The 72,089-nt window shown below is 32.5% G+C and overlaps 2 protein-coding genes and 1 long non-coding RNA gene across 3 annotated transcripts; 1 reads left to right on the forward strand and 2 right to left on the reverse strand.

Annotated features, from left to right (window-relative positions):
* Window positions 1-26,215: 26,215 nt before the first annotated feature.
* LOC150032859 (uncharacterized) lies at window positions 26,216-32,923 on the reverse strand. The gene is made up of 4 exons (XR_016524472.1): window positions 32,790-32,923; window positions 28,953-29,522; window positions 27,770-27,970; window positions 26,216-26,796 (listed from the first exon to the last, which is right to left on the reverse strand). It is a non-coding gene; the product is annotated as an uncharacterized LOC150032859 (long non-coding RNA).
* On the forward strand, window positions 30,351-33,695 carry LOC120089739 (alpha carbonic anhydrase 1). Its single transcript, XM_039047116.2, has 6 exons — window positions 30,351-30,685; window positions 30,839-31,056; window positions 31,921-32,030; window positions 32,814-32,916; window positions 33,047-33,229; window positions 33,347-33,695. Exons 1-6 carry the CDS (start codon window positions 30,613-30,615, stop codon window positions 33,479-33,481), a joined length of 822 nt encoding a protein of 273 aa, XP_038903044.1. The 5' UTR covers window positions 30,351-30,612; the 3' UTR covers window positions 33,482-33,695.
* Window positions 33,696-37,798: 4,103 nt separating this feature from the next.
* On the reverse strand, window positions 37,799-42,022 carry LOC120089708 (uncharacterized). Its single transcript, XM_090307460.1, has 2 exons — window positions 40,734-42,022; window positions 37,799-38,344 (listed from the first exon to the last, which is right to left on the reverse strand). The coding sequence occupies exon 1, from the start codon at window positions 41,773-41,775 to the stop codon at window positions 40,912-40,914; it is 864 nt and encodes a 287-aa protein (XP_090163586.1). The 5' UTR covers window positions 41,776-42,022; the 3' UTR covers window positions 37,799-38,344; window positions 40,734-40,911.
* Between the last annotated feature and the right edge of the window lie 30,067 nt (window positions 42,023-72,089).

Consider the following 72,089-nt stretch of genomic DNA (forward strand, 5'->3'; position numbering starts at 1 on the left):
AAGTCCCTAAACTTTTGATTTTGTTTCTGATAAGACCTTGAACTTTTAGTTTTATGTCTAATAGATTCGTTAATTCACAAAGTATGTTAGACACAAAATCAATAGTTCAAGGACCTATTTGATAAGAACCTTTTAGACACAAAATTAAAAGTTTATGGACTTATTAGACACAAAATTGAAAAATCTAATGGTTTATCATAAATATGTTAAAATCTAGAGATTTATTTGACAAGCACGTTAAAGTTCAAAATTTAGAACTAAACATATAATTAAACCAAACTTTTCTTCTATCATTCTTGCTTTGTAACTTTTGGAGAGTTTTAATTTCACAAGCTAGCTTTGAACACTACATAATAAAGTAGTCATCCAAGATAAAAGAAAAAAAGAAAACTATATGGATGGATATTAGGTCAAGCAAGCAACCCAATATGAGATTGCCAAATAGTGTTTTGGAGAGGACCAATTTCCATTCTCTTTTGGAGGTGCCTTCTGATGATGCACTTTGGGTGGCTTTAGTTACATATCTTTTGGTTTGGCTGTGGCTGTTGTGGATGGGGGTGCCCATGAAAGGGAGGTCTGACAAATCTTCCAAAGGGGAAATGGTTTGATCAACTTTAAAGGCTTTATGGCCATTACTCTCTAACCAATAAAGCTTAGACAGAGAGAAGAAATTGTATGTGGTTTCCTTTCTGTTTTTTTTTTTTTTCTTTAAAAAAAAATCACAATTTAGTCCTTGAATTTCAATTGTCCAACTTTAATAAGTATTGAGTTAATCTTTTTATTTTTCCCACTAATTTAGGAGTCCAGTAAATTATAAAAACTAATTTGTTACCTAATTAAAAGTGCCGATTTAGTTTGATTAAATTATTTTACGATAAGGATTAAGTTGTTACAAATTAAAAGTATGGGGATTATATTGTTACATGGTGAAACTAAATTATTACATATTTGAAAGTAAGAATCAAATAATTGCCCATTAAAATTTAGAGATCAAAAGTGGTTTTTATTTTATTTTCTTTTATTTATGGGATGCTTTTTATCCATGGGGAGTTGCTTTATTGTTCCCTCTTCTTAGGGATTTTTCGCTCTATGTTTGAGAAGAATATCTTTAAATCATTCTTCCGATGGAGTTGGAAGTTTTTTTTTTCCCCCTTTTGCTTTCAATTCTTTGTTTATGTTTAAAGTATGAAAAAGAAAAGAACAAAACAAAAGACCATTTGATAATTTTTTCTGGCTTCTTGTTCTTTCAAATTTAAATTAAAAATGTCAAATTTTTATATGAAAATTAGTTTTCAAGGTTAAATATCTAAAATTTTTAAGTTGAATTTATTTTAGATGTTGTTATGCATTTTATAAGTTGAATGATTAATCATGCTTTCATTTATGTTTTGGGGGAAAAAATGGAACAAAAAAGCATGAGTATTTGGCCATAGTTTTTTAAATTTTGTTTAAATTTATATTTTGTATATTAGGTTTAAGAATTCAAACACTACTTTCACCTATAAATTTTGATGTTTTTGTTATCCACTTTATGTCAATATTTTTATAATCCAATTTCTAAAAATTAAAAATAGTAGCTTTAAACAACTCATTTTTGTTTTTAAAATTTGATTAAGAATTCAAATGTTTGTTTAAGAAATGTGAAAATCATACTACGTAAGTTGGAGGAAACAAATATAAATTTAAAAAGAAAAAACTAAAAACGAAATCATTATTATATGAGACTTAGGTTTCATTTGATAACCATATTGTTTTTTAAAATTAAATCAATAGACACTACTTTCATTTTCAAGATTCTTTCCTTGTCATCTACTTTCTACCAATGGTTTAAAAAATCACACCAAATTTTGAAATCTAAAGAAGTAACTTTTAAAAACTTGTTTTTATTTTTGAAATTTAGTTAAGGATTCAATCATTGTACTTAAGAAAGATGCAAAATAGACTTAATTTTCAAATGTTAAAAAAAGAAAAAAAACGAAATGGTTACTAAACGGGTCTAAACTTTTTATTTTTTATTTCCATTTTTCAGATTTTTGAAAAATATCTAAAAACATTATTTTATCATTACCTCTTATAATATAATAAATATATTTTGAAAAGTATAATATATTAGTTGTAAGAACAATTTTTATATTTTAATTTGAAATTTTAGGAAAATAGCAAGAAATGATTTTCTGTTCAACTAAAAAGAATAAGAAACAATAAATAGTTAACACATGTAGTTATGCTTCCTTCCCCTTTAAGAAAGAGGAAACAAAAACAAAGACATTGCTAAACGTATCCTAAATTATGTCGACTATAAATTTGTATACAATTTTGAAATCTCACTTAATGGGTTATTTTCAAAGGTAAAAAAATGAACTAAAATATTTATAAATAGAACAAAATCTCATTGTCTATCTATAATAGATCGTGATAGACTATTATTTGTGTCTATCTGTGTTATGATAGACACAGATAGTAATCTATCGCGATCTATTGTAAATAGACTGTGATATTTTACTATTATTTGTAAATATTTTCAAAAGTTTTATCATTTAAAATATTTTTTCCTAATTTTAAACTCTTCTAACATCTCTTACTAAAATTTCTTTCTTTGTCCAACCTATATTCTTAACATGTTTCTTGCACTTTACTTTCATTGACTAATATTTCCTACTTTTATTTTAGAAAAAAATCAATTTATACTATGAACTTTGAGGATTGTATCAATCAATTTAAATCCTTAACTTTTATTGTCAAGAAAGATGAAGGAGAAAGGGCAAGTTGCAACCTAGCCATTCAAATTGCTTTCAACAGCTACATTGTGTTATCTTTCTAAATAAATGGCAAAACAGGGATAATAAAAAGTAGACCAAAGATGTGCATATTGTAGGTATCACTACTCTTTGAATATGAAAGGACTAAGAAAGCTAAATAGCGTGGGGGGTCTGTTCAAGGAATCTAAGCAGTGAATTATGTGAGGATCCACCAAAATAGTATTTTTTTCTTCCATAAATTAACAAATATGGTTAATAGAATTTAATTTTAAAAAGAAGAATCTAATATGGTTATCTTCCGAACAAAATTTCCCTAAAGTACTTTTTTTTTTTTTTATGAAACAATTGGGTGAAAATTTAACTTTCAAAACAAGAGGGAACCAACCTTTTGATTGAAGAATCTCATATTGAAAAAATTGGTATTGGAAGTCTTGATTCATGTTTTGGAGGGAGTGAGGAGATAGACTAATGTGGGTTCGGTGGACGTCCCACACACGTACCAGTCGGGTGGCTGGGTGTGTGATTATTAATTTTTAATAAAAATATTATTATTTGTATTTATTTTTTATTTTATTTTTTTCTTTTAATCGAAGAAAAAAAAAAAGGAAAAGATCCTCCCCTACGCGCGCTTCGTCCACTTCGTTTCGTCCGTGCACATTTTGAGGCTCACCGTTTTTTCCGCTCGAAGGCCTATAAAAGGCGTGGCCTTCAGTAGTTCGAGAAACACAACTCATTTTCACTTCATTTCATTTTTCCTCTTTTAACTCTTTCATTTTAATTTTTCGAGCAGTGGATTTAGAAAGGACATGTGTTCTGATCAGTAATGGTGCGTTTTCGATCGGGTTTCTTTTGGCTGTTTTATCTTGGGACGTCGTGGCAATTTTCAGACCTGTGCATTTTCAGACCTGTTTGCACACTTGGGCAGAGTCGCGAAACATCTTAAAGAGAGTGAGTTCCACGACTCAGTCTATAACGAGTTTCTTTTTTTTTTTTTTTTTGCATGTTTTGCTCTTTGCTTGACCGCCGTGTTTTGACTGTTTATTGTTCGTCCTTTTGAGGGTCCTGCCGTTTTCAATAATAAATTTCGTTTTTCTAAGAGAATTATGTTTTTACAAAGGAGATTATAATGAAGTATTGTTTTAGAAGGATGAGAGCAAATATATAAGTTGTGGGAAAAAAAAAAGAAACATTCTAATCGTCGCTTTAGCAAATCAAAATTACGAACCTTTTCAATCGAATGGTCAATCACCCAAGAAAGCAAAATAACTTTCTTTTTTATTAAAAAAATGAATTGACCCAAAAAAATTGATGTAAAGCTATCTTTCTTAGCTATCTTTCTTTCTCTTACCTTTATTCAAAAAAGAAAATATAATTGTAGGTAATACCCACACTACAAGAGCCTCCACAAACTAGTCCCATTAGTGCGATGTAACATCACACATGTCCACTATTCTTTGATGTGGTGGGAGAGGGACAAGAGAGAGAGAAAAAAATGGCTTTGATTGAATCTTATCTTCACTCCTCTTTAAAAAATAATAATAATAATAAATGCATTTGACTTTCCAAATGATATATATATATATATATAAATGTCTACGAGGGAAAAGTTCGTAAGATTTGAAGTGATTTCTTATTAATGGATTAATTTCATTATTTCAGTTGAGGATTACATTAAAAAAAATTGAAGGAATCTTACACGCTTTATAAGTGAGATGGATTACTCCTCTTATTATCAATTGATATTGAAATAGAATTTCATGTAATCTAATAATTTTGACAAATAATCTTACTAAAAAGATGACATGTTTTATATCAAAACTATAGATTATGTGTAATTTACGAGGAAAATGTCATTTTTCATGGTATTAATCTAAGGTCAATTTTATTTTTAAAAAATGAAATTAAGTTGGTTTGAGAGGTGTTCGGTGCTAAAAGTAGTGTAGTTAGTTTTATCTAACCCAAACAAATGAAATTTATAAGGCTCAAACTACGAGTAAAACTATTGCGTACCAATAGTGGAGTAAGAGGTCGATCACAAGGAAACCTCTAGAGGGGGAGGGGGAGGGGGGGAGAGTCGATAGGAAAATTTTTAGTAATGAGAGAAATGAGAGATTATGTAACAAATTTCAATGAGAAAATGAATCTTGGGGATTTTATGTAGATTTAGCAATTTCTATTATGGACCTTAATAAAATTTATGCAATTAAGTTGTTCCATGGTTCATTAAGAAAGCACCTTAATGCCCTAATTATCCAATTAAACAATTAACTCTAATTTCGTTCTTAATTGCTTCCTAAAGACATTCCACAATCATTCCCTAAATTGCATTAAACTCACGAGTTTTCTTAACTATGACAATTCTTGAAATCAAAAGACTGAAAATTCAAGATTGATTGTATGAGTGTTCTAAATTAGTATGTTCTTTCAAGAAAATAGGAAAAGAAGTCTAAGTTTTCTATCAAGATTATGAAGGAACTCATTTAAGAAAACCTATGAGCGGAAACAATATCTTTCCATCCCATTGTGAAAGAATTAAAGGCATTCACAAACATACAGAACAGTTATGCATCTTCAAACAAATTACAGCATGCTTTAGTAATTAAAAACAAAAGGAACGAGAGACATACCTTTGAAGAACTCTTCTTCTACAAATCTCTCGCTCTCGTGAAGCTTTGGACATCAACCTCTCGTTTAGATCGCCTACCCAATCGTCTAGTGATCACAAACAGTCTTCTCCACGAACAAGTACTCTTAGACACCACCACTCGACAACCTTGGTATTATCGGAGTGAGAATCCAGGAGATGTGAGCTCTGTTGGATTTGGTAGAGGGATGGAGGAAGGCAATGATCGAACTATACGATCAAACAAGTGGGAGAATGTACTGTCTATCGCATAGACTGTGATGCTTGATTGTTTAGTAAAACTCGATTAGTACACGATTGTTTAGTAAAACACTCTTGATCGTTTACACGTTCATTTAGTAAATCTCATTTGGCACGCGATCGCTTAGTAAATCACGCTAGATCGTCTACTTGATCGTTTAGTAAAAGGTGCTTTACACAATTGCATAGTGTCTCACTTATAAGACTATCGTGTAGTCTCTAGTGAGCTAAACGATTAGTTAAAGCACCAATGAAGCGGTTTCTTTCAAAATGAAGACATTTTTCATTTTATCCTTTAGTTATGAAAACTGAACATAACCTCCCACTTCACGGTTAATGGAGAAAAATAACCAACCACAATTATCTCATAATTATTAATAAATATAATAACTAACTTATGATATTATATTTATAACCTATAGTTTTAATATCACATCATATATAATATTTAAACCATATTTCTTTTCTCCTTTATTCAATATAAATCATATTCATATCTAATTCCTCCAATTAATGTATCTCATATATAAATTATATCACATATAATTGAACCAGTTTAATTATATTATATATAATCAAACTTTAATTTGAATACTTCAAGCTAACCCAAAAACTGATGCTCAACTTGAATCCATTGAGCTACCAAGAGGACCTTATGGACTTGTAGCTTAAAGCTCCAACGGTACATGAATAGCTGACTAAACTCTTTAATCACAAGATCCACCATTCGTTAACTATCGAACACTCCATTAAAGATCGATAGCTGCACTCTTCTCACTACAGATATATTTCTGTGTCCATTGGATATAACCAGTCAATAGTACGATAACCCTTCACAGATCGCTCGTAAGTACAGTTGGGCCAATTTACCATTTTGCTCCTATAGTTACATCTAACTTCTTAAGTACCACTGATCCCCCTAATGAACAATACATCATAGTCCTACTATGAGTGAACATATCTCGGGCCATGAGAAAGTGTGTGGCGCCACATGGTTCAAACCACGGAATCAGCCCTCAAGGAAGCAATCTATCTACTTACCCCTGCTTCGGGAAAGGAGTGACCATCTTGTGTAGCTAAGTTTCTAGCTCTCCAATCAGACGAATCCCCAAAGTGGTAGGTTTGAGTCGGCAATCTGACCACCCGCACCCATGAAAATCAAATAAGCTCCTAACTCACTCAGGATTAAGGTCATGTTACCTATGGTCATCCTAGTGAAATGAAAGTCTTTGTCATGAACGGTGTTATATAACGAGACTAAACACTTCGTGGTCCGATCTTATACAAACTCCTTTGTATAGGACACCCCCGCTTGTATGTCTCCACGTGAATGATCAGGATCAGACCATCTGTAACATTTTACAACACTTATAACATCTACAAAGTGGACCGTATCCGTAGTGTCACAAGGATAAGGTTTCCCTCCTTTATCTATATACTACAGACTATTTAGGTTATCACTTAAGACATGATCCACTTGTATGTCTCCACATATATGCTTAAGTTACAATGACAACCAGGGATCTTAGTTTATTGGTTTATGGTAAATGCAACTAAAATGTCTCATATTTCATAGATAACAATAAAGAAAATATCTCATATTATTACATCACAAGCGTTTGTTCATACAGGTGTTTACAAACTACAAGACCCTACAAGATTTAAGGCATCAACCCCAACAGATTACTAATTCTTACAACCTAACTATAATTTTGTTATAGAACCATGTAATTTTGCATACAAAAATTGATTATATTTGATTTGTCAATTCATTTTTAATCAATTTTATTCAAAATCTCAGTAAGAACATCAAGAATAAGTAATTACATGAAGAAATTCAAAGAATAATTTCAAGAAAAATACTAATCTACATAATTCCCCAAGATAAAGACTTATCTACTCATGGAGATGTAAATTCTTGAAGAATTCCATTGAGAATTGCATGATTGGTACAATGAATGAAGTAATTTTGACAGAATCTCTCTAAGATTTACAAAGAATAGCTCTTAGGATTCGTGGAAATCAAAATCTCTCTTAAAAAATGAAGTTCTTCTTTGAGTTGAAGTCTAAAACTGAAGAATTTGTACTGAAGAGGGTCGCAGCATTGCGATTTACGATTTTGGAGGTCGACGCTGGCTTGTGCAGGCGAGCGCGCATGCATTTTTTTTTATTTTTCGTCATTCTCCGAAGCATTGCAACACTGCGTAGAGCATTACGACGCTATCCTGTTTTGTAGCAAAATGGTGCTTTATATCTTGTAGCAACGAGGCAACATTGGGTTGTGTTATTTTGGGAGCGTTGCGACACTCCGAGCATTGTTGATGTGTGTTGATTTGCTTTAGTTGAGGGGTAGATTGGTAATTTGACTTTGATCTTCTTCTTAAGTGATTCTTTTGGTCTATTTTGGCTTAATTTAGCTCCAAATTCTTTGTGATGACTCAATTGATTTCGAGATCGGACTTTACCTATAAAATAGAATTGAGGGAATTAATATATAAATCATGGATTCACTTATTGTGACCTTTCAAATTTTCATTTACTCATTGAATTGATTCACACACTCATTTGACTCTCATCTCTTTTCTCAACAGTCAAGAAAGTAAAGATACAAAGATCCAATTAGAAGTTTAAAATTTTGCTAACAATGAGTTGAAACTTATTTTTGAAAAGAAAAAGTCTTTTTCTTGATAAGTCATAATAGAAAAGATTACTAAGTTTTAGTTTATTTAAAGGCCAAAACTAGTGGAAAGGTTGAAGGATTTCATATCTAAGAGTTCCATGAGCGTGTTCGGATCGCTCCGATCTCACAGTGACCGAAATACAAATATATACGTTCAACATATAGTTATGCAAACAAATCTTAATTAACGGCATGCTATGAACAATAAATTAACAAAGAGACAGAGTCCCATACCAGTTGAAGACAATCTTCAATCTACAGAACTCCAATGCAGTGGAACCCTCCAAGTGATCTACCAACGCCCGGCGGAAACGTCGACTGTAGCAGCAAGAACAATGCAAACTCACGACCGTAACAGGGAAGACACCACCACTAAAGAGCCCCGGGTATTCTCAGAGTGAAAACCCAAAGGGTGGACTTTGGTGAATTTGGTAAAGGACGGAGGAAACACGAATCGTGTAGGCGATAAGCAAGTGGGAGGGAAAACGACACTATCGCATAGTAGAAGTGTTTATCGTTTAGTAGGAGCTACACGATCATGTAGGATTTACTGAACGATCGTTTAGGAAAAGGTATATGATCATTTAGTTAAATCGGCACACTATACGATTGTTTAGAGAAGCTATCCGATCGTGTAGGTGAGAGTGAGCGATTGTTTAGCGCGAGGTGGACGATCATTTAGGTAAAGAAGAGCTATCGTATAGTCTCTTAATTTTATTAAGTGATCGCTTAGAATTCTCCAATGCGCGTTTCACGAAATCTTTTTGGGCGGATGACGGGTGACGCAAAAATGAAAACAATTTTCATTTTAACTCATCGGTTACAATAACCGACGCTGTCCACTAACCCACATCTGAACGTGAAATTTGGCATAATTATCATATAATTAACCAACTAATTAATTAATAAATATAATCATATTATATTTTTATCCTATAGTTTGATATCACATATCTACTATAGTATTTTCTCCTCTATTTGATATAAATCATATTTATATCTAATTTTCTCCAAAATAATGTATCTCATACATTTGCCAATTATATCATATATAATTAACCAGTCCAATTATATCATACATAATCGAACTTCCTCTTGTCAATTTGAATATTTCAAATTAACCCAAATCTCGACTTTATCCAAGCTACCAGGGGACCTAATGGACCTGTGGCTCGAAGCTCCAACGGTACGTGAATAGCTGACTAAACTTTTTAGCCATGAGATCCACCATCCGTTAACTGTCAGGCATTCCACTAAAGACCAACAACTGAACTCTTCTTACCACAGATATATTTCTGTGTCCATCTGATATAATTAATCATGAGTACGATGACCCTTCACAGATGCTTGTAAGTACAGTTAGGCTAAATTACCGTTATGCCCCTGTAGTTACATCTCACTCCTTAAGTACCATTGATTTTTCTAATAAACAATACAACATAGTCCTATTATGTGTGAACACCTCTCGGGCCAAGAGAAAGTGTGTGGCGCCACATCGTTCAAGTCCCGGAATCAACCCCTAAGGAAGCTTTCTATCTACTTACCCCTGCCTCGAAGAAGGAGTGAATTCCATCTTGTGTAGTTGAGTTCCCAACTCCCAAATCAGACGAATCCCCAAAATGGTAGGTTTGAATTGGCAACCTAGCCACTCGCACCCATACAAATTAAAGGACCGCTCTCAATGACAGGAGTTCCCAACTCACTCAGGATTGAGGTCATGTTACCTATGGTCATCCTAGTGAAGTGAAGTCTCTTTCATGAACGGTGTTATATAACGAGACGTTAACACTTCGTGGTCAGGTCTTATACAAACTCTTTGTATAGGACGCCTCCTCTCGCATGTCCCCAACACGAATGATCAGGATCAGACCATATGTGACAAGTCATAACACTTGTGACCGTTCCACAAAGCGGACCGCGTCCATAGCGTTACCAGGATAAGGTTTCCCTCCTTTATCCATATACTATAGTCCATTTTGGTTATCACTCAAGACATGATCCACTTGTATGTCACCACATACATGCTTGAGTCACATCCAGATAATTAGAGATTTTATGTTTATTCGTTTGTGGTAAAGCAAATAAAACAAGGAAATGAGCAAAATACAAGATGTGAAGTAAATATCATATATTAACAACACAAGCGTTTGTACATACTATTTACAAACTACAGGACACGAGACTTTAGGGCATCAACCCCAACAAAGGTGACATCTATCTTTCAATTTCTCTTCGCCCTACATGACTTCGTTATCAGTCTAAGATATATCTGAATTGCATTAGAGAGTGGCAATTTTAAGACAACGGTGCCTTTTTAAACTCACGCACACAAAACTTAATTGGCATTTCTTTTACCTAGAGAGATAGCTTTCACACTCACATCATCGGGAATCTATCACCCTTTTCTTGAGGGCCCTAATAGAAACATGATGAAGGTAGCTCTTTTCACCTCTATCCATACATACTCACACTTTAGTGAAAGTCATGTTATTTTTATTTTGTTTTGCAAGCTTGCTTTATTATTATTTTTTTTTTAATACTAGCAACTTTTTTTTTTTTTTTTGTTTTTTTTTTAGAGAAGGCCCTATTTTATCCTCCTTGTCTAGACTTGCTACTCTAACAAGATGGTTATTCTTAGACCAAAAGTTGTCTATCAGGGTAACAAAGAAAATCGAGTAGATGTGACATTTCTAAAAGTTTTAAGATTATAAATAAATCTAAAAGCTAAGTAGTCGGTTTTTTTTATAAAATTTAAAAGGGAAAACATTTTTTTTCTTTTGAAAAAATGGTTTCATAATTTTGTTTGAAGATTTTAAGAAGTCTAAAATTTGTTTGTATTTTTACTTGAAAGAGTACATCATCAAAATTCCATTGATAAGAATGAAATGGTTGAGTAAATCAAATGATGAATAAAACAAAATGAATGAGATTCTTTTATTGTATGCTTTCATGCATTCAATCATTCATGCATTTATTTCATTCAAAGCAAAATGGTCTTTTGGAGCATTAAAAATTCAATGATCATGTTTTCAAAGAGTCGAAATTAGGCTATCAAAATGAATCAGAGCCTCAAATATATCAAGATATATCAGATCAGAGTCACAACATCTATGTAATCAGTCTAACTAATTAACTAATCTATTAACCTGTTGGGTTTTATGTCCTAAAAATTCGCAGTTTGTAAAATGATAAACATTTTCTATAATCAATATACTTGTTATTGATCTCATAAATTGTATGAAAGTCTAAATCCAATAAACTAAGACCCATGACTATTGTATGAGTACTTGAACTTTATGTGGAGATATAAGAGTGGATCAGGTTCGAGTAAATAGTCAAAATGATCTATGGTACATGAATGAGGTTGGGTACCTTATTCTGGTAACACCATTGGATGCGGCCTACTCTGTAGTTGTTACAAAGAGTTGTAAAGTGCTACATACGATGTGATCCTAATTCGTACATGTTATGACATGAGGAGTGGGGGCGTCCTATGCAATGAGTTTGCATAAGATCAGGACCAAGAAATAAGTCACTCTTACTTTATAACGTGTTTACTGTTTAAGACTGACTATTTCACCTAAATGACCTAGGTAACTCGATCTTAATCCTGAGCTAACTATGAACTCCTGTTTATTCGGGATTGCCCTTAGATTTGCATAGTTGAGGGTTGGCTCAACAGCGGCTCAATAAGACTCCCATTTCAGGGGTAAGACCGGATAGATAGCTGGGGACATAGGGTGCAAGACGGAGTTCACGCCTACCCGATTTAGGGATAGGAGAAAGGTTGTTCTCTCAAGTACTGAATCCAGGTCTTGAACAAGGGCCCACTCTCTCACTGGGCTGAGAGAGTTTGGTTTGGTGATTGGATCACAAACCAGTTGTTCATTAGAGAATCAGTAGGGACTTGAGGAATAAGACGTAATCTCGGGGGTAAAACAGATATTTGACCCAGCCGTTATTACGAACAACCTGTGAAGGGTCGACTTGCTGATTATGGTTAAATCATGTGGACATAATATATCTACAGTGAGGGGAGTGCAACTATGGGCTTTAGTGGAATGACCCATTAGTTAACAATGGAGATTAATTTGGTCTAATGAGTTTAGCCAATTAATCTCGGATCGTTGGAGCCCATGATCTGTAGGTCCGCGAGGTCCCCCTACTAGCTCGTAACGGACTAGCTCTAGAATAGCGTGATAAGTTAATTTGAAACGTTCAAATTAGAATTAAGGGAATTAGTAATTATATGAGATATAATTATGTTTAATTTTAGAATTTAACGGAATAGGAGAATTTATATATTTAAATATGATTTAAATATATAAAGATGGATATTAAATTAATTAAGTTTTATTTAATAATTAATTTATGAAATTAATTAATTTTTCATTTTTAAAATAAAAATAAATTTTATAAAATCAGAATTTGATTTTTAGTTAAAATTGGAAAATTGGAAAATAAAACACACTTAAATGGAAAATGAAGTATTTCCATTATCCATCGCCTAACTAGCTCACACATATTGCAATATTTGGCCTTGTCTTCTCCAAGCATGAGCTGCAACTCATGCAGCCTTTCTCTTTGCATGTTGATCTGCAATATAATGAAGAGATTGGAGTGAAAATCGGACATGCAATCCATAGAGTTTTTTAGAGAAAAACTGGTTTGAAGAAAGGTTCTTCAACAAGGTTGCAGCAGTGAACTTTTCTCCTTCATCACTTGATTCAAGCTTGTTTTGAGTCCTACAACTCAATTTAGAGCACTAAGAGAATAGTGGGGAAGATCTTAAGGTGGTCTACAATAAGATATGGAGAAGATAGCAGCTGGAGATGGAGCTTTGAAGAAGTTCTACAAGAGGTATGTCTTGAAACTCACTTTTTCTGCAAAAGCATGCTTTATATTTTGCCAAAATTAATGAATTTGAATGCTTAGATGATTCTTGTGCTTCCGCTGCTGATGATACAATCCTACAATTGGTATCAGAGCATCAAATAAACATTCAAATCGGTTTAATTTTGGTTTGGTGGGTGTTTTATATGAGAAATATGAAACTGATGCACTGATATGGTTTTCTAAGTTTTAGCTGTTTAATTCTCTTTAATTTCTCATTTAAATTTGTAATTGGCTCTTGCTTGATGAGCTTTAATGTGTTTCCAAGAGTCTGTAGTTTATTGGAGTCATTAGAGTTGAAATTAAGCTGTAAATCGAAGAAACAATCGAAGAGGCTGAGTTGCAGTTCCAGAAAATTAGCTTCTATTCTTATCATCGTTGAGGTTCTAGTTGCTAAACGATCGTCTAACTCCAGATGCTACACGATGTGAAGAAAAGCTAGACGATCGTATAGCAATGGGCACTGGTCGTTGTGATGTTGAACGCTAGACGATCGTGTACCTGCGAGAGCTAAACGATGCATTCAATTTGCTATATGATAGCATTAAGCGATCATTTAGTTTTGGTGTGGGAACTAAACAATACATTGAATTTACTATACGATGGTACTATGCGATCGTTTAGCAACGATGCGCGCTAAGCGATACGATGAAGTGCTACGCGATAGCACTGATCGATCGTTTAGATGGAGAGCTAAGCGATCGTATAGACGAAATGCTAAGCGATGCGTTGAAGTTTCTATGTGATGAAACTAAACAAATCTCTTATCTACGATGCTGAATGACGCGATGATGTTCTATACGATGGAGCTAAGCAACCGTTTAGCTACGACGGATACTAAAATGATGACATGCAGTGCTAGACGATGGTGTTAAGTGATCGTTTGGTTCTATACGATAGAACTAAGCAATTCAATGAAGAGCTATACAATAGTCTTGAGCGATCGCTTACTATGATCGTTTATCGTTGATCGGGAGCTAAACGATGCGTTGAGTTGCTGTGCGATAGCACTACGCGATCGCATACCTTCATGTGGCAGCTGGGCTATGCATTGAATGCTATGCGATGGCATTAAACGATCGTTTACCTTTTTGCGCGCTAAACGATCAAGCATTTACTAAACGATTTGGCAAAATGCTAGACAATGGTCGTCATTGCTAAATGATGAGACTTAGCGAGATGTTGAACATGTGCAAGGGCTGCCGGTTCGACCGGTTCGATTCAGCTTCGAATGGTTCTTGGCTGGTCCGGTTCAGACTTGGCTTGTCCAGTTCAGACAGTTCGGGTCCGGTTCAAGCTACTTGAGTTCGTTTTGGAGTGGTTCGAGCGGATCAGGAGTGGTTCGAAAGCTATTTTTTGTAATAATTAGGTTTTATTTGCTTGTTTTTTTGCCAAAACTAAAACCATATCAGTCCGTGATTAATTATTTATGAATTTGATGTATGTTATAATTAAATAAATCTTGTATGTACATATAGTATGCCATTTAGATTTAAAATCCCACTGTAGGAAGCATGTTACATGCATTGAAAGTATGTTATAATTGTTATAATATATAGTATGCATGTTGAGGTTTCTTGTATTTAATATAAATGTTATATTAAATTTTAATGCCTCAAGAATGTTATGGATGAATAAAATGTCTAAAGTTTTATAAGTTGTTATAAAATTGGGTTAGACATTTAAAATCCATAAACAACAGTTGCATGCTCACGTAGGTTGACCACCTGTTTTAATTGTTGAAACTTATAAAATCAAGGTTACAAACTCAACCGGTATATAATCCTGTCTAAGGTTGGGGGTACTTAAGTTGACGGTTTATGGAACACCTCCTACCTGGGGATTATGGCCGAATTATTGAGCGTTGATAACCGATTTTATGAGCATACGTGAATGATGTGAGATAATAAAAAGGTTTATCACCTAGACATCGTAGGTTAAAATCCAATTATAAGAGTTATACTTGGATAAACCACATAGACTTAGGGTTATTTTATTAGCCAAAATGAACCTAAGTATAAATCTACACAAAATAGAACACTTCAGTGGTAGTTTAATAACTTTTATATGATAGAGTTATTAGAAAACTTCAGTGGAAAATTAATAACATATACGATATGTTATTTTTAGCTCCCACGTCTCTAAAAGTTCACAATCTAGATTTAAGCGGTACTTCGTGTCACCCTGGGAGTGACCTCCCTATGGAGAGTATTTTTTAGCTTAAATCTAGATTTCGATGAATAAGAGAAAGTTGTTCAAACATAAGTCTATTATACGATAAATAGATTTCAACTGCCATGTCTCCACATAGTTTACACCGTGAGATTCATATGACGCTTCATGTCACCCTAGAAGTGGCCTCCCTATGGAGAGTGTTTTGTATGAGTCAATATCAAGGTAAACGGAGGAAGTAGTTCATAGTAAGGGGGTGAAGGATATGTTTCAATATATCCTACAGTCTCCTCCATTAGTTTGAACCGTGAGATTCCTATGTTGCGCCTGCTGGTTAGCTTTAAGCAGCCTTTTGCTAGTCGTTTAACGATAGCTATCCCCACGAAAGGTTGTAACATAGGATTCGAAACAACCCAGGCTTTAATAAAATGAATAGGGTCTTATAGTTCCGTCTTGGATGTTGTCTTCTATTTCGAAGGGAAATTCATACCGTCCTATAGGATTTGAAAATGGCGGGTCACACTTACAAGAATTACTAAGTTGTTAGTAAAGATCTTGACCGAAAGCGATAACTAAACGACTATAGAAATAAGAGTTATTCCAGGGATAGTGTTTAGTCAAAATTGTTTGTTTTAGTGAAGGAGTATCTGACTACCCCACGGTAGCGCATATTCTGACTCACTAAAATATTGTTGCAAATAAATAATGGTTGTGGGTACATTATTACTTTTTGCTAAAACTTGATTTTGGATTTAGTTACAATTTTCTAGTTAGAATTTATTTGAATTTTATCAGCATGTTGAATTCTAGTATACTCACTTCCGATGTACGTAAAATCAAATCGATAAACAAATTACTAGCAATTGATTATACCAACAAAGTTTTAATAGAGGACTGTCCTCTATCTCCCAATTCATCTCAAATTATGAATTATATAGATGAGAATGTTGAATTCGAACAACAAGGTAAATATGATTTACTTGTTATCAAAGCATGTTTAGTGGAAAATGATAAAATCTGGATAATTGATTCAGGTGTCGCTAATCATGTATGTACTATCTCACAGGAAACAAGTTCCTGGAGACAGTTGACAGAAGGTAAAACAATCTTTAAGGTAGGGATCGGGGAGATTGTTTTAGCCAAAGCAGTGGGAGATATGAAGTTATTTATAGGAGATAACTACATTTATTTGGAAAATGTAAATTATATTCCTTCTATGAAAAGGAATCTAATATCTGTCTCTTGTTTGCTAGAACAAAATTATAAAGTTTATTTCAAAAATGGTGAAGTGTTCATCAAAATGGGAAATAAATAGATTTTATCTGCAAAATTAGAAAAAAAACTTGTACATGTTAAAACCAACTGAGGTCAAAGCTGTTTTGAACATAGAGATGTCTAAAACTGTTGGGACTCATAAGAAGAGGAAGATTTCTCCAAATGCCTATCTTTGGCACTTGAGACTGGGTCACATAAATCTCAATAGGATTGAGAGATTGATTAAGAACGGTAATCTAAATAAGTTGGAAGACAGTTCATTACCACCATGTGAGTCTTGTCTTGAGGGTAAAATGACAAAAAGATCTTTTTCTAGAAAAGGTCTTAGAGCCAAAAAAAAACCCCTAGAGCTGATTCACTGACCTTTGTGGGCCTCTAAATATTAGAGCAAGAGGAGAGTATGAATATTTCATCAGTTTTATAGATGATTATTCCAGGTATGGGCATGTTTACTTAATGCGCCAAAAGTTTGGAACTTTTGAAAAGTTCAAAGAGTATAAGGCTGAGGTTGAAAACCAATTAGGTAAAAAGATTAAAACCTTCGATCGGATCGAGGTGGTGAGTATTTGGACATAGAATTCCATAACTATTTGATAGAACATGGAATTCAATCTCAACTTACAGCCCCTAGCACACCTTAGCAGAACGATGTGGCAGAGAGGAGAAACAGAACCTTGTTGGACATGGTTCATTCCATGATGAGTTACGCTCAATTACCAAATTCTTTTTGGAGACACGCAGTCGAGACTGCGGTGTATATTTTGAACATAGTTCCCTTGAAAAACGTTTCTGAAATGCCTTATGAGCTCTGGATGGGACGTAAGGAAATTTACGTCACTTCAGGATTTGGGGTTGTCCAGCACATGTGTTGGTGCAGAATCCTAAAAAGTTGGAACACCGTTCAAAAGTATGCCTATTTGTAGGCTACCCAAAAGAAAGTAAAGGTGGTTTCTTTTATAATCCTCAGGAAGATAAAGTATTTGTATCGACAAATGCAACCTTCCTAGAGGAAGATTATATAAAGAATCATCAACCTCGCAGTAAGCTAGTAATAGAAGAAATGTTCAGAGAAACGACAAATGTATCAATAAGAGTTGTTGATGAAACTGATACTTCACATCCTTCTCAAAAGTTGAGAATGCCTCATTATAGTGGGAGGGTTGTGCAACAGCCTGATCGGTACATAGATTTAAATGAAACTCAAGTCATCATACCAGATGATGGTTTAGAGGATCCATTGTCTTTTAATCAAGCAATGAACGATGTGGACAAAGACCAGTGGATTAAAGCCATGGACCTTGAAATGGAATCTATGCATCTCAATTCTATTTGGGATCTTGTAGATCAACCGGAAGGGGTAAAACCCATTGGTTGCAAATGGATCTACAAGAGAAAATGAGACCAAGCTGGTAAGGTACAGACCTACAAAGCTAGACTAGTGGAAAAAGGGTTTACCTAAAGAGAGAGGTTAGATTTTGAAGAAACCTTCTCTCTAGTTGCCATGATAAAGTCTATTAGAATACTCTTGTCCATAGCCACATTTTATGATTATGAAATATGGAAAATGGATGTCAAGATATCTTTTTTGAATGGCTATCTTGAAGAGAGTATTTATATGTCTCAACCAGAAGGGTTTATATAGTAGGGTCAAGAGCAAAAAGTTTGCAAGCTTAATCGATTCATTTATGGATTAAAACAAGCTTCTAGATCTCGAATATGAGATTTGATGCTACGATCAAATCTTATGGCTTTGAACAAAATGTTGACGAACCCTGTGTATACAAGAAAATTGTCAACAAAACTGTCGCTTTTTTGGTGTTGTATGTTGATGATATTCTACTCATTGAGAATGAGGCAGAATATCTAACTGATGTTAAGAGATGATTGGCTTCACAATTCCAAATGAAATATTTGGGAGAAGCACATTATGTTCTTGGAATCCAAATAGTTCGGAATCGCAAGAACATAACATTGGCATTATCTCAAGCATCTTATATAGACAAGATGTTGTCTAGGTATAAAATGCAAAATTCCAAGAAAGGATCTTTACCTTTCAGGCATGGAATTCACTTGTCTAAGGAGCAGAGTCCTAAGACATCTCAAGAGGTTGAGGAGATGAATCGAATTCCATATGCATCTGCAGTTGGGAGTTTGATGTATGCAGTATTGTGTACTCGTCCCGACATATGCTATGCCGTAGAAACTGTCAGCAGATTTCAGTCCAATTCTGGTCATGACCATTGGACTGCTATTAAAAACATTCTCAAGTATCTTCGGAGAACGAGAGCTTATATGCTCGTGTATGGTCCTAAGGATCTGATCCTTACTGGATACACTGATTCTGACTTTCAGATCGATATTGATTCAAGAAAATCAACTTCGGGGTCAATATTCACTCTTAATGGAGGAGCAGTTGAGTAGAGAAGCATCAAACAGAGTTGTATTGCGAACTTCATAATGGAAGCTGAGTATGTAGCTGTAAGCGAAGCAGCTAAAGAAACAGTATAGCTCAGATAGTTCCTGACAGATCTGGAAGTAGTTCCTAACATGCATTTTCCTGTCACTCTCTACTGTGACAACAGTGGAGCAGTTGCAAATTCAAAGGAACCACGAAGCCATTAAAGAGGAAAGCATATCAAACGGAAGTACCATCTCATCAGGGAGATTGTAGATAGAGAAGACGTCATTGTCACTCAGATTTCTTCCCAAGTCCATTTACGAAGGCCCTCTCGGATAAAGTGTTCGAGGGTCACCTAGTAGGACTAGGTCTACGAGTTTTGTATCACTAGGACAAGTGGGAGAATTTATGGGTATTGTAATGCCCTAGTTTATTATATTTGTATATTTTATTCTCTCCATGTAAAATCAACATTGTATATATTTATATATATTGATCCACTGGAGTTTTAGTCCAAGTGAGAGTATTGTTGGGTTTTATGTCCTAAAAACTCGAAGTTTGTAAAATGATTAACATTTTCTCTAATCAATATATTTGTTATTGATCTTATAAATTGTATGAAAATCTAAATCCAATAAACTAAGACCCATGACTATTGTATAAGTACTTGAACTTTATGTGGAGATATAAGAGTGGATCAGGTTTGAGTTAATAGTCAAAATGATCTATGATACATGAATGAGGTTGGGTACCTTATTCTCGTAATACCATTGGATGCGGCCTACTCTGTAGTTGTTACAAAGAGTTGTAAAGTGCTACATACGATGTGATCCTAATTCGTACATGTTATGACATGAGGAGTAGGGGCATCCTATGCAATGAGTTTGCATAAGATCAGGACCAAGAAATAAATCACTCTTACTTTATAACGTTGTTTACTGTTTAAGACTGACTATTTCACCTAAATGACCTAAATAACTCGATCTTAAACCTAAGCTAACTATGAACTCCTGTTTATTCGGGATTGCCCTTATATTTGCATAGTTGAGAGTTGGCTCAACAGTGCCGGCTCAATAAGTCTCCCATTTTAGGGGCAAGACCAGATAGATAGCTGGGGACATAGGGTGCAAGACGGAGTTCATGCCTACCTGATTTAGGGATAGGAGAAAGGTTGTTCTCTCAAGTATTGAATCCAGGTCTTGAACAAGGAGCCCCACCTTCTCACTGGGCTGAGGGAGTTTGGTTTGGTGATTGGATTACAAACCAGTGGTTCATTAGAGGATCAGTAGGGACTTGAGGAATAAGACGTAAACTCTAGGATCAAACAGATATTTGACCCAACCGTTATTACGAACAACCTGTGAAGGGTCGACTTGCTGATTATGGTTAAATCATGTGGACATAATATATCTATAGTGAGGGGAGTGCAACTATGGGCTTTAGTGGAATGACCCATTAGTTAACGAATAGAGATTAATTTGGTCTAATGAGTTTAGCCAATTAATCCCGGATCGTTGAAGCCCATGATCTGTAGATTCGCGAGGTCCACCTACTAGCTCGTAACGGACTAGCTCTAGAATAGCGTGTTAAGTTAATTTGAAACGTTCAAATTAGAATTAAGGAAATTAGTAATTATATGAGATATAATTATGTTTAATTTTAGAATTAAACGGAATAGGAGAATTTATATACTTAAATATGATTTAAATATATAAAGATGGATATGTGTTAAAATTAATTTAATATTTGATATTAAATTAATTAAGTTTTATTTAATAATTAATTTATGAAATTAATTAATTTTTCATTTTTAAAATCAAAATAGATTTTATAAAATCAAAATTTGATTTTTAGATAAAATTGAAAAATTGGAAAACGAAACACACTTAAATGGAAAATGAAGTTTTTCCATTATCCATCACCTAACTAGCTCACACATATTGCAATATTTTGTCTTGTCTTCTCCAAGCATGAGCTACAACTCATGCAGCTCTTCTCTTTGCATGTTGATCTGCAATATAATGAAGAGATTGGAGTGAAAATCGAGCATGCAATCCATAGAGTTTTTGAAAAAAAAAACTGGTTTGAAGAAAGGTTCTTCAACAAGGTTGCAGCAGTGAACTTTTCTCCTTCATCACTTGATTCAAGCTTGTTTTGAGTCCCACAACTCAATCTATTGCACCTAGAGAATAGTGGGAAAGATATTTAGGTGTTCTACAACAAGATATGGAGAAGATAGCAGCTGGAGATGGAGCTTTGAAGAAGTTCTACAAGAGGTATGTCTTGAAACTCACTTTTTCTGCAAAAGTATGCTTTATATTTTGCCAAAATTAGTGAATTTGAATGCTTAGATGATCCTTCTGCTTTCGCCGCTGATGATACAATCCTACAATTGGTATCAGAGCATCAAATAAGCATTCAATTCGATTTGGTTTGGTGGGTGTTTTATATGAGAAATATGAAACTGATGCATTGATATGGTTTTCTGAGTTTTGGCTGTTTAATTCTCTTTAATTTCTCATTTAAATTTGTAATTAGCTCTTGCTTGATGAGCTTTAATGTGTTTCCAAGAGTCTGTAATTTATTTGGAGTCATTAGAGTTGAAATTAAGCTGTAAATCGAGGAAACAAGCGAAGAGGTCGAGTTGCAGTTCCAGAAAATCAGCCTTTGTTCTTATCGTCGCTGTGGTTCCAGTTGCTAAACGATCGTCTAGATCTAGATGCTATACGATGTGAAGAAAATCTAGAAGATCGTATAGCAATGGGTGCTGATCGTTGTGATGTTGAACGCTAAACGATCGTGTACCTGCGGAGCTAAACGATGCGTTCAATTTCTATACGATAGCATTAAGCGATCATTTAGCTTTGGCGTGGGAACTAAACGATACGTTGAATTTACTATATGATGGTACTATGCGATCGTTTAGCAACGATGTGCGCTAAGTGATGCGATGAAGTGCTACACGATAGCGCTGAGCGATCATTTAGATGCGGAGCTAAGCGATCATATAGACAAAGTGCTAAGCGATGCGTTAAAGTTTATATGCGATGGAACTAAACAAATTGCTTATCTACGATGTTGAACGACGTGACGATGTTCTATACGATGGAGCTAAGCGATCGTTGAGCTACGGCGGATACTAAAACGATGACATGCAGTGCTAGACGATGGTGTTAAGGATCGTTTGGTTCTATACGATAGAACTAAGCGATTCGATGAAGAGTTATACGATATCCCTGAGTGGTCGCTTACTATGATCGTTTATCTTTGATCGGGAGCTAAACGATGCATTGAGTTGCTATGCGATAGCATTACGCGATCGTTTACCTCTATGCGACAGCTAAGCAATGCGTTGAGTTGTTATGCGATAGCACTACGCGATCGCATACCTTCGCATATCATCTGATCCGCGAGATAGTGTATCGAGGGGAAGTGATCGTCATGAAGATCACATCGGAGCACAATGTTGCTGACCTGTTTACGAAGGCTCTCACGGCTACAGTGTTTGAGGGTCACTTTCAAAGCATGGGTCTATGAGACCACCTGCAGCTGGACTAGGGCAAGTGGGAGATTTTATTGTACTGGGCCTTAGTGCCCTAGTTTATTACTTTGTGCTTGTTTTTGTACACCCCGCTTCGCTTAGGACAAGTGGGAGATTGTTGGGGTTGATGCCTTAAAGTCTCGTATCCTGTAGTTTGTAAACAGTTTGTACGAACATTTGTGATGTATAATATATGATATTTACTTCACTTCTTGTTTTTGCTCATTTGGATGTTTTATTTACTCTACCACAAACCAATAAACTAAAATCCCTGGTTGTCTTTATGTAACTTAAGCATGTATATGGTGACATACAAATGGATCGTATCTTAAGTGATAACCAAAACGGTCTGTTGTATATGGATATAAGAGGGAAACCTTATCCTGGTAATGCTACGGATGCGGCCCACTTTGTGGAATAGTCACAAGTATTGTGACTTGTCACAGATGGTCTGATCCTGATCATTTGTGTAGGGGACATGCGAGCAAGGGTGTCCTATATAAAGAGTTTTTATAAGACCTGACCACGAAGTGTTAACGTCTCGTTATATAACACCGTTTATGACAAAGACTTCATTTCACTAGGATGATCATAGGTAACATGACCTCAATTCTGAGTGAGTTGAGAACTTCTACTATTGAGGGCGGTTCTTTGATTTGCATGGGTGTGAGTGGCCAGGTCACCGACTCAAACCTACCACTTTGGGGATTTGTCTGCTTCTTCCCCGAAGTAGGGGTAAGTAGATAGATAGCTCCCTTAAGGGCTGATCCTAGGGCTTGAACGATGTGATGCCACACACCTTCTCATTGCCCGAGAGGTGTTCACACATAGTTAGACTATGTTGTATTGTTCATTAGAGGGATTAGTGGTACTTAAGAAATGAGATGTAACTACAAGGGCAAAAACGATAAATTAGCTCAGTTGTACTTACGAGCATCTATGAAGGGTTATCGTACTCATGATTGGTTATATCCAATGGACACAGAAATATATCTGTGGTAAGAAGAGTTTAGTTGTCAGTCTTTAGTGGAATGTCTGGCAGTTAACGAATGGTGGATCTCGTAGCTAAAGAGTTTAGTAATCTATTCACGTACCTTTGGAGCTTTGAGCCATAGGTCCATAAGATCCCCTTGGTAGCTTGGATACAAGTTGAGAATCAGTTTTGGGTCAGTTTGAAATGTTCAAATTGACAAGAGAGAGTTCGATTATATATGATATAATTAAACTTGTTAATTATATATGATATGATTGACTAAATGTATGAGATACATTTTTTTTGGAGGAAATTGGATATAAATATGATTTATATCAAGTAGAAGAGAAAACACTATAGTTGATATATGATATAAAATTATAGGTTATGAATATCATATGATTATATTTATTATTTTATTAATTAGACGGTTATGAGAAAATTGGCTGGCATTTTCTCCGAATTTGTACGTTAGTGGGAAGTTCAATTCAGTTCTAGTAACTGAAGAATAAAATGAAAATGGTTTTCATTTTTTCAGAGACATGCACAATCACTCACGGTTTGTTAGCATTCTATCACTTAGTGATTGCAGTGCTTATACGATAGCGCCAGCTTAACTAAACGATCGCACACCTACGTCTGCGTTTTCTTAAACGATCACTTTCTGTTTACTAAATGATCGCTTAGCGCCTGAGCTGATCTAAACGACGTACAGACGATCACTTAGCTTTTACTACACGATCGTGTACCGCGAACTAAACGATCAAGCACCCGACTATACGATAGTCTTTCATTCTCCCAGTTGCTTGATCTTAGTACATGATAGTCTTTCCTCCTCACCTCTACCAATTTCATCAAAGCCCACCCTTTGGATTCTCACTACTGAGGCCTCCGAGTGGTGGTGTCATCCCTGTTGCCTGTTGTTCGTGTAAAGCTATTCGTATAAACGACCGAGGCATTTCTAGACTAGCAAGAGCGAGAGGAGTTCGTTCACGGAGAGAGTGAGATTTCAAGTGAAGAAAAGTCTTCAACTGATATGTTTTCTCAGTTTTTGTTTTTTATCCTTTAAGCATGCCAGTAATTTAGTGTTATCAATGCATATTTATATGTTTGTATGTATATGTGGAAATTCTGTCACAATGAATTGGAAAGATCCGCTTCCGCTCATAGGTACTCTTGTATAAGAGTTCCTTTAATTGGTATCAGAGCCAGGTTTCTGATATTCTAAATTCATTGCTGCAAAGAATTATATTTACATTCTCGGTCGGTGCAGCATGTCTACTCTCTGTTTTAATTGTTAAATCGTTTGTGGATGTGTGGATTAATGGAGTTTTCTGGGATGAAACCTCGATTTGGTAAATTCTTTTATATTTCCAGTTAATTGTAAAGGCCCCTGCATTTTTTGGCATAATTGATTGCTATCAAGTCTACAATTTCGAAGTTAATTTGAGTTTTGAGTCATTCGTGAAGAATTTCGGAGCAAGTGTTGTTGTTTTTCAAGAAAGAAGACGACCAAGCGTTGGTCGAGTCGTGTAGACGATGGAGTAGACAATCACTAAGTATCGGATGCTCGGGTGTCGTTTAACATGCGCACGCACTAGACGATCGTATATCTCAACAAGTCTCATCGCTTAGTTACTAACTATACAATCGCGAAGTAAATGCGTGGTAAATCATTTACCTTTCACGTGTTAAGCGATCGTCTAGACGATCAGACTTCGCAGCCTCATTCTCGTCTAAGAAATCGTTTAGCTTTCGCGCTATCGTCTAGTGTGCGCTACACGATCGTTTACCTGGAAGCGTTTACTAAACGATGGAGCTTTGCCCGGTGGTTCAAGACTTGATTCATCTGTGAACTGGTTTACTCGGTGGAAAAATGTAATAGATAGAATTTTTCATTCAGGTTTTGTGTTGGTTCATCCCGGTTCATTAATCTATGGTTTTATACAAGAGATGTATGTTTAATTATATGTCATATAGTATGCACATATAGAAAAATCCCACCTTCGGTTATGCATTGGTCATACATCATCTCTTTATTATAAGTGTTATGATTTAGAGAAGCGTGATTTAAATTACATAAGAGCATGCCCATGCATCATATAATATAAGTGTTATATTTATGCATGCATAAAAAGCATTGACATGCATCATCTTTATATTATAATTGTTATAGTATAAGGGTGAATGATAGCATGTTTGTTTGATTATAGTATAAAAGATTGGAGTTGAAGTCAAATTCTCTTTAAGCTTGTTAAAACCATCCTTGCATTCATCATTGAAATCAAATGTAACATCTTTTTTAAGTAGGCTAGACAAAGGAAGTGCAATTTTTTAAAAGTCTTTAATGAACCTCCGGTAGAATTCTGCACTACCGAGAAAAGAGCACACTTCCCTAATGTTTTTAGGATAAGGAAAGATAGCAATGACACTTATTTTTGCTTTATCTATTTATATGCTTTTAGAAGATACAAATTGTCCTAAAAAAACTCCGTAAGAAGCCATGAAGTGACATTTTTCATAATTCATGACTAAATTTATTTATATACATCTTTTTAAAACCAAACTCAAATTGTGTAAACAATCTTTAAAAGAATTACTATACATAGTGAAGTCATCCATGAAAATTTCTATGCACTTTTCTACGTAGTCGGGGAAAATACTCATCATACATCGTTGAAACATACCTGGGGTGTTACATAGCCCAAATGGTATTCTCCTAAATGCATATGTACCATAAGTGCACGTAAAAGTAGCCTTCTGAAGTCTATACATATTCTCCAGTCGTTTTGTACTCTCATTAGAATCATCTCACCATTTTCATTTTTTACAATGGTCATTCTGGTTTTCTTTGGTACCACATGTATCTAACTTACCCATTAGCTATTTGGGACTGAGTATATTATTCCGGCTTCAAGGAGCTTGAGGATTTCCTTGTGAACAATTTCCTTCATGGTTGGATTTAGTCTTCTTTGAGGTTGAACGGTTGTCTTGGTTCTGTCCTCTAGAACAATTCTGTGCATGCAAAGGGAAGGGTTTATCCCTTTGATATCATCTAAAGTCCAACCAATTGCTTTCTTGTAGTTCTTCAATGTTTCCACTAGTGTGCATTCTTTAGAAGACGTGAGTTCTTTAGATATGATTACTAGAAAGGCTTTCTCTTCTCCTATGAAAACATACTTGAGGTGTGAAGGGAGAGCCTTAAGCTCGATCCCTTGTACCTGAGATTCAACAACATCATTATTAGAAGAATTATCATTCAAATCAAAACCATTAGAAGTAAACAAAGAGTCAATCGAAGAGTCATCATCATCAAGATCAATGGTGGGGTAACCAAACAATCCAAATTTCCATCAATAGAAAATAATAATTCATCAAACATATCACATGTATCTATGGAGCAACGAGACAAATATTCCTCTAAAAATTTCATGGCATCATAAATATTGAAAAACTTTATCTCTCCATCAAATTCTACTGATAAAAACCCCTTATCTACATTGATCCTATTTTTTGCTGTTCTCATGAAGGTCTACCAAGTAAAATATTAGAAGTAGAGTAAAATATAAAAATCAACTGGAAAGATTAATTCACCAACTCTTAAAAAAACATCCTCTATCATGCCTAGGGGTTAAATATAAGATATATCGGGTAGTTGTATGCAAACATTCGTTTTTTTGTAAGTCATTCAACTTAAGGTCTTCATAAACATGAAAAGGCATGACATAAATATCATTTTTAAATGAGGGAGGGAGTTACAACTCCCTTCCCCTCTTTTCTCTCTATCCACATAAGTGGATATATGAATCTTTTAATTATAGATAGGAGAGAGTCTCCTTCAACCACTTAGTTGATCTTCATCGTCTTTTTAGTGTGAGAAAGACAGAAAGAGTTCTGCAAGTTTTTGGTTGTTGGTGAACAATCTACAAACTTCCTCCTCTCCACTCATCTAATTTCTCTCATTCCAAAATATCCAAATCCCTACTCCATGGTTCTCTGCCTGAGAATACCGAGGAAACCATTGTGGTTGTGTTCGTATTTTGTTCGAGGGATTCTTGAAGATAGTCATCAAAGGTATGGGTTTCTGAAACTCTTAGTTTTTTCTTTTGTTAAAGCATGCTATAATTTATGTAAATGCATATCTTGTTCTTTATTAAAAAAAAAAAAAAAAAAAAAAAAAAAAAAAAAAAAAACATTTATGAAAATTTGGAATTAGGACAATCTTGCTTCCGCTCATGGTTCCCTTCAATTTGGGATCCTTCACTCGCAAGGTTTGTTCCCTTGCTTTGCCCATGTTGTTTGGTTGAGGTTGTTCTTCTTGATATTAGTTCAACTCTTCAAGTTCTTGTTCTTTTTCTCTTTCCCTTTGTAATCTCCTCTCCTCAAGGTTTATATCTACAACAAAATCACAAAGAAGATTCTGAGAAGAACCGGTCATGCATAAAAGAAAATAAAATCACACAATCTATTTTTGAGGATATATATATATATATATATTTCTTTTATTTTTTTTTTCTTCTCGAAAGGAATTAAAAATTCTAAAAGGCCAATCACACCGTTCCCCGATATCGTCTCCAATTTGTTCGGTGCTAAAAATAGGTGTAGTTAGTTCTATCTAACTCAAATTACAGCTAAAACTATTACATAGCAATAGTGGAGTAAAAGATCGATCCCAGGGGAACCTCTTTAAATTGGCCAAAAATGAACTTTTGAATTCAAAAAGATAACAATGTGGGTTTGTTTGTAAAGAAACTAACAAGAATCAAGCTAAAGTACAAGAATCGATAAAAAAAAGAAAATAGTAATGAAAGAAATGAGAGAGATTATGTAATAAATTTCAATGGGAAAATGAATCTTGGGGGTTTTAAGTAGATTTAGCAATTTCTATCATGGACCTTAATAAAATTTATGCAATTAAGTTGTTCCATAGTCCATTAAGGATATACCCTAATGCCCTAATTACCCAATTAAACAATTAACTCTAACTTAGTTCTTAATTGCATTTCACAGTTAGTCCCTAAATTGCATTAAACTCATGAGATTTCTTAACTATGACAATTCTTGAAATCAAAAGATTGAAAATTCAAAATTGATTGTATGAATGTTCTAAATTAGTAGGTTCTTTCAAGAAAATAGGAAAAGAAATCCAAGTTTTCTATCAAGATTACTAATTCTTGCAACCTAATTACAATTTTGTTACCGAACTATGTAATTTTGTATACAAAATTTTATTAAATTTGAGTTGTCAATTCATTTTTAATCAATTTTATTCAAAATCTCAGCAAGAACATTCAAGAATAAGTAGTTACATGAAGAAATTCAAAGAAAAATTTCAAGAAAATACTAATCTACATAATTCCTCAAGATAAAGACTTACCTACTCATGGAGATGTAAATTCTTGAAGAATTCCATTGAGAATTGTATGATTGGTACAAGGAATGAAGTGATTTTGACATAATCTCTCTAAGATTTACAAAGAATAGCTCTTAGGGTTCATGGGAATCGAAATCTCTCTCAAAAAAATGAAATTCTTCCTTGAGTTGAAGTCTAAAACTGAAGAATTTGTACTGAAGAGGGTCGCAGTGTTGCGACCCTACAATTTTGAAGGTTGACGCTGGCTTGCACAGGCACGCGCGCGCACATTTTTTTTATTTTTTCGTCATTCTCCAGAGTGTTGCAACGCTATGTAGAGCATTGCAACGCTTCCCTATTTTGCAAGAAAATGGTGCTTTTTGTTTTGTAGCATCAAGGCAGCGTTGGGTTGTGTTTTTTTAGGAGCATTGCAACACTCGAGCATTGTTGAAGTGTGCTAATTTGCTTTAGCTGAGGGGTAGATTGGTAATTTGGCTTCCATCTTCTTCTTAAGTGATTCTTTTGGTCTATTTTGGCTTGATTTAACTCCAAATTCTTTGTGACGATTCCACTGATGTTGGGATCATATTTTACCTATAAAATATACATTTTAAGCAAAGAATTGAAGTAGAATCAATGGAATTAACATATAAATTATGGTTCTTTTCAAAACCTAACAAGAGGAAACAAAATCACTTATATTTGAAAGACTCTTCGAATTTGGATATCTTTTTATTTGAAGCCTCTATGTTTTCTTCTCCACACACTTATTTTAACATTACAAATACCAATCCTATTCATAGGATTATCATGGATGAATCTAGATCGATAACTCTCACCTTAATTAAACACATGAAACCTTTAAAGTCCTATACTTATTCATTTAACTCTCACCTTAATCTAACTCTCCAATGCATGAGTTTACCAACTTTCATCCATTAATATATTTCTCCCAAACAACTTAATTCATGTATAACTTATCTTGAATTAAAACATGCATTTAACTTTCAACATTCTAACATCACGACATTAGTAATTACATCAAACCCTTCATTGTGGTAAAGGCCAGAATGCAGTTTTTCCCCTCCCTGAAGGGGTAAGGATGCAAAAATTATATACTAAACCACAAGCTTTGACATGTGATCTGGAATCTGGAATCTTTAATTATTTCCATTCTTCAAAAAGAGAGTAAGTTAAGAAAACAAAGGGTTTTTTTTTTAGTAAGCTTGTGAACTGACACTCTCTTAAAAACTGAGAGAGTAAGTAAGAAAATAAAAGGGTTTTTTAGCAAGCTTGTGGACTGACACTCTAATAAGTAATTTGTAAAAATTTCATTTGGCTAAAAAACAAAGACGAAATTGGGGTGGAAAAAAAGTAATTACAGAATATAAGAAACAATAAATAGCTACAAACATGTAAAGCCAAGGTGATCCATCATATTCGCCAAAAAAACACACACACACCACCTAAATTTTTTACTTTAAACAAACTCACAGTTTCTCCAAATTCAGCCAACCCCTCCTTTGTCTCTTATTCTCTACCAGAAAGAGAGAGAAAAAGGAATTATCACCACCACATGACCGCCCCATATTTCGCCTTGTAAAGGTGGATTTATAACATATATAACCCCATTATATTTGTCTATTGCTTCAAAGGGGAGTAGCTGTGCTAAGAGTTGGCAAAAATGGCTCCTCCATTCTCCTCTATTTTCGTTTTCTCTCTTCTGTTTATTGGTGCCTTCGTGCAAGCCTATGAACGTAAGCCCTTTTCCATATTTTCTTTTTCCAATCAATCTTCCCATTAAGTTTTCTCTTCTACTTTCCTGGAAATAAAACAATATGGATTTGTTCGTATTGGTTGAATGATTATTCTAAAGTGGTTTGTTTTTGTTTTGGCTTTTGGGTGGACAGAGGCGGGGCAATCTGCTGAATTTACTTATGAGGGCTCACATGGACCTGAAAATTGGGGAAGCTTGAGCCCAAGTTATGCAACTTGCTCCAATGGGAAATCACAGTCACCGATAAACATTGTGAAGGATAACGCCGTGATTGGCAAGCACCTTCAAACACTAGTCAGAGGATACCACGTTGCTAATGCTACACTTATAAACAATGGCTTCAACATTGGGGTCTGCCCTTTTTTAACCTTTTAACTTTCCACTCTCTTCGTCTCTTTCACCCTCCCAATGTCCGGACATACAAAATTTACAGATAGAAAAAATGTCAAATTATTATTTATAAAATTAACAAAAAAAATACTGATAGATAAATAGATTTTTATCAACATTTATCACATGGTACTAGTGATAGACTTCTATCAGTATCTATCACATATCACATGGTACTAGTGATACGACTTCAGTTTTGTTTTTATCATTGATAGACTTTCTATCTGAGAGATAAAATTTTGCTATTTTGTGTAAATAGTTTCTTATTTTTCTATTTTTGACAATTCAAAAGAAAATTATTTTTTATTTCTATTTATAAAAAAAACAGTTTCATATTGGCTTTTTTCTTGTTTTTAGAATAATTTTTAGATTATAATTTTATAAACTAACAATTTTCCATTAAAGAAAGAAAGAAGAAGAAAAAAAAATGGTTTTAATATCTTCATATTGATTTTCTTAAAGAGAAAAAGAATCAATTGCAATCCTTTTTATTTTTTTCCCCATAATAAATTGCGAATCAAATGAGATAAAAAAAAAGGGGGTAAAAATGACTTTTAAACTTTGAATATTCCATTCTTAGAAACTTATTTGAATTGAAAATTCCTCTCTTAATTAAATTCTAAAGAATAAGTCAAAAACATTCTTTTTATAAATAAAATAATTATTTATTTAAAAAAAAAAAAAAAGCTGCGAGACAAAGACACCTACTAGATTCACACATATTTATTTATTATTCAGACATTGTGAAAAATCAACAATAAAATAATAAAATTAAAAAAAAAAATTGAAGCTATATTGACACACTTTTTTTCCTTTTAAAATCAGATGCACTTTGGGGAGAATTCAGGTGGAGTAGCTGTCATAGATGGTAAAAACTACAGCCTCCAACAATTGCATTGGCACTCTCCTTCCGAACACCGCCTCGACGGCGAGCAGTATGTTCATTTCCATCTCTCTCTCTCTTCTCAGGCCTCTCTCTGGGCTGGCCCATTATAGGCCCAGCCCATATAATTATCAGGCTGCCCATCCTTTTGGACATTTAGAGTAGCTATAAGCCTATAACAGAAAAAGAGATCTTTCCTAAATATTTTTTCAAAAATTTGTATACCTTGGAAAGTTAATTCTAGCCTAGTTTTTCTAGCTAAATTAATAAATTATGGGCTAAATCTATGAAATAGACTTAGTCTATTTAATAATTGCCAATATCTTTTCCATCTCCTATATTGCTTTTCTAATTTTGCTCTTAATTTTTTCAAAGTTTCAATTAAGTTCTTCCATAAAAAAGAATCATTTCTCCTTGATTGGTATATCCAAGTGTCATGCTCATATGTCCAAATATGTTATTAACATAGGACTAATTTAACAGTTTTTTCACATTGAAGACTACCTATTAGAAGATTGAGTGCTATTTGCAGCATAAATTTTATTAAAACAATGGTACCTCGCATCCTGTCTCAAGAATATGAACACTGAAGTGAATAGAAGATTTCAGAAAATTTTGACTCAATTTGATTTGTATTTTTAAGCTACATTAACATTTTGATGACTTAATTCATGAAACTTCTCATTTCTAGACATGTCTAAAGACCAGACGGACTTAGAAAACTGGTTCGAATTTCATCATAAAAATCAATCTAAATCTGCTCAAGTTTATCTGTTATATAAAGTTCGAGGAATTTTGGATTTGAACTTACCTCCGTGCTGTCCGAATCGAACAGATTTGCAGCCGAGCTTCATCTACTCCATCGGGCAGACGACGGCAGCCTCGCCGTCGTAGGAATCCTCCTCCAAATCGGCGAGGCCGACCCCCTACTCGCAGACGTACATCAATGAATTACTCAATTTCATCCTCTCACAATATACATTTGCCAAAAAAAAAAAACACACACACACATGCACACAATCATAATCACCATCACAGCAACCGTAAAATCGTGTGGCTAAATTGCAGATACACGACAAATTGGTGGAGTTAGCCAATGAAAGCTGCGGCAGCAACGAAGAGGCTCACATTGCAGTAGGAGGCCTAGACATAAAGCACTTGAGGAAGAAGACTCGCAAATACTTCAGATACATCGGCTCTCTCACAACTCCTCCCTGCACTGAGAACGTCATATGGAGCGTTCTCGGCAAGGTAAATCTAAATCTAAATCTCCATTTCTCAAACTCCTCATACAGCGGAAACAGAACGCAACGCGATTACTTTACGCCTTACAAATTAGGGCATAACATTGTAAAAATTACCTCGCAGGTGAGGACGATTTCCCAGCAGCAAATTGAATCACTGAAGGCGCCATTGAATCCGGTATACAAGAACAACGCCCGACCGGTACAGCCGCTCAATGGCCGGAAGATTGAGATCTACGACGAGCTCAGCGAGCACTGAAACCTTTCCTTCTCTCTCGCGCGCCTTCACTTTGCCGCTCAACTTACAATCAGTTTAAGCAAAGGAGGGAGTTCTTAATTACTAAATTAAAACTTCAAAAAACAAAAGGAAAAGAAAAAGAAATGGATGCATAAATACCATTATAACCTTTCTATTTTGTATCCTTCCGTGGATTGATCGAGTAGTAAATGGCAATTTCACGCTTACTCCCTAATTACTTCTAAAATTACAATTTACCTTTATTTAAATTTAAAAAAAAAAAAAAAAAAAAAAAAAAAAAAAAAAAACTCCACTAATCATTACTGACTGTGGCAAAAAACTCCTCAATCCCATGCATTTGTGGAAATTCAATTGCTGCTAATACCTTAATCACGAGGAATTTACATATTTAGGAATTAAAAGTCCCAATTTATATATTAATTAAAAATTATGCTTAAATTTATGAAACGGTTAAATTAAAATGTTATCCTATTTAATAGGTCTATGAATTTGAACTGGTTTTTAATAAATCTCAATTTTTTTCAATTTTATATAAATATATTTATGATATTTTAAAAGTGTATAGAAATTAAACGTAAGATATTAAATTCGAATCATGTTAGTAGAAGTTCAACATAAGAGATTAAATTCGAATCATGTTAGATATAAAATTCAATCAAGTGATTTATGAATTTAAAATCAAATGTCGAATGAATCTATAAATTTCAAGATAATAATAAATTTGACCACATGAAGTTACCATAGTATACTAAACTAGTAATTTAACATACCTCAAAATATTTGTATACTAATATTGTCTTCTTACTGTCAATTTTTTTTGTATATCATGGGTAAAAAGAAATCTTATAATCAATTACATATCATTAAATTTTATTTAAATGTAATCTCTAATAATTTCATCCACGGGTTTACTGGGCGATGACGGTGCTGTTTGTTAGAGGAGGATTGAAGAACGTGATGATGAAGAGGAAAAGAAAAGAAGAAGAGTCCACGTCATTTAAAAAAAATATTATATTAATAAAATTATCAAATCAACAAAAAAAATTCATTATTTGACCGTCACATCATTTAATCTTTAGTCAACTAACCATCTACGTAATCTCTAAAACCATTTAAGAAATATTTCTCAAATTTCAACATTAAACTGTTAGTTTTGAAATTTCATGGACTAAACTGACATGACCTCAAACTTTACGTACCAAAATGTATTTTGTGCTTAACCTGACCAAAAGCATACAGATATATAATCCTCAATCAAAAGACTTATATTATTAAATAAAATAGGAGTACTTTTATTTTAATTAATAAATAGATAAATGAAATAATGAATAAATGGATAAGAATGAGTTGAATGCTTCAAATAAAATGAGAATTGGACAATATGTGATTGGTGGGGCAATCAATTTATAATATAATAAAACCAAAGGAGTCATCAATTAGGGGATGGTTGAATTGAGCTATATTAACTAACAATTCAGCTAAGTGATGTAGCAATGGAAGTACTCTATGAAAATAAAAAAAGAAGAGAAGAAAAAATAGATAAACACAGAAATTATAGTGGTTTAATCTCAGGGTGAGATTTACATCCACTGTGAAAGGTCTCTCAATCTTCTTTACTAATATTGATTATAGGAATACAGAGGAATTTCTTTTGGAAGAGGAAATACAAAGTTCTCGTTATCACAGCAACAAGAAGAAAACACTTAAATAGCCAATGTTTCAGAATTTGCATAGTCATACTCGATCCTCGATAGCATCTTACTCGATGCTCGATCACTCACTTACATGCTTACTCGCTTCCTCGATGCTCCCCTAAACGCTTGCTCAACCAGCCATTTAATTACATAAGGGGAAATACTTCAGCTGGAACCACTTCACGCACGATAAAATCCTTGAAAGGAGAAACGAATTCAGGTGACATACCTCAACTAACCAATCCCGTGTTGCCTATTGTAACAAATTTAGTGGAGGAATATTCTACTTCCAACTCATTCACAAACAGCTTGATGATGGGCCTACGAAACAACAATAAGAATACTCTTTCCTTGCAGACTACAAAGAGTATACCAAGCCCAATTAGAAGCCAAATTAATGTGCTGAAATAAGACAAATCCACTCAATATAATAAATGGCCAAAATGTATTAGGCTAGCAATAAACCACAACAGGGGCCTTTGAGGCAAGAATGTTGGTTATTATAGTCCTATGTTATTATAATAGTTTGTACTTGGGTATAGATTATTTTAGTTTGGGTTATACCAGTGTAAACTATTTAATTTGAGAAGTAAATAGTAAACATTGCAGCAAAGAATTAAACAATAATATGAATGTAAATAGTAAAAACTGTAGCAAATAATAAATACGGTAGCAAATTGAGGTTTTGAAATAGTGTTGACGGTAGCTAATTGGGGACTACAAAATAATATTTACTATAGCAATAAGTGATTATTATAGTCTTATAATAGTTCTTGCCCCAAACGCTCCCTTAATTTTCTCCTTCCTAGAAGTAGGTCTTAGTTATATACCGTGCCCCCATCTTTATCTTTTCTTTTCTTTTTTCATTATATCAGACCAATTCATTCTTGCTAATCTCTTTTTTTTTCTATTATTATTTAAGTTTTATTCCCGCTAATGTAAGCATAGTTCAATCCTCTTCTACATATGCCTAATGCACAAGCTCCCCTTCACCTTAGAGGTATCAAACACGCTAATCAATTGAGGTAATATATAGGATGTCATTCTCATATCTAGTCCTATCTCTTAAATCATTCTTTGTTTTCGTTAAAAACTGCAATTTAATTCTACATTTAAATTAACTTGTGGTACTTTGAGTATTATGTTTTTCGAGTTACTAATTGACTTCTAAAAATATTAGTTTTCCTATATTTGAATCATCTTTAACTCGATGTTTGTTATCATTCACAATGTAACTAACAAATTTGAAGAGTTATCAAAATGTAACAAGTAGTTGAACAAATTATAAGTATATGTCACGTCGATGATCTACTAATAATGTTAACAACAAAAAAATGAGTAGAAACATAGTCTAAAATTTACTTTTAAAAAATTTAAATAAAAGCCTAAACCGATTGGTATGGGGTTGGTGGGTTCGGTGGATTTGAGTGGATTTTTATGGGGAAGATGAAGTTTTATGAAGTATCTTCTAAATTTCTTCATTTATTATCTACTTTTTATCAATAGTTTAAAAAACCGAGTCAAATCTTGAAAACTAAAAGAAAAAAAAAAAAACAAAGTTGATTTTAAAAAATTGTTCTTGGTTTTTTGAATTTAGTTGAGATTAACAATTGAACTTGAGAAAGATTCAAATCGTGGTAAAAATGGAAAGGAAATAGGCTTAACTTTCAAAAATAAAAAACGAAAAACGAAATAGTTACGGAACGAAACTTAATTATAATATAATTTTAAAGTTTCATGTGTCACGTTGAATAGTTGTTCAAGTGAAATTTTCCTATAATGTTTGGATAGAAAAATGATATTACAAGTCTGCATATGATACTACAACTCAGCTAATTGTGCAAGGTTGTTGATCATATTTTTTAAATGATGTGGTAGCTGAAGAAAGAGACATATATTTAAAGAAAATCTCATTCTTCCTCCTTTAGAATCACTTTGGTAGGTAAAGAGATATGCAAAATAAAAATGGTGGAAGAACAGCTTATTATATATGGGAACTCTTATATATTCTCTTATTTTATTTTCATTCAAAATATGTGTCGCATCACAACAAATTAATTTAAAGTTTTAATTATTTTTAAAACTTATAATCGACATAATTCAATAAGCCAACAGTAGAATTTAAATTAAACTATATTCTCAAATAAAAATATTTAATCAACGTCTCATTGGGTCTACTATTGTGAAACATAGAGGAAAAATATATATATATATATTTTTTTTTTACAACATGATTTTACATTTTGTATGCAAGTTGAACCATGGTGATTTTAGTCATAGACATTAGAGTTTCAATAGACATTTATCTCGTGTTGTTTTTAGTCTTCAACTCCAAATTAAAAAGATATTCTCTTACTTTTTACTAAACTATATATATCGTCACTACCTTATCCAATATAATTTTGATACATTATTGTAATATTTCATTTCAATAATTTGAAATAATTAAAATTTATATGGATATGTGAAATAAAGGTGATGCATTATTCAGAAGATGATTGTTCCACAAATAGTCCTAGCAATTACATAAACAGCCAGTAAAGTATCAACAACTTAATAGAAAAATAACACATAGAGATTGGTAACCTAATTGATGATAGACTATCTATGTCTAGCGGCAAAGTACCCAGAAAAGATAAATTCGCTAATATGAAGTCAAGTGTTTATAACATTGTACTTATCTGTAAAGTCGTCATAATAATTACAGTGACATATGTAGAGTCTAACTTATGTTGATCACCAAGGCTCTCTCTAGATGTGAGACTCCCTCTCAGTAGAACTTAGGCACCTCCTAAGTATGTGAGTATTAGTGATGAATCATTTGGGTTCCTTCTAAATGTGAGACAAATTCTCGCTGATGCTTTATCTTTCCACTATCAAATGAGACCGGTTTCACTTGATAAACTTAGGCTCCCCTAAGTTTGAGAACTCCTTCTCTGTTGATGAAGTCATAGGATCCTCCCCAAGGATGGGAACCTCTTCACAACCAACGATATTGTAGGCTCCCTTTAAGGCCAAGAACTCTTCTCAAGATTGCTTTTGATATCTCAAGAACAAGAATACTAGAATTTCAGAGTGCTTCGGTGAAGATTATAAAAACATAACTGTGTTCAAATCTCACAATACAAGCGACAATCATAGCAAGTCCACAAATCTGCTCTTTAAATAACTACAGTGGAAGAAGGAAAGTATTCCTAATTAATATCGATAGCCCATGAACATGGAACATATCTCAAAATAAGACAAAGCGGAATAATACGGATAATGAAATAAAATATTCTGTAAAATCAATATCCTCTGCAATATCCCGTAAACATATTATGAGACATCACCGATACTGTCTAAGGGATAAAAAGTCCAATAAGCTTAAATAAATATTTAGCCAATTTTAAAACTCTAACAACATGGACTATAGATGTATGCATGTAGAAGGAGAGGAGGGGAAGAAAGTAGAGATTTCTTTTTAGTTCATTATATTTAATTCTAATTTTTTTTATTTTAAAATATTTTAGGTCACCATATCTGATAATAATTAAACAAAAGCATTAAACGAGGAACTAAATTAAACCATTTTTTATACTTGAGAGATGATTCTACGATTTTGAAATTTATGGACGAAGTTGACAGATTGCTTAAATTTTATGGACCTAAAATGTAATTTATTCAAAATTAAAAAGCTAATTTACAACTAGGATTCTATAAGTTAAAAGAAAAATTAGATATAAAACATAAAATAAGTCTAGTAACTTACCATTTTCTTTTCTCAGAGGGAAAAAAAACTTTCCATTTCTTTTACTTAAATTTTCAAAAGGTTTATTTTCATTGTAACGATTTTATTATTTTGCTTAACAATTCTCTATAATTCCTTCACGTTCCGCTCTCAAACAGAAATTCTAAGTCAATTTTGAAAACAGAAAACAAGTTTTTAAAACTACATTTCTATTTTGAAAATATAATTTTGACTTGCCTTTTAAGTGCTTCAATAAATAAAGTTGGTAATAAAGAAATAAATTTATATAGATTGGAGTAGTACTCATAAGCTTATTCAATAATAGAAAATTAAAAATAAATAAATAAATAAGGCTTGTTTGATAAAAAAAAGAAAAAATGTAATTTTATCATTTTATGTCATCAAATTAATCAAGTTGAACTAATATAAATTCGATAGATATTTTTAAAAGTTATTTTTAGATCATGTGATTCAAATAGTGCAAATTCTGTAAATAATGTTCATTAAAATGCATTATTTATGTAAAAAAAAAGGTTAGAAGACTTTAATAAATATAATATTTTATATTAAAACTCAATTTATTTTCGTCAAATTAGAATATGTACAATATAATATTATAAATTGTATGATATTAAAAGCATGTTAACATACCATCCTGGTCAATTTAATTTGGAGGTTGTTCAATTTTTAGTCTATATACTTTCAAATCTTGAAATTGAGTTCTTATACATTCAATAAATCTTAGATTTAGTCTCTAAATAACTTTTTATTGAAATTGATTAAGTAATAATTTAAAATTTAATGAAAAAAATACAAAATGTAAATATATTTCCAAAATTTATATTGAAAATGCTAGAAGATAATAATTTTTTCCCTAAAAAATGATCGAATTTAGGATTTATAAAAAAAGTACCAAGATTAAAATAGAAACAATTCATAAATTATATTGATTAAAATAATATTTTAATCTAAAAAATAGTAATTATTCAAAATATGTTCATAAGTTAATTAATAATAATTTATATTCAACATATTATTCCGTGCCTAATTACAACTAATTCATAATTCGTAAATATATTATAAGAAACACATCTTTAATAATTATTTAAAGTAAAATTCAATTTCTAATACTAACTCTATTTTCATTTCAAAATTCTATTTTCAGCCGGTCAATCAAACAACTCTTGAAAACACATGTTGGAAATTCAAAATATATATAATGATTCTAAAAATTATGGGCCAAAATAAAATCACCCGCCAAATAAAACTTAAACCCAAAAACTACATCTCGGCCTATTTTTCATCATCATTATTATTATTATATTAAAATAGTACTTCTCAGCCTACATGATCAATGGTCCTTCCTGTCTAGTCCACTGCCTCTGCCTTGGCTTGTTTTGTCTCTAGTTCGATTATTGAGGCTTTTTTCGATGAGCATCATACCGCTAAAAATTTTAAATTCCTTCGTATCATTTTGTCTTTTTTTCTTTAAGTAATATCAAAATGGCTACTGTTGTAAATTTAATTGCCGTTCAGTCCTTCAATTATTTATTATTACTCTTTAGTCCCTAAACTACAACCTATTTCCATATTCCACCATACAAAAGCCATTATTTGAGTAGTTATTAACTGAACACAAAATTTACAACTGCTCATTCCAAAAAAAAAAAGGAAAAAAAATAATAATAACACAAACTTTTTTTTTTATCGACAAAACGACACCGTAAATGCAAATGAAATTGAAAAATAACTGCAAGAACAGTAGGCAAAATTACATGTGAAAAACCGTAGGGTTTTTTTTTTTTTTTTTTTTTTTTAACTTACTTACCTTGTGAAGCACGGGAGTGAGGTGAGGACGGTTAAATCAAAGTGCCACGTCATCCATCTACAATAAAAACAAAAAAAGGTCGGCCCACCAGAAGCCCACCTAATCCCGCGGGTCCCGCCGACAGCCCACGCCACAAGGTACCGAGAACCTCAGAGAAGCAGAGCATGCCGTCCGGCGATTATTCTCCATCGCCGACGACCCATGAACCGGATCGCCTCCCAGATGCGAACCGCTTCACGCCGCCCAAACCGGGAGGTTCGATCTCCACACTCCTTCTAGGACGAGATTCCGCAGTTAGTGCGTCGATGTTGAGCGCAATATTATCAGGTGCTTTCATTGCCGGCGAGTCTCCGGCAACTGGAGCGGTTGGTTTAACCGCTGGCGGTTTTTTCCAACCTCTGAAAAGATTCCGGAAAGTAGATAAGAAGCCGCGATGAGTGTCTTTCCGGTTCGGTTTTTCCTTCGGTGGCGCCGGTTCGGATGAACGTCGACGATTCTTCCACCGGCGACTCCGATCTCGCTTCGATCTCACTCTCCCCATACACGAAACTTTCGGCGAAGACGGTTCGACGAGCGCAGAGTCCGATTTTTCGGAAGATCCCGATTGTTTAGGGAACAACCTCGTGTTTCCAGATTTCGCATTTCGACGACTCTTTGAATCCACAAAACAAGTCTTGTGAAGCTTCGGAAGGCCGAGAATCGAGGCCTTCGATTTGAAGTTCAAGGAAAATCGCTGAGAATTCGAATTAGAAGCCGGATTCACACTAGGATTCAAGTTTGTTGAATTCGAACTTCCTTTCGTCGAATCTTTCCTCTCGTAAAAAGCGTTCTGATCTAACCAATCGTACTCCGCATCTTTCGAGAGCCAAAACGATTCCGGTGGAAAATCCGGCGGAATCTCCGGCTGTTCTGTCACCTCTCTGTTCTCACCTTCCGGCCGGTGATCTCCGTCATCAAGAGTTTCCTCGCAGGCGATTTTCCGGTCGTGAGCACCGCCACCGGCACATGCAGAAACCAGAGTTTCCAGATCCACTTGCGGCATAGTAAAACAGAGTGAAGTATAACCACGGAATAGAGATTCAAAAACTTAGAAGCTTTTTCGCAGAGAAAAGAGAAAAAATCTTCCGGTTGACTGGAGCTTGGTGGCGCGTTGTTGAAGACGTCTTTTGAAGATTCAACCAAAAAGAGAACGAAAAGGGAGAATGAAAAGAGATTTTTTTCCCCTTATTTTTCCTTTTTCTTTGCCTTTTGAAATTGGTACGGAAAGAGAAAGCACAAAACGGCATTGGATTGATGTGGAGCGCGAATGAATGACTTTATTTGTATTTTTTTTTCTAAAAAAAACATTTTTTACTCTAAACTTGTAGGATTTTATGAGAAATTTTTAGAAATAATACGATCAAGTTTTTAATTTACAGAATTAGCAAGTTTTTTGAAAAATCATGAGAATAGTTTTTCTCCATCTATCTTTTGCGAGATCCGCTACGGATATTTTGTTAAAAGATATTTTTTTCTGATTTATCTATTTTTTTGGACTTTTTCAAAAAATCTCGTCAGAATTACACTCCAAGATTTAATAATTTTTTTAAAAAAATCATACTACTTAATATTACACAATTGGAGAAATTTGAAAAGATAATTGGTAAATTATTTAGATAATCAGTAAATCAATTCAGAAATTCATGTAATTATGTAGATCTCGGTATTAATTCTGAGTAAAATAACACCGAGATTTATATATTTGAGCATTCTTGGTAAAAACTCGAGCATAATTAATACCAAAATTTGATAACTAAATAACCCATTTGGAATTTTGGAAATTCATACAATTATGAAAACATAAATTATGCAAGATTTGAAAAATTACAAAATAATTTGATATAATATTTAGTAAAAATAATCAAGTTTTGAGGAAATTTGAAAAGATATAAGATTTGCAATGGGAAGATTACATATAAAATTAGCAAATGTCAGTGTGTAATGACATGTACTAAAAAAGCCTAAACCAATCGACAAGTTATAAAAAAAAAAAAAACTAAATCTCGATGGTCGATCTCGGGTGAAATGGATCAAGAAAACTATTCTAACAAATTTTTTTAAAAAATGCTAGTTTTGTAATGTGAAACCTTAAAAATGTTATTTCTGATAATTTTCACTGGATTTATTCATTAATTTAGACTCTAAACTTTTAATTTCAAGAATTTTAACTTTAAACGTAAATAAAACCCGTTTGGATTGACTTAAGAAAAAAAATGTTTTTCAAAAAACTTATTTTATTTAAACACTCTTAATAAAAATGGGTTAAAATATAATTAAAAAACTATTTTAAGTGGTTGTCAAATACTTTACTTCTCTCAAAATGACTTTTTTTAAAAAAATTAAATAAAAAAAATGTATTTCAAACATCTTAAATTTTAAAAAGGATAAAATTTTATCAATTTAACAGGCCTCACTCTAACCATTGTTAAAAAAAATTTCAATGTATTAAATAAATTATAGAGCATATATAAGAAATAAATTGAAATTTACGAATTATAAAATTTTAATATTTATGTAATTTAGGTCAAATTTAAAGATCAAAATTCATACAATGCGACGGTATTAAGGTCAAAATTTACGTGTTCCTCTTTTTTCTCCTTAATTATCTTTTTAACACTAACTTTTTTCCTTAACCTTTTTTTAATTTCCCGGCGTGGCTTATTTAAACGGCTTGGCTCTGCCTCGAGTGTATCAAAACTACCAGCTTATTTCTTATTTTCCATTTTTCATTTTGTTGGCATGTGAATATGAATATATAATAAGTTAAAACTAAAATCTGGTCTCAACTTTTTAAAAATATTTAATTTTTGTTCTATACCTTGAAAAGAAAAATAATTATTTTAGTTTCGTGGACTTCCAAATTTTACATATATAAATAATCATTTATCTTTCTTACTTTGTAACCAATTTGGATATATCCTAATACATATTAAGTTCTTTGCTATCTATAAAAAGTCGTTTATGTAAATACATTTATATGTGTATGATATCTTAATCAAAAAGTTGAGATTCGAATTCACTCATTATACATTACTAAACTAAAACTAATTCCAACTTAGTTAAAAAATCAACTAAAAAAAGTAAATATATATATATATATAACAGCAAAATAATGACTGAAAAAAAACTAAATCACAATTTAATATTTATGAGACCAAATCGTAACCAACTTAGTAGAAAATGTATACTTTTAAATTGCCAGAAATTTTGAATGGAAGAAATATTTGTACTAGAAAATGGAAATGATATTTAAAATTTAAATAGTATATTTATGCTTTCTTTTAATCGATAATCAAAAGAGAAATTTTTATAAATAAAAAAATTTAAAAAAATATTTACATTTTATAGCAAAATGTTCCAAAAGTATAAAACACTTCTGAAACTTTTTGCTATAGAGTGTAAATATTTTTTTTATATTTAAAAAGACTACTAATCAAAATGGGTTGTTGGAAATTAAATAATGGAAATTTTCAATTATAAAAAAAATGGATAAACTTATTTACAAATTCATCATTATCTTGATAATAATAGATGTCTATCAATATCTATCATTGTCTCTTTTAAATATTTTCCATAATTTTATCATTTAAAATAATTATCCATTAAATAACATATATATATATATATATATATATATATCAAAGAAAATATTTTATTAGACAGAAACTATTAAATTAATTTCCCTTTCTAGGTTTAATTTTCAAGTGAAATTCTCGATATTTTTGTGAACATAAATTATGTTTATTTTATTTTAATTATAATGATGAGATTTGTTGTTTGGGTTTGGTAGGTTGGTTATAATACTTACTAAACGTTTGGTCCATCTAACCCAACCGTTCCCACTTTAGGTGATAAAATCATATACACCATTTTCAATTATATTTTCCATTTACTTCTGTAATTGAACGTGTCTTTTAAAATGACGCATCCTGTAGGGTTTTTTTTTTTTTTTTTTTTTAAATTCAATTGTGTTTCCTAACACTTCTTTAATATTGTAAAAGACACGTTTCATTCTGATTTTTTTTTTAATGTTACTATTTTTGCAAACCTCATTTCTACTTTTTCTGAATGAAAACGAAGTTGTAATATTCAATTCAACGATATTTATACTGTTTTTTTTTCATTTTTTTTAACCAATGTTAAAAAAAGTCTAAACAATTTTTCTTTTTTTATTTGTGTACTCTTTTGAATTTATAAAATCATGTTTCATTAAAATTCATTCTGTGTTTAAGTTGTTTGGATGAATGTTGTTTTATGTTCATGTTGTTTGGACAATTTAACAAGTGGTGAACATTAGTTAATTGGACGGGACTTTGCCAGGTGATACATCAGTTGACTGATTAGAATTCATCTGTGGAAGAGGTGGATTCTAGCACTGCATCCAATTTCAATTTGCATGTGATAAAAATGAGTTGAATTCGTCTTTTCGACTTACGTATTCGGATAAGAAAAAAAAAACACGTTCGTAATTGGTTTAAACGCAACTGATTTACCCATTTTAAAAATTTTAGCACGATCCGATTTTCCTTCATATTTTATTATTTAATAAATTAATACAATAAATGGTAGAAAACAAACAAATAAATAAAATTACAAGACTACCTTTAATACTCCCCTCAAGATGGCGAGTGAATATCAATCACACTTATCTTGGACAATAAGGGAACAAAAACTTTGGATGAAAGAGCTTTGGTAAAAATATTTGAACAGTTATTGATGAGACCGTACAGGAAGAAGCTTCAAAATTTCTTTAACAACCTTTTCTTGAATAAAATGACAATCTAACTCAATGTGTTTCGTTCTTTCATGAATCATAGGGTTAATAGCAACGTGATTATCTCAAAGAATGAGAGCATGAGAAGAATAAGCATTAGCCCTCTCTTTTGAGTTTCAAATAAGCATCTCAACTGTTTTTTAAGACTATTTTTAAATATAGAAAACTGAGTTCAACTTATTTACAAATACAAACACTTTGATAGACAGTGACATTTTGTTATATTTAAAAATATTTTTAACAGTTTTATGAACAATTACATTTTCTTGCCGATTATTTTTTTAATCTGCCCAAAAATATGTCTATGTTTTCAATGAGACCAGGTAGCGGCTAATGAGGAGGCTGCAAGGACAGTAACCTATAATATAATTGAAGATTACAATGATGAAGGAATTATTGAGGCTTTATTTTTCGAACTTTATCTTATTTTTTTAATACCTACTTTAAATAAAAGCACTTGCTAAGCTGTATAATTGAATAATCAGACACTCCGCTGCGACATCGTTTTCTATTTCACTAACAATAATATTTTTATTATTTTTTCTTGGGAGATGAAAAAAAATGTTAAAACTTAGGCATCCCCATTTTATTTTTTAATATTCTGTTTTAGAGAATTATATTTATTTTCTCACGATATTTTAGTAAGTATTTTACATTTTTTTTTTAAAAAAACTCATTTAATATTTAAACAAATACAATCAAAATTTAAAAAGACTATTATTATTTGTTTTCAAATTTTGGCTTCTTTAAAACATTTAAAAAGACATAGATGATAGAGCAAGAAAACTATAGATCGAAACAGTGTTTAAGTTTAAATTTCAAAAACATAAAATTAAAAACAAAATAATTAAAATGAGTTTAGCTCAAAGCTAATTAGTATAATTTCGTTATTTACAGGTTGAAGGTTTGATCTTTCATTTTGATCATTGTAGTATTAAAAAAAATACAAAAATAAAATAATTATGAAATATGGTTCCATTAGTTCTTACAATTTCTAAGTGTAATTTTAGTTAGCTCCAACGCTTTATTTCTCTCTCTACCTTTTTCGCAATAATTTAGTTGCTCTATTTTCTTAAAAGAAAATAACTATTAATGCTCAAATAATTTGTTTGATAATTTGTTTGATTTGCTATTTGGTTGGATCTCTTCAATGTATCTAAATGTATATAAATTTATACAATTTAAAAAATAATTGATAACAATATTCGACATTGACGTTAAAATAATATATATACATGTTTATTGATGTTTAAGATTTGATAGTTACATTTTTAAAATATTAAATGGTTGAGAAAAAAAAAACACATATTAAGGAATAGTGCCAATTTCTTAGTCAAAGGTTTGATCCCCACACTATATATTATAAAAAAAATAAAGAATAAAAAGATCCAATGAAATTATCAATAATTCCAAATATTAATCTTCTAATTAAGATAGATGTAGTTTTTTTCTTAAGGTAAATGCAGGTATATCATCACTTTAACCCATTGTTTCAAAAAAAAAAAAAAAAAAAAAAATCATTACTTTAACCAACAGAAATCTTTTATTTATTTTTTTTTATCGGCATTATTTTGAAAAGTTGTGTTTCTTAATTTTAATTTTTTTTTGGTGTGATTTAACTTTTATAATTTGGTTTCATTGAATTTCATAATTACATCAATATTACACAAATACTCATAAAAAAATGAACATAGTTCAACTATTATAATAATTATACGATCAATCTCGAAATCAAGAGGTTCGATCTCTTCTCACATATTGTCCAAAAAAATTACAAGGACAAAATTCATATATCATTTTAATTTATATATATATTTTTTTAAAAATAGGCAATAATACTAGGCTAAAAAGAAAATCTCACTATATTACGGATAAAGGAGAAAACACGATCTAAAAAATTTTGAGAGGATGCCAAAACTGCTTTTGTTATGATCTCAACTATGGTTAATTGTTAATTGTTAAGATATTAACAAATAATTCTGTGACGGATGGTTCTTTAACCGTCAATGAGAACTATGTATATTTTAAATAATTAACTAAATAGAAAGTGTAATATGACCTTATAAAATACTTTTTAAATTTAAAAATAAAATTAAAAATTAAAAAACTATTGGATAGTAAATATGCAAATAGCTCAACCAATATAAAATTGGTAGAATCAATTTGAAGCTGAAAAATTCTCTCATCTACATAAAACTTGCAAAGCTTGTGATTTGACCTGGATTGTAAAAAAAGAAAATTACAAAATTGTAATTATTTATTATCGTGATGATGGAAATATATCAATTATTTGTGATCCTCGAGATCGAAGTGTTGTACTCTGAATTAAAATTTCTGATTCCATTATGCATGAAAGTGCGTGAACTTATTGTCGTGTAAGTTCTGCAGCCAATCACAAATTATATATATAGTATGTTTAAAAAAACTATATTTTATTTCTTCCTTCAGCAAAATAAATTGAATATTCGATTCATATAAATTATAGGAAAGTTTCCTCTATTTATAAAAATAGTAAAAAAAAAAAATATTGATAGAATACTATAACATCTTTGACATAGTATCAATGATAAACTTCTATAAATTTCTATCAATGATAGACTTTTCATCCGCCTCTATCAAAGAAGATTAAATTTTGTCATTTTGTGTAAATAGTTTCTCTTATTTTCTATTTTTGAAAATCTCCATAAACTATATTTAATTAATCTATTTTGTTATCTCTAAAGTAATTTGTTCTGTTTCTCGGAAACAAAAAATCTCTAAAGTAATTTCTTATATATATATATATATATATAGGATTCCATATTGAAAAAAAATCAAGAGACCTCATATTATTTATAACTTATAGATGAGTTACTTCTATTATTGTCAATTAGTTTTGATATAGAACGCTATGTTATTTTAGAATTCTATTTTAGAAAAATAATTTCATATATATATAGAATTCTTGAAAATTTTGAAATATATATAGAAAAATATTAATACATTCTGGGGTTAAATTCAAGATTATGACAGTTTTATTTTTTTAAATAACAAAAATAGGGTAGTGATAAAATTTTTATAAAAAATAATGTAGTTTTAAAAAACAAATTTCAGGAATAGAATTAAAGTGGATATTATTGACAAAGAATGTACTTGAAAAATTGTGGACGAGGTATACGATTCTAAAATTGTGGACCTCGTCCACGATTTACCAAAAATAGTGTTCATCTCTGATTTTAAGAAAGAAATTTCGAATTTCCCTTGTTTGAAAGAAAAACCAAATTTTGGGAGAGAAATTCTCTCCGATTTTTCTTGTTTGTTTATTTATTTATTTATTTTTAGGCAATCCTATTTATTTTCTTGTTTGAAGAAGAAGGAAATTTTGAGAGAGAACAATTTTGGGAGCGAAATGCGGATTAAAATCGTGAAGAAGAAGGAAACAGAATAATTAACATAATTATAGAGGAAAAAAACATAGAATATACATATGAACTAATCCAAGAAATGAGGGAGAGAGTCATTAAAATAAGAAGATCTAGAAGCGGCAAAGGAGGAGAGAGAGGGAACAAAAGCTTCTAGAGAAGAAAGGGTGAGAGGAGATTTTGGTTTCCATGTCGACGATGGAGTCGTGGAGGAAGCGGAGTGGGATTTGAGGAATCCACGGGAGAGAGAGTGAGCGAGAGTTGTTGAGTTCAAAGGCAAGGAAATAATAACTCTACAACAAATTATAACATCTACATCTTTAAATTTTTCTTGAGACAAGAACTAAAATAGTGGTTCCCGTGTACGATTTAACAACTCTATTTTTATCAAAATTTTTTCTTCAACCCTATTTCTGTCATTAATTATTAAAATAACATTATTTTTTTAAAATGGTATATTCCATTTATCTATTTTGATATAGATTTATAAATTCTGTTTCTTTTTTAATGTTTTTCACACCATTGGCATCAGGAAAGAAAAAATCTCTTCTCCTGGTTTTGTTACGTAGGTGTTGATATATATATATATATATGAAACTTCACATCTAAAACCAAATTTTGCATATATAGATTTTGTGTTGGAATATACTTTTTCAAAATAATAATAATAATAATATGTTCCGGCAGTTATACCTGTATTGAAATTTCATATTGAATGCCACTTTTATTGTGCATCATTTTGGGTATAGTTTTATGTCTCTTCTATATGTTTCACGTTGATTTTAGGCTTGCACATTATTTGGTGTCTTTTCATCAACATTTTAGTGGATATAACCACTTTATTATGAAAGAAGTGCTTATGGAATTTGGTTCGGTGTTTTTGAATTTTGTTGAGTAATCAAAGGAGATTTTCCACTAATTTTCTAGTGTCGGATTTGAATTGTATTGTGTTAGGAATTGAATTTTTGTTGGAAGTGATTTTGTTTGTGTAAAACTGAATTGATAAAGGATAATATGTATATATAAGTTATATGTAAGACAACAATGGTTTAAGCCGTGAAATATTGGAGTATTTATGTAATCTTTTTAATTTGCCTATTTTCATTTCATCGTTACTATTATGTATAATGCGTATAAAACACAATATTTTAATATCATTGTACGTTTATGTCTAATGAATAAATTCCCAAATTTATTTGATGTCTTATTGAATTTATTTTGTGAGAACTTGTTTGGTAAAATTTTTTACTTTGTTTCACAAATATTTGATGATTGATATCACATAAATGTCATCAACAATACCAAATTGTTGTATCACACTTTGGTGGAAATTATTGAGAAAATTATGAGAAATTTAATGGTAATGATTTCAAATGATAAGAGAAATTCTATTCTCCCTCATAACTTGAAATATGGCAAATGTTTGGGAGGAAAAATGTCATTGTAACGTTGAAGGAGATGCCAACAAATCAAAGTTACTTGCACTTGAGGCTTAGAAACTTGCAAAATATTTATGTAAGAAGTACATTTTGAATGGATTAGATGACACACTATACAATGATTATAGTGGTAGATTTAGCGAAGCTTATGAAAATCATTAGAGAAATATAATATATAAAAGATAGAATATGTCATAACAATGAGATTTATAATCAGAAATGATTGATTCCAAAATCAGGAAAAGACACATTGTGTGAGTATGTCTCACCATTTGAAGGTTAACTATACATTCGTATGACATTTTTATGTAGGGAAACATAGAAAATTCCTTGTGAATCATGGAAAGGTTGAAGCCTTCTTAAAATCTTATATTATTGTGGAGTATTTGGGAAAAGTGACGAATCCCAATTGATAATCCAAGTTTGAGAATATTGGATAACAATTTAAAAAGAGGTTGGAATATATTTGAGTTGGCTACAAAATTTTTGTATGGTACTTTCTTAAGTATGAGGCTACAAAATTTATTGTATGGTATTCCTAAATTGTCAGGCTACAAAATTTTTGTATGATACTCCTAAAGTGTGAATACAACCTATACTTTAGTGACTAATCATAAGTCTCAACATATACGATGAAGATGTCATACAATCAGACAACTACTTTCTAGTGGAATTATCACAATTGACTTTGTAAGGTCAAAAGATAATGATGCGGGTCCGCTTATAAAAGGCCTAATTAGAGAGTTGGTTGAAAGTTCATCAATGAGAATGAGATTAAAACCTTTAATTTTAAAAAGTTAACCAAAGAGGCAACCTAACCTAGTTGACTGGAGATCCTAAGATCTAGGTTCAACATGCAAACCAATCTCTGGATAACTTAGTGAGCATTGTGTTGATTTTTTTCCTTTATACCTATTCTAAGGATGATGAGACAGTGCAAGTGTGGTTTTAGGGTAAACATTGTGCTTTTAATAATTTCTATAAGTTGTTGAATAATTGTTTATGAAAAGAGCATATACGATGTTTATTATAAGAATCACCTACGTGGATGTGAAGGAGCTACTTCTATGAGAATTTTAACGCAAATTTTCTAAAACACTTATGAGACTAGACGGTGTTCAAGGCCAAAATGAACATAATTATGAGAACAAACTTTGTTATAATGAGAAACTGTGTGACTTCAATTGTCTTAGTTTACTCTAAAACGATTGGCAGTTCAAGCCATCAAGTCCACCGATTAGCTAAGTAAACTCGATTGATGTTCACTAGAGAAAGTTCAAAGTGTTTACTACTTATTTCAATGTAGATTCTTCATTGGAAAATGTTGAATGTTTTTTTTTTAATCTTAAAATGTCAACTTACTATTGTCTTAAGGAGACAACGTGAAGTCGTTAGCAAATAATGTTACTAAAAAAACTCACACCTTAGAGTGAGTAAAATTGTCTTAAGAAGACAACGTAAAGTCGTTGACCTCATATTCTTTCACGTTTACAAGATTATGTATTTTCTCATTTTTTGGGTGAAATCATTCATATAGTAGAACGCACATTATTCTTAATCTACATTGAAGTGACAACTAATTAATGAAAGTAGTATTTATCTGAACTCTACAATTACATATTAATTAGATGTGTAAACGTATACATTCAATAAGGTTCTACGAAATCAATGATCAAAAGATTGTATCTAATCAAACGATCCACAATCCACACACTAACTTGTCATCATTCTTCAATTATTCAAAAAATGTACGCCATTCAAATTAGGATTTTCTTGATCAAGATCTTCCGATGAGATCAAGTGTGCCAGATCCCAACCTCCACAAGAGACTAGATGAAGATATTAATTAAGACAAAAAAAAAAAAAAAAAAACCAATCAATTTATTGTACCAATTAAGTTAAACCTACCATGTGGTTCCTCTAATAACTTATCTGCAAATTTCAAATCATTTCCCTTTCTAATATTAATCATGATTTCACCAAATGAGGCGTGACACCATGTGACACCACAAATTTTTGTTTATATTAATTAATTTTATTTATTTATTATTCTTAATCACGAAACAAAATCTGTGACACTTGGTACCATTACTTATATATCGTATGTATAAGATTTAACAAATTCATATTGGAAAATGTAGGCCATATGACTTGCTTGCTCTATACTTCTATGAAGTTTTGTGAATAAATCAACTAAAATTAACATATGCCCATTTTAACTTGTAGTTTACTATATTATAGGTAAAATAAAAATAGTTGGATATATATATATATATATATATATATATGTAATGACTGTATTATCCCGTTTTATATATATATATATATATATAAATTTTTTTGCTTAATTTACATAACTTGGATTTTAATTTATACCATTCATTAAATTTATAAAAGCATGTTTAAAATTAAAGTAATATTGTTTCATATTAGTTTGATATTAATATATCTTACTATTTAATTATTTTGTGAAAATATACCTTTATGCGAAATCGATGGTTGATTGTAGTGTCATTTTACGTATGTTGTTGACAATTTCTTTTTAACAATATACAAATAGAAGAATCAAACCTCAAATTTCAAAGTAAATAGTATAAATTTTATGTCAGATGAACTACATTTACGTCAATGTCGATAATTTTTAATGGTCACGACGATGGTCAAATTAGAGTCAAATTGTAGCCAATGAAAATACTTTTTTATGAAGTCTCTAATATTATCCACTAAGAATTGCCCACGTGGAGAAGCTATGATGTAACCTTTGTCTCATACAAAAACAACTATAATGTTTTGATTTGGACCTTGCCTCCCATGGGACATCGAAATGGAATGAGATTTTCCCCTTTTTCGTTTTTGTTAAAAGTTATATGTTAAATGGTAAAAGTTATCCTCTAAAGTAGAGTTGGTAGTTGAAATTATACCTTTAAACTTTTAATTTTAAAAATCGAACCTTCAAATTTATATAAATGTTAAAATTGGATCAACTTGGACTTTCAAATTCAAATTTACATAATTGTATAAATTGTAACATTTGTATAAGTTTGAAGATTCAACTTTTTATCATTTGTGAGTCCAATTTCTACCATTATTATAAGTTTGAGGATCCAATTTTAACACTTATAGAAATTTACGAGCCCAATTTTTACAATTAAAAATTTGAGGGTATAATTGCAACTACCACCATACTTCATGGATGATTTTTACAATTTGCCAAAGTTTTATGTTACTGTTACTCGAGTTTTCCTTTACTGTAGTTTGGGTGAATATGGAAAATGATAGTTAAGTTATAGATTTAGTTTCACAACATTTTTTTTTTTGTTTAATAAACCTATTTGATATGTCAATTCTATGCACTTCGTATCTATATATGCCTATGAACTTTTAAGTTTGTGTTAACAGGTCTCTAACATGTTTAACATCTTTTAAAATTAACAAATCAATCAGATATAAAAATTATTTTTCAGCTTAATATAATATTAATATTTTAATTATCTATCTAATAATATTTTTAATTTTAAAAAATGTCATATAATTTAAGGACTTGTTAGACATAAAATTGGAAGCTTATAAATCAGTTAAATATAAAATTAAAGGTTTAGACATCATTTGAAATATATACTTGTTTCCACCTAATTTGTTTACTATGGTTTCAACCCTACTTAATTTTTTTTTTCGAATTCTTAGTTCAATTTCAATAAAAAAAATTATTTTTATTTTTACTTTTCAAAACTCTGCCTGGTTTTGAAAATGTCAATATAACCTAAATGATAAAATAAAAAAATTATAGGTAATTACAGGTTTACAAACTTAAATTTCAAAAGGCAAATGTTTATCAAATGGGACATTCGATACTTACTAAACCTCTTTTAAACTTTAGTGACCTATTAAGCACATTATAAAAAGCTTAGGATTCTATTAAATCCTTTTTAAATTTTAGGATTAAATACATTCGTCACTATACTTGAATTATATTTCATTTTAGTCTGTGTATTTATAAATATCTAATTATAATTTTTATGCTTTCAATAAATTTTAAATCTAGTCCTTTAATTTTTTTTTTATTGAAATTGGGTTAAATATAATAATAATTTTCATACAAGTATATGAACATTTCACAATTTATTAAAGAAATCTTAATAGAGACATTTTTTTTTTTGAAAAAAATCAACAATAAACAACTAACTAATTGCATGAACTAATTTTAAGATTTATTGAGAGCGTAGAGACTAAAATTGGACCTATGAAAGTATAGAGACCTAGATAGAACCAAAAGTATTGGACTAAATAGTGGTTTAACCTAAAATTTATTGAATATAAAAGTTTAAAGACTAAAATGGTAGCTTAGCATGAGATAATGATTTCTTTGTTAATTTGTGTGTATGTTTTTCTATAGACAAAAGAGAGTTCGAACCAGAAAAGAGATACCACAATCTCTGTTCACACAAGATTTTCGGAGAAATTTAATTCGTGGAGTTTTGTATTGATTTTAGTATGTAAAGTGGATACAATCTCTAATATTTAATCCTTTGATGCCTTCTCTAACACAAGGGATAAAACTTAAAATTTATAAATCTTCAATCTCCAAGGAGTTGCTCTGAACTTCAATCCTCTGGAATTCAAGAAAGTTTTGATCTTCCAAGTTTTCAAGAAGGTTGTGATCTTGAAGTCGATTTGAGCTTCAATCTTCTAGAACTCAAGGAAGTTTTAATCTTCCAAGTCTTCAATCCTCAGAATGTGGTAATCTCGAGATTAATCAAAACTTCAAAATCTTAAGAGCTTCAAAGCTTTAGTCTTGATCTCCAGAGCTTCAACACTTACTTGTCAATTTTCTAACTACCCTTAAATGAAAGGGCAAGGCCTCTATTTATAGAGGATTTCCATGGGTTTTAGGTGGGCTTGAGTCCCATTTGCCTTTGGGTTTTTGGGATTGGGCCCATCTACTTTATGGGTTTGGGCTAAAGTTAGGCTTCGACCCAATCTCCTTTTTTTAGCCTAAAATTTCCACCGTGGGCTTGAATTGGGTCGGACTTTGGACTCGAGCAATTTTAAATACTCAGTCCAGTCCAATTTATGATCCAAAGTCCAATCGAACAACCAACCACATTTATCAATCGTGGTCTAGATTTGACCACCGTTGAAGTTGATAAGCCCATTGTTGTGATCAAATTGTCAGATGGAAGACATGTGGTATTTTGTAATTAGACAAAATTTCTTCACCAACAAATGTCCCCTTTTTGAAATTTATGCACGTAATGTAGTGGATGAAATTTGAAAATATTGCAAGATTGGAGCAATGATTTCCACTTTGCTGATCAAAATGTAAATTTGGCTCATAGTTTGGTTTGCTTGACATACTTTATACCAAGTAAACAAAAGATGAATTTTAGCCAAAATGTTGACCTTCTAATCTTGGAGTAAACTTTTATTTGAACTAAAGTAGAGAATTTACCAATTTAATTACAAATTTAATTTTGAGCAGTATCCCAAATTCTAACAATCTTTTTAAGATCTGGAATATACTCAATTCCGATGCAAACCTAAAGTTGAATTTTGACTCTATCTTTCAACTTTGATTTGGTATCTTGGTGGATGCTTAAAGTGTGCCCGTATTTTGATTTGAGACATCAATTAAAATTTCAATTAGGTCGATATCCAAACCTTGGCGTGGATTGGGAATGAAGTACTTTTTATTTCATTCCAACTTAGAATTTTCATGAAATTCGGAGCTTGACTAATTTTGATTTAGAGAAAGATTTGACTTTAAATATAATTTAATTGTATTTAATATATATTATGGGTTGTATGAACTAAAAGAACTAAAACTCGTAGTTTGTAAAATTAAACATATTCTATTTGCAAAAAAGATGTTATTGAGGTTTTGTTCAATAAAATTGTTATTGAATACGTAAATTGTACTAAATCCAATAAACTAAGATCCCTGGCTATTACATGAATACTTGAACTTTATGTGGAGACATAAGAGTGAACCAAGTTCGAGTTGATAGTCAAAACGGTCTATAAGTATACGAATAAGGCTGAGAACTTTATTTTGAAAACACTATTGGATGCGGCCTACTTTGTACTTTATACGAACGATGTGATCCTGAATCATTCATGTAGAGAATGCGAGTGGAGACATCCTATACAAAGAGTTTGTATAAGAGATCAGACCAAGAAATAAGTCACTCTTACTTTATAACGTTGTTTACCGTTTAAGACTGACTATTTCAAAGTGATGACTTAGGTAACTTAACCTTAATTCTGAGCTAACTATAAACTCATGTTTCTTCGGGATTATCCTTAGATTTGCATGGGTGAGGGTTGACTCAACAGTGCTGATTCAATAAGCCTCTCATTGAAGGGGTAAGATCGGGTAGATAGTGAAGGAATTCTTATAAAAGAGTACCTATGAGCGGAAGCAAGATCATTCCAAATTCATTATGACAGAAAAACAAGCATTCATAAACAAACATACAAGTTATGCATTTCAGAACAAATTACAACATGCTTTCAATGAATTAAATACAAAGGAACAAGAGACTCACCTTTGAAGAACGTTTCTTCTCTTTATCTCTCGCTCTCGCTTGGAACAACACCTCTCACTGTTGCTGCAACGGCAGGCCAATCGTCTACCCAAATCTCCAAGCCAAACAAATTGTCTTCTACATGAACAAATAGCAACCGAGATACCACCACTCAGTGACCTTGGTATTCTCAGAGTGAGAATCCAGGAGGTGTAGGCTCTGTTGGATTTAGTAGAAGGAAGAAGGAAATAACAATTATATTCAACGACCAAGCAAGTGGGAGAGGTTTGGAGTCTATCGTATAGACTGGTGCTTGATTGTTTAGTAAAGGGTGCATGATCGTTTAGTAAAATAGGATGATCATTTAGACAATCATTTAGGTAATCTCGCTCAGACGTGCAATCGCTTAGTAAAAGCTACACGATCGTTTAGGTAGATGCGCGTGTACACGATCATTTAGGAAACCCTGAAGCTATCGTGTAGGCTCTGGTTAGTTAAACGATAGACAGTGTACAACTTGTGAAGCGATTATCCGATTCTTCAGCAAAATGAAAACTAATTTCGTTTTATCCTTCAGTTATGAAAACTGAATGCAACCTCCCACTTTCATGCAAAGTTATGGAGAAAACCACCAACAATTATCTCATAATTGTTTAATTATAAATAAATATAATAATTAACTTATCATATTATATTTATAACCTATAGTTTTAATATCCATCATATGCAACATTTAAACCATAGTCATTTTCTCCTTTACTTGACATAAAACATATTTATATCTATTTTCCTTCAATTAATGTATTTCATACATCATGTCAATTATATCATATATATCTGAACAAGTTTTATCATATCATATATAATCAAACTCCATCTTGTCAATTTGAACACTTCAAACTGACCCAAAAACTTATTCTCAACTTGAATCTATTGAGCTACCAAGGGGACCTTATGGACCTGTAGCTTGAAACTCCAACAGTACGTGAATAGCTGACTAAACTTTATAGCTACGAGATCCACTATCCATTAACTGTTGGGCACTCCATAAAAGACCAACAACTGCACTCTTCTCACTACAGATATATTTCTGTGTCCATCGGATATAACCAATCAACAATATGATAACCCTTCACAGATGCTCGTAAGTTCAACTTGGCCAATTTACCAGTTTACCCCTATAGTTACATCTAACTTCTTAAGTACCACTAATCCCTCTAATAAACAATATCTCATAGTCTTACTATAAGTGAAAACCTCCCGGACCATGAAAAAGGTGTGTTGTGCCACATCATTCAAACCCCAGAATCAGCCCTTAAGGAAGCAATCTATCTACTTACCTTTGCTTCGGGGAAGGAGTGAATTCCATCTTGTGTAGCTAAGTTCCCAACTCCCCAATCAAATGAATCCCCAAAGTGGTAGGTTTGAGTCGGCAATTTGACCACTCGCATCCATGCATATCAAAGGATCGCCCTCAAAGGTAGGAGTTCCCAACTCACTCAGGATTGAGGTCATGTTACCTATGGTCATCCTAGTGAAGTGAAGTCTCTGTCATGAACGACGTTATATAACGAGACGAATACACTTCATGGTCTGGTCTTATACAAACTCCTTTATATAGGACACCCCCGCTTGCATGTCTCCACATGAATAAACAGGATCAGACCATTTATAGCATGTTACAACACTTGTAACAATCTACAAAGCGGGCCACATTCGTAGTGTCACCAGGATAAGGTTTCCTTCCTATATCCATATATTACAGACCATTTTGGTTATCACTTAAGGCATGATCCACCTGTATGTCTCCACATATATGCTTAAGTTTCAACAACAACAGGGATCTTAGTTTATTGGTTTGTGGTAAAGAAAATAAAACATCTCATGTTTCATAGACAACAGTGAAGAAAACATCTCATATTATTACATCACAAGCATTTGTTCAATACAATGTTTACAAACTACAGAACCCAACGAGAGTTTAGGGCATCAACCCCAACAGTTAGCTAGGTTAATAGGGTGCAAGATGAAATTCATTCCTACCTGTTTTAGGGATAGTAGAGAGGTTGTTCCCTTAAGTGCTAACTCCGGGTCTTAAACAAGGGGCCCCACCCTCTCATTGACCTGAGAGGGACTCGGTTTGGTGATTGGATCGCAAACCAATTGATCATTAGAGGATCAGTAGGACTTAAGGAACACGATGTAATTTCGAGGATAAAACAGCTCTTGACCTAGCCATTACTACGAACAACTTGTGAAGGATCAACTTACTGATTATGGTTAAATCAAGTGTACAAAAATATATCCACAGTGATGGGAGTGCAACTACTGGGCTTTAGTGGAGTGACCTGATAGTTACCGAATGTTGATTAATTCCGTTTAAAGAGTTTAACCAATTAATCTTGGATCATTGGAGCCCATGATTTGTAGGTCCATTTGGTTTCCCTACTAGCTCATAAACGGATCAAACCTTAGAATAATGTGATGAGTGAATTTGAAACGTTCAAATTCAAATTAAGGGAATCAATAATTATATATGATATAATTATACATTTAATTATCGAATTAAACGAAATTAAAGAATTGGATAATATTTAAATTTGATTTAAATATTACATGAATATGGATTCATGATTATGGAATTGGTTGTATTTCAATTTAATTAACTAATTTATTAAAATTAATTTTATCTAAAATTAATTATTAGAATTAATTTTGTTTAAAAAATGTAGTTAAAATACTAATTATTGAATTATTATTTATGAAAATTAAATTTTATTTCTTTGAAATTTTTTATTTCAATATCAATTTGAAATTTTAATGCAAAATTCAATAAAAATTGAAAAAGGGAGGAAGTGAGTATTTCCAACCCTTCCCACTCACAATTCTACTAGACTTATTGGGGTTTTGGTGTCATTTTGATATGCAATTTTGATTGCATGACTAAGCTGCTTAAAAAAAAAAAAAAAAACATAAAGACTTGAGCTGAAGAAGAGTTCTTCAAGCTTTTACCAGAACAACCAGATTTCTCTCCATAAAATTTCCTCAAATTCCTACTCATTTTGGAATCCACCTTCCAATCTAAGGTCTTAGAGAATAGTAGGAAAGATCAAGTGGTGGTCTACAAGCATTTGGAGTGAAGAATCAAGCTGGATTTGAAGATTGAAGAGTTCTTCAAAGATTAGTTTTCAGAAACCCTATTTCTTATTCTTGAACATGCATGTTTCTTTACTAAAATTGATGAAATCAGAGTGCTTAAGATACAAATTGCTTCCACTAATTGCATGTTGACTCCATCATTGTATCAGAGCATGATTTAAGCACTCAATTCGTATTAATTTTACCTTGGTAGGTGATTTTCATAGGTTGTGTGAAAATGTGAACTGATATGGATAATTTCAGTTGTGACATTAAAAATTCTCTTCAATTCAGTGATAATTATTGTAATTGGCTCTTTGTTTATGGGCTTTAATGTGTGATTAAGTTTCTGTATATTTTTTTGAGTCAATAGAGTTGCAATTAGATTGTAATTGAAAAAAGAAGCAAGGAAGGCCAACTATAGAAAATCAGCTTTGAAGCTACTATCATGCAACATTGCAATGCTTCCCTTAGAGTGTTGCAACATTGCTCTTTAGACAGCCCAAAAATGAGGCAAATTCTCATGGTGCTGTAACGCTGGGATGAAATGGCGCAACACTGTCCATTCCAGCCCAGAAAGCGCACGCTTGACTCGACCAACGGTTCAAGTGAACTGGTTCAGCCAGTTCGGGTCTTGGAGGTCCAGTTCAACTTGATTTTGGCCGGTTCAACCCTTTTTGGAGCCGTGGAGGTCCGGTTCGAGTGGTTCAGGTTCGATTCGGGTTGGTTCATAAAGTCTAGAGGAAGTTTGAAGAAGTTTTTAATTATTATTGTAATAGTTAAGGTTGTTTGCTGACTTAGGATGCCAAAAGTGATCTATATCAGTGTGTGTTTAATTATTTATGCATTATGAATGTATGTTATTATTAAATAAATCTTGTATGTCCATATAGTATGCCATGTAGATTTAAAATCCCACCATAAGAAGCATATAGCATGTATTGAAATTGTGTTATAAAGAGTTATAATATATAATATGCATGTTTAGGGTTTTAAGTGTTTAATATAAATAGTTATATTAAATGTTATAATACTTGATGTATGTTATGGATGAAAAGCATGTCTAAAGTTTTATAAGTTGTTATAAAATGAATTAGACATTTAAAATCCATAACAAAGATAAAATGCATGCTCACCTAAGGTTAACAAATAACAACTTGTTTTAATATTTAAAATAGGTCGTTATCTTGTAAAATTATGGTTACAAACTTAGTCGGTTTATAATTCTTTCTAAGGCTGGAGGTTTTTAAGTTGATGGCTTACAGAACACCTCTCACCTAGGGATTATAGCCAAATAATTGAGTGTTGTTAACCCGATTTTATGAGCATGCGTGAACGATGTGAGGTTTTAAAATTTCTTTATCACCTAGACATCGTAGGTTAAATCCAAATATAAAAGTTATACTTAGAAAAAAATCACCTAGACTTAGGTTATTAGTCGGAAATACCTAAGTAAATCTTTACCCAAAAACAAATAGAGCACTTCAGTGGGAGATTAATAATATAAACGGTATGTTGTTCTTAACTCTCACATCCCTAAGAGTTCACACCATGAGATCTATGCTCGGCTTCATGTCAATTTTATCTCGATTGCTCCATTTGAAAAGTGTTTGCATGGGTCAATAATAAGGTGAATAAGGGAAGTAGTTCATAATAAGTGGGTGAAGGATATGTGTCAACTCGTCCTACAGTCTTTTCCATTAGTTTGGACCATGAGATTCCTATGTTGCGCCTGCTTGTCATTTTTATGCGACATAAGCTAGTCATTTTATGACGGCTATTCCCGTGGAGGGTTGTAACGTTGGATTCGAAACAACTCAAACTCCAAAAATGGACAGGATTTCTTAGGTCCATTCCCAACCTTGACTCTCTAATTCGGTAGCATCGTTGGGGCCAACCTCTGAGGTCTGAAAATGGAGTGTTTCACTTACGAGAATTACTAAGTGTTAGTAAGTTCTTGACGAAAAACGGTAACTAAATGACTATAGGAATAAGAGTTATTCTTGAGTTAGTATTTAGTCAAGAATGTCTTGCTTCAGTGAAGGAGTATTTGATTGCCCCTCGATAGCATCTATTCTAACTCACTAAAATATCGCTGCAAATAAAATAATGAAATTTGGGTACATTATTACTTTGCTAAAACTTGATTGGATATAAAAACAATTTACTAATTGGAATTTGTTTATATTTTCAGGATGTCGAATTCTTCTCAATTACTTGCTTCTGATAAGAAATGGTCTTAATCTTCCAACATCAAGTATAAACACAATATTAACATATGATGATTTAAAATTTGTTTTAGTAGAGGAATGTCCTTCATCTCCCAGCTCATCTGCATACCAAAAAGTGGAATACATATGACAGATGGATTAAGGCAAATGAAAAGGCTTGAATCCATATCTTAGCAAATATATCTGATATACTAGCTAAGAAATCCGAGAACATGGTTTCTGCTAAAGAAATCATGGAATAGTTATAAACATTGTTTGGACAATTTGTTAGGTACGATATTCTTGACGATGTTTATTGTTGGGTTGTATGTCTTGTAAACTCACAGTTTGTAATGTTAAACATATTCTATTATCAATAAAGATGTTATGATGTTTATTCAATAAAACTGTTGTTGAATATGTGAATTTCACTTGTCAAGACTAAATCCAATAAACTAAAGATCCATGGCTATTATTTGAATATTTAAACTTTATGCGGAGACATAAGAATGGATTAAGTTTAGTAAATAACCAAAATGGTCTATAGTATATGAATAAGGCTGGGTACCTTATTCTGGTAACACCATTGGATACGGCTCATTCTGTAGTTGTTACAATTTGTTGTAAAGTGCTACAAAAGAAGTAATCATGTCGTTCATGTATTGACATGAGGAGTGGGGACATTCTATGCAATATGTTTGCATAAGACCAGACGAATAAATAAGTCACTCCTACTTTATAACGTTGTTTACTATTTAACGCTAACTATTTCGAAGTGAAAATGACCTTAATCCTGAGCTAACTATGAACTCCTATTTATTCAGGATTATCCTTATATTTGCACGGGTGAGAGTTGGCTCAACAACATCAGCTCAATAAGTCTCCAATTTCAGGGGTAAGACCGGGTAGATAGCTGGAGACATAGGGTGTAAGACGAAATTCTCTCCTACCCGCTTTTAGGGATAGTAGAGAGCTTGTTCCCTTAAGTACTGACTCTGGGTCTTAAACAAGGGGTCTTACCCTCTTATTGGCCCGACAGGGACTCAGTTTAGTGATTGAATCACAAACCAATTGTTCATTAGATGATTAGTAGGACTTAAGGAGCAAGATGTAATCTCGAGGGTAAAATAGCTTTTGACCCAACCGTTATTACGAACAACCTGTGAAGGGTTGATGTTGGGATAATTTAGGGACGCGTTTTGTTTTGTTTTATTTTTAAGGACGAATGGGGTTATACATTAGATCATGCGTTAGACATGGCTTATGCGTTTACACCCATGCGTCTGAGGTCATGTGTCAGAATGAAGATGCATTAATCTTAGCATGCAATAACCACGCATTCCTATCACAAGTTTTCTTACGCTTGCGCCAAGTATAACACAAACGCAAGTTTCTCGGGTAATCTAAGGTCGAACACGGGGACTTGTCACTTATTAATATTTGTGAAGTGATGCGTTTGAGGCGATCAATAAGAATAAAAATAAAGCAAAGAAGGTTTAAATGTTTTACACATTACTCTTACTCCTAACTAAACAAATTGAGCAATAGAAGACTTGGAATAAGAATAGGTAGAGACACAACGGCCATTAACGCTTAGTAACATTTACTATTTTAAATCGCTCGAGTAATCCCAGCTCGTTGCACTAACGCATCACACCTTTAGGTGGTCATCTGCATGACTATATCTCTATAGTGCATGGTTGCGTCGAGCATAAGATTGTGCCTATCTCTAGAAACATATGAACCTTGCTTAGTGCATTCCATCCCTTACTTTCTCAGGCAGTTAGATGCGGCTACTTAACTTATAGACAAGCAATGCAACATCCCATAGACAGGCGTTGCCACAATCTTTTACCAAGCAAAGAGGATTAACTCACTATACATTGCACAATGTATACCTCTCGGTGGGTTGCTACATGCGTCATATCTCTAGGCTACACGATTAAGCATGTGATTGACTTTGATAAATAAACGCTGAAGAAAAACTATGATAGAGATGAAGATGATGAAGAAGACGATAATGAAGGAGTAAGATTTGCATTGATCACAAAATATCTTAATATCTCAAGCTAAAATGTAATACAATACATATATTAGAAAGGAGATGAACGACTCTGCGTCCAGGCTGCCGGTGGTGCCATGGTTGAATGGTGGAGATGTCTCTCTTGAGCTCTATCTCCGGCGAATGCTCCAATCATCATTCGGTTTAGGCTGTGGAGATGAAGAATTCTCATTGGAAATCTCTTTCAAGCTCTCATCTGTGATCACAAACTTCTGCCTTGAGGCAGAAGCTCAGATGTCTTGAAATGAAGGTCCAAAAGGCTATTTATAGAGTTTAAATGCCAACAGCTATAATGATTGCGTTATGGCTCACTGATGATTTTGTTGCGATATGGGCAATGTCACATTGCCTTATCTTGTTGATACTTCCGAGGTATGCATCTGAGCTTGATTCAGCTAAAGCATCAACGCGTTTTACCCGTCTTGTGATCGTCCTTCTATTATGGTCGTCACTCCGTGGCCGCAATTTTCAATTGATCGCTGCATTCGCTTGATCATCGCAACTTCCATGCGTTGGACGCATACGATCACCGCAACTTCCATGCGATGGACGCATACGATCCAACATTCAGCGCATGTGTTTGTCTTTTCGATCGCCTGGCTTCAGCACATGCGTTTGTCTATGATTGCTTATTTCAAACGCATGCGTTTGATTCTTGCGATAGCTACAAAAATAGACACTTCGACATGGAGTAACGCATAATATTGGGGTCAGTGAGGATCTAGGTTCTAATTAACATGTTTGAGAATTTCTTAAACAATTACAAAGTCATTCTAAATGGCTTGGTTTACTTCTTAATTATTCAAACTTGATCGAGAGAGAAAATAGAGATTCATACTTGGTGTAATGGGAGTTCGAAAGGGCCAAATATAAGTTCTTTTAAAGGAATTTGGCTGGATTTTCTTCCCCTAATGTTTGCTTTGATTTCATTCTAAGTTCTACATAAAGGACTAGAACTCGTAGATTGACGATTTTAGTGGATCATATATATTTTTTTTCACGCGATACTTCTATTTTTATAAATATTTTTAAAATATTTTTAAAAAAAAATGTTTGACGTAACAAACACTAAATAAAAGCTAATAACCCACATCCTATACTTTATCTCGACTATAAACAAGTAGTTGAAAATAAAATTCTACATGAAAAATATAAGCATTTCCCCCCCCCCCCCCCTCTTTAGCTAAACTTAGACACAACTCATTTAAAAGATAAAGATAATGAAAAGTTAGGGTGAGAAAAAAGAAAGATGAGAGAGATTTTGAGTAAAATGAATAACTTTAGAATGAATGAAAATTTGAGGGCTTAGTTTTTTCATTTATCATAGTTTGATGGTTTAAACTTCACACTTTAAAAAGTTTGAGGGTTTAATTCTAACGCATGTAATCCCAGCTCGTCATACTAACGCATTGCACACCTCTCGGTGGTCAGCCGCATGACTATATCTCTATAGTGCATGGTTGCGTCGAGCATAAGATTGTGCCTATCTCTAGGAACAATGCATACTTTACTTTAGTGCGTTCCATCTCTTACCTTCTCAGGCAGTTAGACGCGGCTAATTACTTATAGACAAGCATTGCAACAACTCATAGACAAGCGTTGTTACAGTATTTTCACCATGCAAAAAGGATTAACTCACTATACTCGCACAACACACACCTCTCGGTGGGTTGCTACATGCGTCCTATCTCTAGGCTACATGATTAAGTATGCGATAGCCTTTGATAAATAAACGATGAAGGTAAATGATGATAAAGATAAAGATGATGAAGAATATGGCATTTGAGGACTCAAGATATGCATTGATTACAAAATGTCTTAATATCTTAAGCTAAAATGTAATACAATACAGAGGTTAGAGGAGAAATGAAAGACTCTGCGTCAAGGCTGCTGGTGGTGCCATGGATGAAAGGTGAAGATGTCTCTCTCGAGCTCTATCTCCGGCGAAAGCTCTGGTCGTCACTCGGTCTGGTTTATGGAGATGAAGAATTCTCACTGAAAATCTCGCTCATGCTCTCATCTGTGATCGCAAACCTCAGGCAGAAGTTTAGATACTTTGAAATGAAGGTCCAAGGGGCTATTTATAGAGTTTAAACGCCGACAGCTATCATGATTGCGTTATGTCTCACTACTGCCGTTGTCGCGGTATATGCAATGTCACATCGTCTTATCTTGTTGATACTCCCAAGGTATGCGTCCGAGCTTGATTCAGCTGAAGTATCAACGCATTCTACCCATCTTGCGATCATTCTTCTATTATGGTTGTCATTCTGTGGCCGCAATCTCCAAGTGATCATCGCAACTTCCATGCGATGGATGCATTTGATCACCGCAACTTCCATGCGATGGACACATGCGATCACCACATGCATTCATCTATGCGATAGCTTAGTTTTTAGCGCATGCGTTTGTCTTTGCGGTCGCCTGGCTTCAGCGCATGCATTTGTCTGCAATTGCTTATTTCCAACGTATGCGTTTGATTCCTGCGATAGCTACAAAAATAGACACTTTGGCACGGAGTAACGCATAATATTGAGGTCAGTGAGGATTTAGCTGCTAATCGATGCAAAACTCAATTTTTCTCAAATTCTAAGTATTATCACCATATTTTCTACTTATTAGCCCTCATAATTCTAAATAAAAGGCTTATAATAACTGGCGTTTCCACCAGTTATCATGCACCAACCTATAGGGTACGTTGATCCAAAATATCCTAAATATGTCTATAAACTTGATAAAGTTATATATGGTTTAAAACAAGCTCCTCGAGCTTGGAGCAACACTCTAGGGAATGCATTGGTTAGCTGAGGGTTCAGAATATCGAAGGCTGATACGTCCTTGTTTATGTTCCATAGTGGTGACTATGTTATTTTCCTCTTGGTTTATTTGGACGATGTGATAATCACAGGTAATAATACCCAGCTAATATCTCAACTTATTAGGCTGCTTGATAGCAGATTTGCAGTAAAGGACCTTGGACAACTTACATATTTTTTGGGGATTCAGGTAGGGGTGTACATGGGTTGGGTTGGGTTGGGTTAAGGTTATTTTTTAGACCAACCCGAAAATCCGGATTAGTTTGATTGGCAACCCAAATGACCCAAATAAAGTTTCCAACCCAACCAAACCCGAGTTGTCGGGTTATAACTTTTTTTTTAAATAAAAAATATGTAAATTTATATATAACACATGACTAACAACTAAAATCTTATAAAATTAAGATGCTAAATACCAAATATCTATGATATTTATTATAAACTTTAAACAAAAACAAATATCATAACAATTTTAAAAGAAAATATTAAAAACTAAAAAATTAATCAATACAAAGAAATCAAACTTTAAACAAAGAGGAATATATATATATATATATATATATACACACACACATAAAATTCGGGTTGGGTTCGGTCAACCTAAATTTTTTTTTAGCTAACCCACAACCCAACCCAACCCAATAAAAATAGAAAAATTCAACCCAACCCAACCTAATAAAAATAGAAAAATTCAACCCAACCCAACCTTACATTTTAGTTTGGGTAGTCCGAGTTGTTCAGGTTGTCGGGTTATTTAAACACTTCTAGATTTAGGTTCACTACCTTGAATCAGGCTTTATACTTAATCAAGCCAAATATGTTGAAGATCTCCTTCATAAGTTAAACTTATCAGAAATCAAGCTGCCTGCTTCTCCTTGCACCATAGGTAAACATCTCTTCTTGACTGATGGCACACCACTGATAGATCCAAACTTATATCGAAGCACCATAGGAGCCCTCCAATACTTAACACACACAAGACCAGATATTGCGTACATAGTAAACCACTTGAGTCAATTCCTAAAGATCCCTACTGATATTCATTGGTAAGCGATAAAAATACTTCGGTATATTAGTGGCACGAGACATTACCACCTTCTTTTTCAACCGAGCAATGACTTAGAAATTTCAGCCTTTTCTGATGCAGATTAGGCTTCCAACATTGATGACAGAAAGTCAATTGTAGTTTATTGTGTTTATATTATGAATAATCTTGTGTCTTGATCCTCAAAGAAACAAAATGTCGTGGCCTGCTCCAGCACAGAATCTGAGTATAGGGCTGTAGCTCACTCTACATTTGAAATTATTTGGCTGCAACAACTGATGGTTTAATTAAAAATCAAATCAACTTACAAACCAGTCTTATGGTGCGACAACATTAGTGTTGGAGCTCTCGCATCGAACCTTGTCTTTCATGCTCGAACGAAACATATTGAACTTGATGTTCATTTTGTTTGTGATTAGGTCATCAATGGTAAACTTGAAGTATGGTAATTCCCTTCTCAGATCAAATAGTTGATTGCTGGACAAAATCATTAACGCAGTCCCAATATTTTCTACTTCGAACCAAACTCGATGTGGTTGATCTGCCCACGAGTTTAAGGGGGATGCCAGAGAAGATGCCAATAAAGACCAGTCAAAGGATAAAAGCTTGCCATCTCAGCCCAATCATGCCAAGTCAGAAAATAATGCCACAGTGGAAAGATAAAGAAAAGAAAGAAAATGGTTATGGTTTGTTATAAAATTCATTGTATCAGTGTATAAGATTGTGTTGTCTGTCCATAATTTGTTAGGCATCATTACTCATTTTTTATTCCTCTATTTGGTGAATCTTAAAGGGGAAATCTGTATTTAATAGAAATCTGTGAGCCTTTGAAATAATATGTGAAAAATCATTTAGAGGAAAACTGTTGAAATTCCCTCCTTCTTCATCTTTCTAACTAGGTTGGCAGTGGTCAAAATAAAGGGAAAGGAGAGAGACAAGAGAGGAAAAGAAATAAGGGGGGAGGCGACAGTGAAGACGAAAAAGAGGAGGTAGGTGGTATTAGGTTTAGCTCCCTCCCCCTTATTTATTTATTTTTCTTATTTTATTCTAATTTCAAATTTAAATGGCTTTCCTCCTTTAAATGATTATTAGAATTTTTATTCCAATTCCAATTCCAATTAGATTTTCTTTTATTGCAATTTCAAACTTAATTGGGCTTTCCTCGATTTAGTGATTATTAGATATTTTTAGTTATTTTTTTCTTTCTTTTTAAAAAAAATTTATATTTTTATTTTTTTTAAAAAAATTGTTTTTAAGCCATGTTCTTTTTTTAGCCTCTCATTTTTTTTATTATTATTTTTTTTTAATTTTAATTTTATTTTTTGTATTATTATTCTAGTTTCTTCTTTTTTTCTTTACAACTATTTTTTTTTGTTTTTTTACTCTTTTTTTTGTCACTTTTTTTCCTCTAAATTTAGTTTTTTTTGTTATACTTTTCTTTATTAAAATTTTTTTAGAACAACTTTTTTCTAGCAAAAGAAATGAAGAGCAAACAACTTTTATCCTATTTTACCAAAATGAGTTTTTTTTTTCTTTTTTTTTTTTTTTTGGCAAAAATGCCTTGATATGTGACAAAAGCTTTTGCTGGCCTTAGAGTGGTCTAGATCATCTTGGCCTTAGAGGGGTCTGGTTTGGATCATTTTGGCTTTCGAGGGGTCTGAATCCTGTGCTGACCTTAGTGAGATCTGAATCATATCTGATAGAGTTGACATTCAATATGCGGAAGAGATTTGGATCTTAAACACTCTAATTATATTAATTTTAGTGTATTATCATGTTGACCTTTGATGGAAAAAAAAAAGCAACAGTGTTTTTTTTTTTTTTTTTTTTTTTCAAATTTTTAGTGAAATTGCATGAACTTTTATCTGATTTAAGGTTTCTCTTTTATATAAATAAATCATGCAAATGGATTTCTCCATAACTTGACACTGAAAAATTCACTAAGCTTGTGGATTAGGTGTAATTTGTGGGAAAACCCCACTATCGTGTAATTTGTAGGAAAATCCACTCACACTTATTAATTCATTTTTAATTCAATCAAATTAAATTAAAAAGAATTTAAATCTGACTTTTGAAAATTTCACAAATTGAAATTTCAAAATCAAATTTATTTAAATTATTTGAAGTAATTAATTAAATAAATTTTAATTAATTAATTTAATAATCAATTTAATATCAGATATTAAATTAATAAAACACCTAATCTAAGCATGAATCCTTGTTCATGTAATTAATATTTATATTTTCAACTCTCCAAAATTGTTTACTTTATTAATTAAACGTTGATTATATCGAATATAATAATCCAAACCCTACACTGGATTTAAATATTTTAAATTCTCTCAACATGCTGTTCTAAAGTTTAATCCTTTTATGATTTAGAAGAGGGACATAATGGACCTACAAATCATGAGTTTTAAGATTTGAGATTAATTGGCTAAACTCTTTAAACCGAATTATCAATATTCGTTAACTATCGAGATATTCCACGATAGCTTAATAGTTGTACCCTCTTCACTATAAATATATTTTTGTTTACTTGATTTAACCATAATCAGTAAGTCAATCCACAAGTTATTCATACTTTCAGTTAGGTCAAAATTACCGTTTTACCCCTATAATACATCTTGCTCCTTAAGTCTCCATTGATCCTCTTATGAACAATTGGTTAATGGTCCTATCAATAAATCTAGTCCCTCTTAGCGATAGAGAGGATGGGGTCCCTCTCAGCCATAGAGAGAGTGAGGTCCTTTTGTTCAAGACCAGGAATCAGTACTTAAGAGAACAACTTAAGATGGGTAGGAGTGAATTCCATCTTGCAGGACTATGTCCTAAACTATCTATCTGGTCTTACCTCTAAATGGGAGGCTTATTAAGCGGCGATGTAGAGTCATTCTTACCCAATGCAGATTAAAGGATAATCCCGAATAAACAGAAGTTCATAGTTAGCTCAGAATCAAGATCAAGTTACCTTAGGTCATCGAATTGAAATAGTCAGTTTTAATAGTTAACGGTTGCTATCGTGGTCCGGTCTTATGCAAACATCTTTTGCATAGGATATTCTCACTTACATACGACCATCCATAATTACTCTAATTATAGATTGAATTTAGTTATGGACCTAATTTAGTAAAGGTCATCGATAATTACTCTAATTATATATTGAATTTAGTAACGATCATCTACAATTACTCTAATCATAGATTGGATTTAGTAATAGGCCAAATTTAGTAATGACCATCTATATTTACTTCAATGATAGATTGGATTTAGTAGCATACATCTACAATTACTCTAATTATAGATTGGATTTATTAATAGACCCAATTTAGTAACGACCAACTATAATTACTGTAATTATAGATTGAGTTTAGTAACAAGCCAATTTAATAATGACCATCTATACTTACTCTAATTATAGATTGAATTTCGTAATTAGTGAAATTTAGTAACGATCATCTATAATTACTCTAATTATAGATTGGATTTAGTAACCGACCCAATTTACTAACGGTCATCTATAAATACTCTAATTATGAATTGGATTTAGTAACAAGTCCAATTTAGTAACAGTCATATATGATTACTCTAGTTGTAGCTTGGATTTAGTAACGGGTCCAATTCAGTAATAGTCATCTATGATTGATCTAATTATAGATTGGATTTAGTAACAGACCCAATTTAGTAAACGTCATCTATGATTACTCTAACTATAGATTGGATTTAGTAACGAATCCAATTTAGTAACGACCATCTATTATTACTCATTGAATTTAGTAATGGGCTATATAGAAACGGTCATCTATCATTACTTTAATTGTAGATTAGATTTAGTGATGAACCCAATTTAGTAATGGTTATCTTTAATTACTCTAATTATAGATATTGGATTTAGTAACGAGCTGAAT

This window comes from Benincasa hispida, chromosome 11 (assembly GCF_027475165.1).
Source record: "Benincasa hispida cultivar pf3 chromosome 11, pf3_genome.v1.1, whole genome shotgun sequence".
Taxonomy (NCBI): Eukaryota; Viridiplantae; Streptophyta; class Magnoliopsida; order Cucurbitales; family Cucurbitaceae; genus Benincasa; species Benincasa hispida.

What these genes read in the sequence shown, in the direction of transcription:
- LOC120089708 (XM_090307460.1), bottom strand. Translation starts at nt 41,775, where the DNA reads ATGCCGCAAGTGGATCTGGAAACTCTGGTTTCTGCATGTGCCGGTGGC.
- LOC120089739 (XM_039047116.2), top strand. Translation starts at nt 30,613, where the DNA reads ATGGCTCCTCCATTCTCCTCTATTTTCGTTTTCTCTCTTCTGTTTATT. An exon ending in CTTCGTGCAAGCCTATGAAC is followed by an intron (nt 30,686 to 30,838) that starts GTAAGCCCTTTT and finishes TTGGGTGGACAG; the next exon opens with AGGCGGGGCAATCTGCTGAA. An exon ending in ACAATGGCTTCAACATTGGG is followed by an intron (nt 31,057 to 31,920) that starts GTCTGCCCTTTT and finishes TTTTAAAATCAG; the next exon opens with ATGCACTTTGGGGAGAATTC.